Source organism: Cryptomeria japonica, chromosome 8, assembly GCF_030272615.1.
Source record: "Cryptomeria japonica chromosome 8, Sugi_1.0, whole genome shotgun sequence".
Classification (NCBI taxonomy): domain Eukaryota; kingdom Viridiplantae; phylum Streptophyta; class Pinopsida; order Cupressales; family Cupressaceae; genus Cryptomeria; species Cryptomeria japonica.
The window spans coordinates 727057754-727129842 of NC_081412.1; the positions used below are offsets into that span (position 1 = coordinate 727057754).

Here is a 72089-nt window from a genome sequence, read left to right on the forward strand (position 1 = left end):
ACAAAAAGAAGATTTGTTAAAGGTAAAATATAAGCACGCACGCACACACACACATGAAATGAAAAGGGTTTTTCTACCTCTGCAAATGAAGACCGAAACTGAAAGTACATTTGTGCACCTACAACCTACACATAGAAAAGAGAGGAAAATGAGTTGGGATTGGGGTTTGCCTTTAGGTCAAACCCCACTTTTGAAATTAACCAAGTAATGAAAGAAAGTACTTGCAAGTAGATGTAAATGAAAGACTGAATTGTAAATCACCTCAAGGGAGGTTGTAGTAGCAATGTTGATAGAAATGCTTGTGTGGAATTGAATGTTGAAATCAATCTCCTCTTCAATGGTTGAATCCTTGACTTGAATGCAACACCTAGCCTTGAAGGGAGACTTGAGAATGCTCAATGCTGAAAAAGAATGCTTGAATCCTCGATCACTTATGAAACTTCAACTTATCCGACCTGTGCAAATGAGAGGATGAATGGTTCCTTAAATACGTGTTTGGTAGATTTGAATTTCATCACAGGATAACATCGAGGGAGTTTCTTGCCTGAGGCACAACCCACAATGCATGCTCTAGGAAGGGTCCTACCCCAAAATAGGGTAGGGACAAGGGCACCACGCCCCTGGCTCCATGCCCATGTCCTACCCCTTTCTCTAGGGCAGAATGTGGTCGAGGTGATGTAGAGGCCAATGAAGATGCTATTTCTGCAAGCTGAGCAATCTTTGGTCTTCGATCAAGCTAAAATATTCAAGTTTGCATGCGTGAGGAACCTAATGCAGTTGAAACTTGCTAGGGTCACAATTTTATGACACTATAATTACAAATTAAGAACAATATTAAAATGCTTGGGAATGAATTTACAAAGACAATCTGGGGATACTTCAAGGATTTCTAGAAGAGAATGCATAACAGAGAAAGGATACCAGAGCATGTTGTTAAGAGGTATGAAGACTCTATTTTCTTTATGGTTGATATTGAAACATGTCAAATGGAAGCTGCAGACCCAATAACTTCATGGGTTATGCCCATGGGGTATGAGGTAGAGGCAAACATTTTGATTATTTATGCAGATCAACTCCTATCCAAACCGGTAGATCCTAATGTATCTAGGTTTGGGACATTTAAAGAGAAATAAATACAGGTACATGTTGAATTGGCTAAACCATTAATAGCCACAAAGGTCAGAAAAGAGGTTGAGGAATTTTCTATTGAGAAAGGATTTACAAAAGAAATGATTGATGAAGCTAGAGCCAGATTTGAAGAAAAGAAGGCTGAAACATCTAGTGCACCCACCGGTAGACAAATAAGGAGTACATATGTGAAGAAAGAGACTCCCTCTCCTCCTCCTAAGATACAAATCAGGAGAAAATCAAAACAAGATGAGCCACAAGCACCTAAAGTTACAGAGAAGAGGAAGAAAGAAAAAACACATAAAGCTGCAGAAGAGGAAGAAGAGGAAGCATAATATGAAGGAGGAAAGAAAGAGTTAAGGGAAAGTGGCAATAAATCCAAAGTGGTTGGTGCACCCACTATTAAATCAGTTAAACCACAAGTAACCAAAGCTACTATACTTGAGAAATTATTGACAAATATAAGGAATTATGATATATTAGTTGGCGTGGATAAGTATTATAATCATTTTGATGAGGAAGAAAAAAAATAGATTGATGATTCAGTTGTTTGGTACATGAATCATTATAACAAACCATAGATAGAATTACAAGGTCAAATACTTGATTCTTTGTATAGTAAATTGGAAGCAAGATGGCAGACTGCTATTAGGCAGGACAAAGAAACAATTGAGTATGTACTTATGCATTTGCAATCAGAGACATCTCAAGAGGAAGTGCAAGAGATTATTTTGAAATCAAAACCATTATTTAGAACCAAGAAGAGGTTAACTAGATTGCTTGTTGGAGAATCCCAGTCGTTGCAAGTTGAGATTGAGGATATTTTGAAGAATTTTTTAGGAAGAAGATATTCCTGAGGCATCGGTAATTGAAGGAGAACTACCAGATGTATTTGAAATTGATGAGCTATTTATACAAATAGTGAAATAACCAGAAGGTAGTGCCACATCCGCTCCTACTACCACATCCATTCCTACTACTACATCTATACCTACTATTACAATAGAAGTACCAGTGATACCGGTAGACATTCCAATTGGTAAAGATAAAGATGAAGGGGAGACAGATACACAAGTGAATGCACAAGTGGATGATATGCAGATCATTGAGCCACCAAAGAAAAATGAAGAAATGCAGAAAGATACTCAAGAGATTATACAAATTGATGTTGAGAAAACAACTATAGAGCCACTAATGAATGAAGAAGAGAAGTAAAAAGAAGAAGAACAAGAGAAAAAAGTGACCCCTTAGTTATCTACTTCTAAGAAGATTGTTGATGATAATAAAGATGATGATACAATATCCATCCAAGGACCGATAAACATGAATATGATGAGTCCTACTGAACTGATGGGGATTGCATCCGTAATTCAATATAAGGCAAAGAAGAAGATGTTAAGAGCTCAGAGGAGAGAAGCTCAAACTATACAAACTTGTTTTGAAATATTTTCTAGTATGTTACCAGAGACTGACACTGATAGTCAAACAACTCCCATTGAGAAACTGTACCACTTGGTCACATCTGGAGGAGAGCAAATGAAGAGTCTTGGAGAGGTTGCTATACAAAATGTTGAGAAAGAATATGAAAAGAATGGAATTGAAACATTGATCAAGTCAATTGACAAAGACAAAGTAGGTCTTACTGTAAACATGGAGCAAATCAAAGAAGCATTAAAGATCGGAGGTAAAATTCTATCTACAATTTGCAATTTTTCATTATTCTTTGATACCTTGAAAAGAAGATAAAGCGAGAGCAACATGAGCTAAAGGTTTTGAGTGAATCATTTGATCCTCTAAATGATTCAGTAATAATTTTTGGTAGATCGGTTATAGTAGTATAGCATAAGCTGAAAGCATATGAGTCCGAATAGGTAAAGAGGACTACATCATTACAAGAATTACAGACTCATCTAGTCCCTAAGTTACAAATTTTGCAGAGAGGATACAAAGAGACACATGCAATTTTGACTACACCGGAGATAAGTACACTTGATGCTATGGAAGAGCTTGCCTACCAGAATAGGACACATATTGAGATTACATCTACTCTTTTGGAGACATGGGAGAATGACTTGAAAGTCTTGAAGACTAATTTTATGGATGTTTTTCTCAAGATGTAATTGTAAAACTTTTGAACTATATATTTGGTAACAAAAATTTTGATATATTGTATTCATTTGTTTCAAATGCATTTGCTTACCTTTGTCATTGCTGTCAAAGGGGGAGTAGTATAAGTCTATCAAAATTTTGTATTTTGTATAGCATGCAATTTCTAAAGGGGAGTTTTGTATTTGAGTCAAGTCTTAATTGTTGTAATGTGACACTTAGACAAATTTTTTTCCTAAGTGTTGCCATCAATGCCAAAGGGGGAGATTGTTGGCTTGATGATGATGATAGAGTTGTAATAGGATGTTTGATAACTTTATTTGTGTTGTCATTCATGGAAACTGTGTTTTGTTATTCCAACCAATATAGCCTTACCGGTAGTGGAATTTGTTAAACAACAAAACTGCTAAGTTGCTGTCAAACCGATAAATAGGAACAAAGCAATGATCAGACAACTAGTACAGATGATTGGAGAAGAGTTAGATGTTGTAGTTTGGAACATATGTTTATTATATTGGAATGAGTCTTTGACTGGAACTGCATCAGCAAATTCAATGTATTGAGCAAGCTATGATCAGAAGAACAATCACAGTCAGAAAAAGCAGAGAACTGGTAAAGCAGAGTTACTTTGATCGGTAAATCGATAGAATTTATGTTATGTTTTATTTGGCCAACATAAGAAAAGTGTAATGAGCAGGAAATTGTAAAAGGCGACTAGATTCATTATATCTAGTGAATTTTTCCAAGGTTTTTCACTAACCTAACTAAGCTTGTTATAAGGAGATGTAAATTGAATGATTTCATGTATCAGAGAGAGAATTTGATCGTGTAGTGAAAGGAGTTTGGTTTTGATGTTTAGTCAGTGATATAAGATGAGAAGAAGCAGATCTAATAAGGCATAGAGGTGCTAACAACAAATCAATCAAACTTCTTGTCTTCCTAACAGTTGCAGCAAGAAAATCCTCTAGCAAGGTCACTCTTAATAGGGTGCAGTAGGATCCTAGCAGGTCCAAAGGTTAAATCCTCTAACAAGGTGACACATTAGCTTGTGTTTTTAAATCCTAGTGACTTGGGTAGATCCTAATAGGGTTGGTCCTAATAGGTCTTATTGTATAGCTCTTAACTGAACTAAGTCACTCCTAACCAGGTGTGCCCCTAATAGGGTATTGTAAGACCTTAACCAGTCAGATCTCTAAACTACAATTCGTTGATCTTTGTGGGTACTAATTCCCACTGTGGTTTTTCCTATTTAAGTTTCCACTTGAAAAATCATTGTGTTATGGTTTGCATGCTTTATTATATGTTTGCTTATGTGGTTATATTTCTTGCATGCATATTAATTTTGAGATTGGTGAAAGGTGCTACTAGATTAATTAAGTTTTTACTCGTACTGATTCACCCCCCTCTTAGTGCCTTATAAGTTTATCACTTCATTCATCCATTAGAGCAACTTTCAAACATTCATTTACAAGTGTGTGTGTGTTAAGGTTTTGTCATGTTACATGCCATTTCATGCAATACTTGTGATTACATTCAAGAAGCAAAGCAACCATCATCAACAAATTGTAGATCTATAAGGTATACATTTACATTATTTATATTTAAGCATTTGCAATTAATTTATTTCAAGGTTTATTCCTCAACCAGGGTTTGACTAAGGCAAACCCCTATCCAAAACCCTTCTTCCCTTCTTTTCCATGTGTAGGTTGCATGTGCGCAAATGTAATTGCAAATTTAGGCTTCATTTACAGAGATGGAAAAACCCTTTTTTGACTCGTAGAATTTTTGGAGGATCGGGTGCAACTTCAACCCAGTCCCAACAAATTTTCTCCAAATTTGTAGGGCAAATGATCTATATCAGTCTAAATACCTTAGATTCGAAGTTACAACATGATCCCAAAGTGGTAGCTCCTTATTTCACCCATTTTGTCTTCATTTTCTGCATAGTCAACAAGTCAACTCTTCTACTTACAAAAGAGGGTAAATTGAATTGCACCCTTGCAATTCACTTAGTATTCAGATCCTTATTCACTCTAGGGTTTGGATCTAGTGAATTCAACCCCTCTTTTGAATGTAAAGTATCTCCCAAGTGAAAATCATCCTAGCAATTTCCTTTCTCTCTCCTAGGTTGGGAATCACTAGGGCTCAATTTTCCACTTCACAAATACATTGAGCATGGATGCTTATGGAGGCTCGATTTCCCCAAGGTACATATTGTGTCATTTTTTGATGGGTATGTTGTCTATTCTTTTGCATGTGGATTCTGAATACTTGTTTGTATAGATTTCTCTTTTGGGTTATGTGGAAATTGTCATTAGATGGCTGGAAGCCTCCTTTCACTTACCTTATTGAATTGGAATTTTATTTCTTTAGTGTGTATTAGGAAAGGGAAAGGGGCTTTTATAGTCCACAATGCCAATCATCTATGTATGGGTCTATAGATGGGTTAGAGCAGTATGATACTACCTCGTACTCATTGTAGGAGGTACCTAACTGTACTACAAACGAGGCGTACATACCTCACCCCCTTATGAGATTTGAACTTGTGACCTCTCTTTCAAAAGAACAAGTTATCCACCACTAGGCCAACTTAGGTTGTACATTGTATCATATATTTTTTTCTCCATGTATGCTTCATGTATTCTTTATTTTTTCTTCCCCCATGCTTGATGTATTTAGTTATTATACTTCATCTTTGCAACATGTATGCTTCATGCATTGCGTGTATGATTTGTGCCTTGCATGTGTGTCCGCTTCATGTCATGTATGTTGCGTGAATGACATTTTGGATTGATAGGATCCTTAGTCTAGGAGCTATCACATCTCTTAGTTTAACAAAATGTTGTTTCTGCACTACCTTGAACTTGGCTACTTTGTTTATCATGGGTATTTGCTTAAGCTTATACCTCTACTAAATTGGATGCTTATGTAGCATTGTAAATCATCGTTGCTCACAATTTCACACTAGTAACACTCATTTTAGCATAAGTTCTTGATGATAGTTAAATGTGCCTTTTTTGGGTCCCTTTTTGTAAACTTGGAAAAATTCCCTATTGTCAGGCCCTTTGAAGCACATATTATTGCAAGAATCTAGCTCACATCACTAGTGTTTGAGATAAAATGTGCTAACTTTTGAGATTGAAATGTCAACCTTATGATATGGTGGAACATGACCTTGTTGTTGGCTTGACCCTAAATGGTTATTTTGACAAGGTGTTAGATGGAAATATATGTGACTCCCTTCTCCTTTACAAATTCTAATTTGAATCTAGATAGCATGATTACAACTAGAAGATTATTATGACAATCCATCTTATCAAAGAATCAAGGTAGCAATTGTCAAGAATGTTGTACAATTTACAATTATAACAAATATACCCTCAAGAAAGGTTTATTATTTATTGTTACCATGTTATGCACTAACACTTCCAAGAATTCAAAGAGTACCACTTCGTCATCTTATGTGGTATCCAAGAAATGCCTTCACATCTAAGGTAACTTTGTCATTACAATATTTATGTTATTTATTTTTCCTTTGTCCCCACAACTCTTTATCATCATCATCATTGTTGTTGTGAAGATGAGAACACCAAAATAACAACATGACCTTTTTCTTCTTTCATGTGTACAAGTATAGAGTAGTGATATTCTAGTTGTGACATAGCTACAAAAGAACATAATGGGCTATGACAAGAACTTCCAAACCTCAAATAATGAAAACCTTAAAGAAGCTAGTGCACAACACTACTTTCCTTCCACTTTTGTCCTATTTTTCAGTGATAAGTGTCTAGCCCTTTGTTGATTCCTTTCTCACTTACAATTCTAGTCTGTCTAATACTAAGAAACTAAAACCTAGTGCTGGAATCTTTCCCAATTACCTCCATATTTAGGTTCTAGGTTCTTATTTGTATCACCTTCTAAAATTTTCTTTCTGTTCATACATTTCTATTTTGCATCATCTAACATTATATCAAAGTTATTTAATTTGGTTATCATTAGCTTAGTTCATTGCATACACTCAACAATCACCATCACATACATCTAAAGGGAGTTGAACCTAGGAAACTTGGCTTTTTCGTTGAGGATAGTAGCCAAGCCCATTCATTCCCCTAATGTTGTATGAGAGAAGGATTGACCTGGGCAAATACATTCATTAGTCTAGGATCTCCATTCTCATGTCACATAAACATTATGAAATTGAAACCTAATCACTGTTCATATAAATGATTAGAGAATCAAGAGGCAATTGTGTTGGAATCAATGAACATTGAGGGGGGAGGGGGTGAATCAATATTTAATAATTTTCAAACTTATCAAGCTGATTCTTAAACCATCGGATGCATGGGAAAGTAATCAAAGTGCAGAAACATAAAGTAAACAACCACACAACCATAACACCAAGATTTTTATGTGGAAACCCGGAAAGGGAAAAGCCATGGTGGGATTGAGTACCCACAATATCATTATACTATGATCAGTAGTAGAACAATATTACAAAAAGGGGAATGCACTTGCATTCAGGCACACTACCTAGAGCTCACTACTCATTTACAAAAGGACTACAACCCAGAGGAAGGCTCACTGCCTTATAGGCTAATACAAAATGATTACAATGATAAATGAACTAAAGTGTAGCATCTAACTATGTCAAAATACAGTTCCAGTTGGGCTCTGATTGTCTTCTACAACTAATCTATCATTTTTCTCTGTAATATTGCTCTATGACACACTAGATCACCAAAATCTCCACCAAAATTACAAATTCGCTCACACAGACTTCCTTATCTTATCACACCTCAAAATGATTAACCAAGTCAATCTTATATATCTGCATCAACAAAAAGAATAATTTAAACTTAAGTCGACTTCCAAAAACCCTATAACACGCAACATGAAACATGTTTCACCAAGGTGGTTCAATCTGATCATAAATCCAAATGCGGACCAAAATAAGATGATAAAATGCTTCCCAGAAGTTGGCCCAATCACTTCAAACATGAAACTGATAACCCTAGAATCATCCCAACAAATCCGCAACACACGTTACTCCAAAATAGCTCTGCCCTAACTGAGTTACCGGATACCAGAGCTCTAAACTTGTACACAACTCAACATCGGATATCAGGATCATGAAGTAATCTGTCTCGAACCTTGAACCAATTGCCTTAATCACCGCAACTAAAAATACATCACCAAAATCAAGATGTGCACCATGATCTCATGCTCTACAAGTTACTATGTTCCACCTTCTAGACTTATGCCTTATGACGAACATGACTTCCAATAAACCAATTCTTTGTACACCGAATGTGATCTGCAAACAGAGTTTCCATCAATGACAACCCCTAAAAATCTATCATGCACCAATCATCACCGAAAAAGTGTCTCTTGCCAACAAGTTGTTCTTTCACTAGTGAGTAGGAGCTCTTCCAAATAATCCACACCCACATCTTCCAATTCAAACACAAAGCTTTCACTACTTTCACATGTACTTTTTTCTTCTTTTGTAATATGTCATCCTCCATCAAAAGAATCTTTCTCTTAATTGAATGTATATGACATCGTGAAACATTTAGCACATGCTTAATAGGGGAATGACTAGAATCTAGAAGGGTTAGTTTTGGTGTGCAAAAAATAATTTTTGTAATGAGCTAGATTGGTCTACACTATCCATCATAGTCCATTATCTAGATTGTACTACACAACCCATTCTAGGCTAGTATGTTTTTTTGTTTCTCTTATTAATATTTGATAAATAATTTGTAATCTAGCTTTCACCAAGTATGCATTTAAAAATTTATTCAAAGGGAATATGTGAAATTTTACCCCTTATTTTTTTTTCTTCCATTTAGTATTTACATTATTTGTGGACATTTGCAATATGGCAAATTGCTAATAAGATAGAAGGACTAGTAGCTCAAAATTTAACACCATCTCCATAGAAGTAAGCTTAGTACAATACTTCACTCCGCATTAAATGTTCCAAGCCACATCTTAATTCGTCTCTTTTTTGAATCTTTGATTTTATCTACATATATGGTCTCTTCCTTACTCAATAACATTTATTTTTGGCTTGTGATTTCTTGTTACCCACACTCCCATTCATGGGCTCATATTTCTCCTATGGTCTCTTCCTTACTCCTTATAACATTTCTTTCTAACAAGTGTAACTTCTTCTTGGTAACACTCCCATTCATGGGCTCGTGATAACCTTCATTGGCTGCATTCTTCATGGCTCCTTACAAAACCAAGTATAATGTGTACTGGTTTTTTACTACAAGTTTAGTGAGTTTCTTGACACAAACATCCAAAGACAACAGCCCAATTCTTTTTATATAACTTTTGAACCTTACTAAACACATTATCCAAAATAAAATAAAATGCTCCATCAAAATAAACATAAAACCAAAATAAACACTACTATAAATATACTAATTTAAAATCTCATAGCAACACAACTATCTTGAATTATACTTCCATAGATAAAATAATTTTTAACCAAAACACAATATGAATCAAAATAAATTTAGTTTAAAAAATAAAACAAGCAAAACAGATGAGTACTACTATAATAATTTAAAATAGGTCATTCAAATTCTACTAACTGTGATGCATTAACAAATCATATAATTCAAAAGCTTAGATCATATTTCAGTCTTTTTACAGAGGGAAGGTGGTCCCTCGATTATCAGCTGCCCACTTTGATCAATACCCGAAAACCGAAACCCTAATTCTGTAGGCTCATGAAAAACTATAATTAATAGCCAATGCTGTATTGAACATACTAGAAAAAGAAGACTGCAAATTGTTTGGCACCCCACGTGTAATATGATTAAAGAATTGAAGTAAAAAAGTCTGAGTTGCCAAAATGGACCAGCAGAATTTTTGACGTCTCACAATGTGAAAAGCCTTAAAAAGATCCAGTCTTCTTTCATCAATCAGTCAAGCACTTCCGAGTATTATTTATGGATAAAGGGTGAATGAGGTCCACACAAGGCATTCGTGCAAGCATCTGCAAATTTAATATCCACAAACGTTGACAGCACGCACCTGTGCATAACAGTAGTCAACAATGAAATTTTTTTTTTTATTTCACTCTCCTGCTTATAAATAGGCAACATTCTACTCCCTACTAGTTCAAACGAACATTCCCAATTCCTAGGGCACAAAAACAAAAAGAGGGAAGGAATGGAATCTTCTAAGGTAGAGAGCAATTTTGTGGGAAGTAATCTCAAGAGAAAAGCCCAGTACAATGAATCCATTCAAGTGAAGCAAATTGGTATAACTGATATACCATATTCTTCTTCTCTAGGTTATGGTCCTTATGAAGATGAACCAGTCTCATTCATGGCTGCTGCATATTCAGAAACCATGAATTCTGCTCAAGAAGTGAGTCTGTGCAATGAGAATGGCTCGGGGGAGAACTTGGTTTTGCATGGAGTTATGAAGAATTTAGCCATTGAAGGGTTTCATGAGCCCATGAATAGTAAAGCTGAGATTGGGAGTATGAGTAAGAAGAAGAAATCACGGTTGGATGGAGAGAAACATTACAGAGGAGTAAGAAGGAGGCCATGGGGGAAATATGCAGCTGAAATCAGAGATTCAAGAAGAAGAGGCATGAGGATGTGGCTTGGAACATTTGACAGTGCAGTGGATGCAGCCATGGCTTATGAAAGGGCTGCCCTCAGCATTAGAGGCCCCAGAACCATCCTCAACTTTCCTATATTCAACCCATCTTTCATGATGCCAGATGAATTTAGTGAAGAGAAAGAGTCTCTTGATGGAGAATGTCAGATTACAGAAGGAGAAAAAGAAGAAAGTGCATGTGCGGGTAGTGAGAGATTTGTGTTAGAGTTGGAGGATATGGGTGTGGATTATTTGGAAGAAAGTGCATGTGCTGGCAGTGAGAGATTTGTGTTAGAGTTGGAGGATATGGGTGTGGATTATTTGGAAGAGCTTCTTCTCACTAGTGAAAGAATAACTGCTTCCTGGTTCTCTGATTCTTTATCTTTAGAGGAGCAGTGACTAGGTTTCACTGTTCTGAATAGTTTGAGCAGCAGTGACTAGGTTTCAGTGTTCTGAATAGTTTAAGCTTTCTGTCTTGTTTAGGGTCATCTGTTCTTAAGTAAATGTTATTTTAGATAGTTAATTAAACAAGTTAAAATTTAAAATTTAGAATATGTTGTTTAAGTAAAAATTCAGATTAACTCTTAAAGTAAGAAAAATTTCTATATAGATATCTAATGTTAACAGGAATGACATAATGGAAGTATGTAGATTGATCCACATCTATTAAGAAATATTTCTGAAATATTGTTCTAAAGCTTATTTATATGGCGATGATCTATTTTTAGTTGCTAGTCCTTCCATCTTGATACCAATTTGCTATATTGTGGATGGCTACAAATAATATGTTTATATCAAAGGGATTAAATATCATAACGGTAAAATTTCACATATCCTTTCTTAATGTTCTTAAATGCAAGACTCCAAGAATTGGGTAGGTCTCCTATAAACTGCTCCCACGAAAAGAATTTATTGGGAGAGAATGTCATATTGTTGACATCTGCTGGGATATTAGCAAACGAGTGGAGTCAATTGTAAAATAGGATTCAATTCAAATTCAAGAAATTAATTATAATTTTTTTTATTAACAAACACTCTAAATCTACAGCTTTGCATCTATACTAATTCATTAGAGTTTTTTCATTTCCATGCATCTACACAAATTCATTAGAGTTTTTTCATTTCCATTGTTTGCATCCAATAATTGCAAAATTATATTAATCACCTAGAAACTTGATTACTAACAAGACAAATATAGAACTTCTCCAAGGTCATCTTGAAGCTAGCCCTACATTGTGAGCAAGTTAATGAAAAATTCAAAGCTTCTGCCTTATTAAACTTATATAAACTCCTAATGACTTATGTCTTATTGTCTATTATTCTTATTGCTTGACTATTTAAATTATATCTAGATTACATTAGTGTGGAAATGTTTAATTTTTGTACACAAATTGATCATATTGTGGTCTATAATTTCATTATATTGTGTATTGATATGTAACCTAGTGATTGAATAAATTTTTACCCCTCTTTTAGTCATCTATTAGATTGTTATTGCTTAAGATAAGTAAATGTAGAAATATGTGATAATGTTTATTATAGTATATTTCATCATTTTCTAGCTAGAATTATTCTTCTTTCTAGTTGCACCCTAATTGAACTAAGATCTAAGAGAATTTTACTAACATTTGCATGGTTAATTTTAGCAAATATCACAAATCTACTTCTTTAGTATTTTCTACATCTCTATAATGCAAAATTTTTAAGGCTCCCAATATGGAATTGGCCTCTATGACTTCTTATAAATTCTTAAATATGGTTATCTTAATTATGTCACCATGTGTTAGTGTATTAATGAGTTTGAGATGAGTACCAATTATCTCATTTGAGTTTGAATATAGGTTAGTCATGATTCAAGAATCTATGTGTTGTGAAAAATTCCATAAACATGTAAGATAAATTATTTCTTTTTTCATGTTTGTATTTCATCTATATTTCAATAGATAAATAATTGCATTTTAAGGATGTCTAATACATCTAAGAAACCATGAAATTAGTAAAGGAAAAGTGGAATTGCAATTTAATTGTATTGAAAATTATATGCAAATTATTTTAAATAATTTTTACTTCCATTAAAAAATAGTTTATTTCCTAAAAAAGATAAAATTTCATATTTGTTATTGATCTAGAAATGAGAAAATGACTCAAGAGCATGTTTAAATTAATTTCCCAATGATATTTGGTAAAAATAAAAATAGGAAAATAAAAAATTAAATATGAGAAAAAGGATAAAAATGAAAAATTCATTTTCTTTCAAAATGAAAAATGCTTTCTCTCTCTCTAAAATCCTCTTTAAAAAAAATGGAAAGTGAATAAAAATAAAGTAGCAGGATATGGGTGTAGATTATTTGGAAGACCTCCTTCTCATTAGAGAAAAAAAATTACTTCCTAATTCTCTTGTTCTTTATAAGAGCGATGATTAGGTTCTAGTGTCACACTGTTTCTAAGTTAGATTATTTGGAAGACCTCCTTCTCATTAGAGAAAAAAAATTACTTCCTAATTCTCTTGTTCTTTATAAGAGCGGTGATTAGGTTCTAGTGTCACACTGTTTCTAAGTTCAAATAGATTGATTTTTTGTTGTCTTGTTCAACTTCATCCTAATTTAAATTAAGTGTGATTTAATATGATTTACTTAAACAAGTGAAAGGTTATAGTGTGTTGTTTAAATCAAATTTTAGACTAAATCTTAAGTAAGAAACATCTATATATAGATATCTAAAGTATCCACTTTTTGAGTTAAGCTTAGCACATTCTTTTCTAGCAAGAATAATATAATGGATGTATATAGAGTAATTGACATCTATTAAGAAATATTTATTAAGCATTATAATAAGCTTATTTATATGAAGATGATGCTCTATTTTTAGCTACTAGTCTCATAACCAATTTTCTATATTGTGGATGACTACAAATAATATGTAAACATTAAAGGAAAGAAAAATCATAAGAGTAAAATTTCATAAATTGTTTATTAGTATTCTTAAATTTATACTTGGTAAAATATAAATTACGAATTACTTGTAAAATATTAATAAAATAAACAAAAGACAATCTTCAGAAATGAAATTTATAATCGAAACCAATTTTGATACTTATTAATGATAGAGAAACAAGTTATTAAAGAAGGTGGAAGTATATAGATGAAAGGGATAAAATGTATGTGTTTTATATTTATAACTTTAATTTTACTCCAATATTAAATATAAGTGTGAATACATATTCATGACATTAAATTTGACAATTTGACACCTAAATAGAGTTATAATCATGTAAAATTCTATCTAATTTTATGTCTATTTTAATGGAGTATTTTATTTTAAATTTGATAATGTGTCTAGAGTAAGGCTTGAAAGATATATAAAAAAATTAGGCTATTGCACTTAGATGTTGGTGCCAAGAAACCCACCAAGTTCAAGTAGTCAAAAAATTTAACATGCATTTAATATACTAACCATGTGTCTATGAGAAGTTAACCAACCTAGCTATCCATAGCCTACTAAAACAACTAGATAAAATTGTGTTATGCTAGGTGGCTTATAGACAAGTGAAAAAATCACAAGGGCTAGCAAGTTGTGTTGTGCTAGGTGAGCTACACAAATAGAAAATGAAAATAACATAGGCTAGTAAAACTCTCCCTTTACTAGGTGAGTTTCATGTCAACAATATAAAAAATTTTAGATCAAGAAAGATGCAATGTTTGTTAGGTAACTTTTAAAAAGTGCTACAAAGGATGGTCAATAAGTATTGCAAGAGCACAACCAACTTGTTGGTTTGTGCACATAGTGAATGCATCCCCCCACCTTAAAGTAATTCGTTGAGGACCAAATACACTAGGATATTATAACTTATGTATTTACTTTTCATTTTATATTTTCTAATTATCTAGCTAGAGTTCATTGAATTTAAGATGCATTCACATACAAATGAATTCATTGTGTTTCATCTCATTTTTTCTAGCTATATTATTTGAACTCTCCATTTTGGATGTTTGCATGTAATTATTATTTGACAAATCTCATATTCATGCCAATTGTTGAATATATATTTTTTTCTTATGTGGTTAGTTTGAATATTACCTCTCTTTTTGTGGAGTATTTTATTAATAGCTGGATGCTTAATGAATCTTACTTCATGATAGGGAACCCCTTTAAATATAGGAATTTTCTTGTGATACCATGAGTTATCTTGTTAAGTAAGAACTAGTAAATTTGGTATTTTTCTACTTATGCATTTAGGGGTTGTAATAATTTTTTAAAATTTATTTTTCTTCTCTATAACCTCCTATTCACCCCCTTATTTTGTTATTTTTTATAACTTTCGGTTAGCTTATGAGCCAACATTACAAATATTGAATATTCGATGAACATACACGAATTCCAAAAATAATCAATTTTCAGATTTCAAGATCAAGAACATTGAACTTTAGGTTAGGAGCTATAGAAATTATCCCTATATTACATATCTAGTCCATATTTCTAGATTCTACTAGAATAATTACGTAAGTCCATTTATGTTACTAGGGAAACACAATGAACAACTATGTTATCCAATATGAAAAGACCTAGCCATATGAGACCTTAGGGTAGTCATTTATCATCTTTGGATCTAATTTCATTTCAAGAGAGGTGAGATAAGTAGTATTCTATATGAGTTGGTGAATATGTTAGAATGCACATGAGCACTAGATATTATGTTAGAGATTGATAATCCTAGGGGAACCTTCTTAATCCCAACTCTAATGTAGTTAAAAAATAAAACAATCATCACACCAAGGTTATGTAGGTTTAGCATAATCTTACCTATATTTATGAAAACTAGTTGTTGGAAACCCCTTACTAATGGCATGACCCTACTCAAAATAATTACCAAGTATTTTTAAAACCATTCCATAACAATTTAAATTAATATTTACAATATAAGTGTGTTACCTATTATTAGAGGGATTGATGGTTAGATTTGTTGTGGCAAGGGTTTCGGGTTTGAGATGTAAAGATTCTTTCAAAATTAAAATTTATGCAAGATGACGTATTTGTTATAGCTTGTCTAGTTTTTTTGTATCAAGAATTTAATGTATAGAACACTAACTAAAAGTTATTTTTAGTTGAATATATGTATGGTTAGTGTCCTTAATTGATAGGTTATAAATTAGAAGGTTATATAAAAAATATAACTAAAAATAGCTTAAGATGATTAAAATAGGGAATTATTTTAATGGTACTAGCATACATGTAGAGAGGGTATCAAAACCATAAATTTAAGGGCAAGAAAAAAAATTGTTAGTTAATAGATTTATCACTTCAGTTTTATACTCTCTTGCCCATATCAATGACAATTTGACCAACAATTGAGTCACTTGCAATGGTATTTGCAAGTGTTCTTTGCTTATTTTACAAGGCGCAACTACCTTAGAAAGATATGCAATGAATGTCAAGGCATGCTTTTCATTATAAAGCAGAAAAAGTAAACTAACACCTATCCATAACCATGAAAGTAGATGTGAAAGATGAAACTCAAAATGAAGTGAATGTAGATAAATAACACAAAGTTTATTTATTCCACACCCACGGATGTTATGCAGGAAGAGAAGGAACAACAAACTCTTTTCAATAGATGATTTAATATGAATTCAAAGCTCTAAAATTAAATACATATATACAATTCATTATAGTAGAATAACATTGAAGAGTAACCACAAAGAAACACAGTTCATTGTAATTTAGTGAAAACATTTAAAAATATCTTCCTTATTTCTTCACTGTCAAAACATGATTTCATAGACTCATTTCTCTGTACAACGAGACTGCATGAAAAGATAATGCCCCCCTTTCTATTATCTAAAAACCCCTTTTTATAACTAACATCCATTTTTAGTTTCAAAGTAACAGTTTTTGGGAAGGTAATGGTTTTGAAAATGACCATTTAAAAAATTACCCTAAGCAAAGCAAAACTCCTCAGAAACATCTTCAACACTGAACCCATACCATAAATAATCCCAATTTTCTACTTCTTCATCACGTACTGGATTCCTGCCCACAATTTGATTTTCAATCATCTTGGCCTTTGTCTCTTCTTCAATCAGTGTCAAGAGAACCACCACCAAATCCCCTTCACTCTGCATGCATTCTTGAGAAAAGTTAGACAAATCAAAGAGGATATCTTCCTGCATATACTCAACATCATGTTGCATCACTGGAGCTTTCCCTTTGAGAACTATCTTTGTTGTCATCTAAAAAGATAATTACTAGGGTTTCTTCTCATAATTATTTCTTCTTGCAACCGTTGTTCATGATTTTTGACCCGCTCCACAATTCTACCTAGTAAGGTGATTGTCTTTCTATATTCTGCAAAATTGGTTCGTTGTTTCCATGCAAGGACATCTAGCCCTTGGATAATATTCCCTTGTTCACTATCTGGTCAATTTTAAGTCAAGATTAACAACCGACACTTGGTTATCACAAGGAAAAACCATTTTGACAAAATATTCACTATTGATTATAGTGTGCATTACTTTAGTTAGCTCAAAGGGCGGTGCATTAAATTTCATCTGCAAAAGGTGACAATATCAAATTATATGACTCATGCTACCACCTTTATGTGCCTTTAGCCATTTAATCATCCATAAAATAGGGTATTTGAAAATCTTCATTCAATTTATTCCGTAGGATTCGTGTAATGTACAACAATCGGTTGACCTGGGGGCTTATGGAGAATGCAACCAAAGATTTCAAAATCTCCAATACCCCGACATTGGCCTATAAGGGAGTATTGGTCATCGAGAAGAATTGGGTATTTTGAATAGTCCATATTTTTGATTGTCGCCCGATCACTCGATAGATAATGGCTCCTAGTTTGGAATCGTGGCATTGGACTAGATCGCGTACTTAAAGATCCATTGAACAATTGAATGTGTGTGTAAAAAGATCCTAAAAGTGCGATCAACATATATGAGACTTGTGAGGGGCCCATTGACACAACACTATCGGGGATCAAAGATTGGGTGGAACAAAGCTTGATGACAATGAAAACTAATGAGTTACACTTCCATTAAATAGCAATAGACCGATAACGCAAAGGGTTGGGCCTCTTTTGACGTAAGTTAAATTTGATGCCTAAAATAAGGTTGATCAACCGATTGAGCATTTTTGGAACTTGGGAATTTAAAGTGCGAAAGGAATAAAGAAAGGCTTAATGACCCAAAGAAACTATTCTTAGTAAAAATGATAGGTAACAACTGGCTTTGACTGGGGAATGTTTTCTTTGACAGAAAGAAGAGAAATCTCGAATCTTGGCAAGGCCCAGTGTTTAATCCATTGGGAAATAGACTCAAGGGAAAAACAAAGAACATGGAGCTGCTTTGCAAGGGGCAGAGGGGAACTGGGCACAAGCAAGAAACTAATAAGGAAGAACTTAGGAGCTAAAAAAAACTAAGCCTACAACACACCACATATTATTTACAATGTATGAACGGCAGGAAGCCTCCTACCTCAAGACGACTCTAAATGAATCATGCAAAGCCATAGACAATTTAGGAGAAATATTTGCCAGTGCAAAATAATGACGGATGAACAAAAAGAATCGTTCTCAATTTCCAATTTGCGACCGTGATGGGAAGAAATCCCCAAGTAATGTTTTGCCAGAATTTCCTAAATGAGGTATTTGACCCAAAAAGACAATTTGTATTGTATACTTTTGAAGCCGAGTGGAATGCCTCAACATAATGTTGTATATGCTTATTTAAAGTTGCATTAACATATCAGTATCTTATGCCTAGTTACCTGAATAATTAACCAGACCCTGGATTGGACAACCTTTACAAAGATTCTAAAAACAACATTTATCATGAACATAATCCAGACTTCTTTTTATAGAACATATGTCATTAGATTCTTTTGCTTCAGCCATTAGCTCCTCTGATATTTTAAAATCTTCTTTCTTATTACATATCCCATGTGACGATTCATGACTTGAGATGAAAAGACGAGACAAAATCGTCATGATAAATTATCTTGAAAATAAAAAAGGTTCCAAACTTGGGCAGCTGATTACTTCTTCTTGGCGTAACTTATCTTCGTACCTTTCATCGCCGAATTAAAAAATTTGGGATTCTGGTTGCATGTGTGGTAGAATATAAACAATAGTTGATTCATTGCTTTCAACTTTCATTCTAGCACCTTCATGATTTTTCAAACACTTGGGCTGCAACATATATTCATCATTATAGCTACAAATGAATCGAAATGATTCACAATCCATTCGTATATCGGCATAAGAGATGTCTCTTGGTTGTTCATGATTACACATTTCTTTTCTATGCTCACTCCTTACGTTTGCTTGGTTAAAATCATCTATTGAAATGACATCAAAAGTAAAAGATTCAAAATCTGAAGAAGAATTCTTTGGCATGTCTTTGTTTAATTCCTCATCACACATGCTATCACAAGTTTGTTCAATAGAAGCTGTAACTAGGTAGGTTACCAATTCTTCCAGTTGTGTGACATGATCATTTGCATCTCTAGAGGGATAAACTTCATTAGCATATAAATAAGAAATTATTGCAGCATTAGAGGTACAAGCTTCAATCACAAAAGATGCTTGAAAATCTGTTTCATTAAAACTGTTAAATTCTGACAATAAGATATACGACATATTGGTTTTTCTCCCTTTGTAACAAGACTCCTTTGTAAAGGCTTCTTTCTTGGATAAAAGTTCTAATTATAAAAGAATAATCCAGATTCTAGAACTTTCACAACACTTTTACTTATGCATTTCTTTTCAGTCACGATCATATCATCCTCTATTTGAATAGCTTTATTTTGTGCATCTTTCAGATTTTGCATCTTTTTATGTTTCAAAAGAAATTTAACTTTCGGATGTAATGTAGTGATGAACACACATAACTGATTACTTTCAGTTGGTTGATACTAGATTGATGAATCTTTTCAAAACACTGATTGAATCTTTCAATGAAATCTCTAATAGATTCATCCTCTTTCTTTTGCATTTCAAATAAATTAAGCAACAATTCATATTTATCAACCAAAGGTTTAAATCTTTCTAGAAACCTTACCTTTAAATTGTCCTAGCTAGTAATACATCCATTCTCCAAATTCTGAAACCATTCTGCAACACTTCTAATGAGGCTTTCAACAAACAATTGCACAAGCACCTATTCTTCTTAAACCCCAAGAATCCCACAAGAAACCGTGACTTCTTTGATATGATTATCAGGATCTTGTGTCTTATCTCTAGAAAACTTTGGAAAATACTTTCTTGATATTTTAGGCAAGGCTATGTATTGAGGCAAAGCCAAAGGTCCAATCTGATCTCCCCATGGATGGGCTGCAATCAATGCCATAACATAAATTAAAATTCTTCTACCAGAGGGATCTTCTAATAAAACACAGAGCCGCCAACCTTCATCTTAGGGGAGGCACCTTCAAATTTTTGGGGAAATATAGCACACTTTGATTTCTTTCCCCAACAAAGTCACCAAAAATCTATTAGTTGAGTGATTTGTCATTTCAGTTTTATACTCTCTTGCCCATATCAATGACCATCTAACCAACAGTTGAGTCACAAGTACTCTCTACTTAGTTTACAAGGTGCAACTACCTTTGAAAGATATGCAATGAATGAAAAAAGGGTATGATTTTCACCAAAAAGCATCTAAAAGGTAAACTAACACCTACCCATAACCATGAAAGTAGATGTGAAAGATGAAACTCAAAATGAAGTGAATGTAGATAAATAACATAAATTTTATTTATTCCACACCCACATATATGTTATCTAGGAAAAGAAAGATCAACAAACTCTTTTCAATAGATGATTCAATTTGAACTCAAAGCTCTAGAATTAAATACATATACAGTTCATTATAGCAGAATAATAGTGAAGAGTAACCACAAAGAAACACAATTCATTGCAATTTTAAAGAAAACATTAAGAAATTCAAAGATTTAAAAATATCTTCCTTATTCATTCACTGTCAAAACACGAGTTCACAGACTCATCTCTCTGTACAATGAGGCATCATGAAAAGATAAGTCCCCCCCCCTTTATATTATCTAAAAACCCCTTTTTATAACTAACATCCATTTTTAGTTTCAAAGTAATGGTTTCTGGGAAAGTAACGGTCTTGAAAATGACCATTTCAAAAATTACCTAAGCAAAGAAAAACTCATCATAAACGTCTTTAACACTGAACCCATACCATAAATAATCCTAATTTTCTACTTCTTCATTAGGTACTGGATTCTTGCCTACAATTTGATTTTCAATCATCTCGACCTTTGTCTCTTCTTCAATTAGTGCCAAGAGATCCGCCACAAACTCCCTTTCACTCTGCATCCATTCTTGAGCAAAGTCGGACAAATTGAAGATGATATATCTTCCTGCATATGTTCAACATCAGGTTGCATCACTGGAGCTTTCCCTTTGAGCACCATCTTCCTTGTTGTTTGAAAATCTAATTACTAGGGTTTCTTCTCACAATTATTTTTTCTTGCAACCATTGTTTGTAATATTTGACATGTTCCACAATTCTACTTAATAAGGTGTTTATCTTTCTATATTTTGAAAAATCAGTCTGTTGTTTCCACGCAAGGACATGCAACCCTTGGATAATAGTCCCTTATTCGCTATCTAGCCAATTTAAGTTAGGATTAACAACTAGCAACTGGTTATCACAAGACAAAACCATTATGATAAAATAAATTCATTATCGATGATAGTGTGTGTTACTTCGACCAACTCAAAGGGTGGTGCATTAAATTTCATCTGCAAAAGGTGACAGTATCAAATGCTATGACTCATGTTACCACCTTTACATGCCTTTAGCCATTTAATCAACCATTAAAGAGGGTACTTGCAAATCTTCATTCAATTTGTTCCTTGGGAGTTGCGTAATGTACGACAACTGGTTGAACTGGGAGCTTATGAAGCACGCAACAAAAGATTTTGAAATCTCCAATACCCCAACATCGACTTATAAGGGAGTATTGATCATCGAGAAGAATCAGGCATTTTGAATGGTACAAATTTTCGATTGTCACCTAATCGCTTGATAGATAACAACTCCTTTGGAATCATGACATTCGGCTATCGAGTACTTTAAGAACCATGGAACAATTGAATCTGTCTGCAAAAAGATCCTAAAAGTGTGATCGTTCGATATGAGACTTGTCAGGGGCCCATTGACACAACACTATTAGGGATTGGAGATTGGGTGGAACAAAGCTTGATGACAATGAAAACTAATGAGTTACACTTCCATTAAATAGCGGTAGACTGATAACGCAAAGGGCTAGGCACCTTTTGATGTAAGTAAGACTTGACGCCTCAAATAAGGTTGATTGGTCGATTGGGCATTTTTGAAACTCAGGGATTTAAAGTGTGAAAGGAATAAAGAGAGGCTTAATGACTCAAAGGAACTATCCAAACTTAGTAAAAATGATGGGTAACAAAAATTAGGAGTGTTTATTGGTATTTAATGAATACATGTGCTATGTCATTTATTTAATAAGTGAATTCCTAAGGATATGTATACCTATAGAATGTTGGAGAAAGTAGGAGGTGCTCATATGGAGTTGGAATGTTAGCCTTAGAAGTGATGCAAGAAATGAGGTAGATGTGCAAGTGAAGAAGGTAATGAAAATTATCCATAAATAAGTGTAAGTTATAAATTCTATACCCTTTACAATATCATGTTTTGTTTAACACCCTTTTTAGAGATGGTGTTCGATATTGTGCAAATACGTTCATCTAGGGTCTAGATCTTAATATTGGACTCACCCCTTATACCTAGACATTTGTGTAGCCTAATTGGTATAGACACTAGTGCCCAAAGCTAGGGTCCTCCAAATTTGGCTCCAAATTTAAATATTTCAGATGTCAATTTGGGCCCTTAATGGATATAACCTTATGTCTGCCTCTCTTAGAAGTTTTCTTGTGAAAGGTGTTAGTTGCATATAAAGGTAGTTCTCCCTCCTCTGTTAGCTACATTTTCTAAGATGTTCTAAGAATATCTCTCTTTAATCCTAAGAATTTAAGAGCAATAAATTTGGAAAGTTTAGAGGTATTTTCAAGCATATAGTGATCTCCTATCAAATATCATTTAATTCTTACGATTTATCATTATCACCATGTTGTACTAAACTTTTGTAGGAATTCATGAGAGAAATTCATCATTACCTTACATGAGATTCAAGAAAGGGTTTCATGCCTAAGGTAACCATTTTAGTTTATGTTTTAATTTGTTTTTACTCATGAGGGAGTACATGACATTATTCATCATCATTCATTAGTGTTGTGGAGGTGCGAACACCAACACATGATTTAACTTAGAAAATCACTTATACAACACAACCTTTTCTCCTCTTTCATGTTTGCATGTACTGATTTGAAAGAGTGCAATTGAGATAGTGATATAGGTAGACAAAGTAGATAGTGACCAATAGTCTTTATACTTCGAACAACAAAAAATACTTGGACACTAGAGTTGGGCACTAGTGTTTAGGCACTTTTTCTTGAAATTTTGAGGAGAGTTACCTAGTAGCCTCCTAGAATCTATTTCTGACACTAGATTGTGATAGAACAACATTAAGGACTCTAGTGAGCCACTCTTCTATTTGACAAAATCGTCACCAGATTTCAACGGTAGTTTTTTCTCTGTATCTCATTACTAGATTTGTAATTCTCTTCCACCTTTTGTTTTGTACTTTTTGTATTCTATCAAATCTATTCAACTGAGCCTTATTTAATTTAGTTTGTTGCACACAACTCCAATCTGGATTACATGTAATCAGTAGAAATGTGAGTCAAGGACGACATGGCTCTTCCTTGTAGATAGAAATCCAAGCCCACTCACATCTCTAATGTTGTATGGGAGAAGGATTGACCTACATTAAAATACACATGTTAGTCTAGGGTTTCTTTTCTTACACATCAATGAGAAACAAGCATTTGGTATGCCCATAGGTGAAGTAGATAGAGTGTAGTACCTCTATAGGAGTAGCATTTTAAGAATAATGGTTTCCCTATAGGTGTAGATAGCAATGTAGTTTTAATTGTAAGTGTAGTGATATCCTCATTGATAGATAAATGCTTAGAGTGATATTCTTGCATGATAAATTATAAGATTTGTTGACCCTTATTGAATCCTCACTAATAATTCTAAAAAGAACGGTGCAGGAATCTTGAAACAACACTCTATGAATATGAATTACAAACCCCATTTTCACATATGTTTTTGTGCATATCTTTGTTTCCTTGGTAATATACCAAATGTTGGTGAGAAGATAGTACCCAAAAGGGATTTTTGGTGAAGGGTGGTTATTGTGTTTACTTTTTGGACATTTGGAAGGATCCTACAAGAGTCTTTGGAGGAGGGTGGTAACTGGGAGGGGAAATACCATGAGTGGGAGATGACAATTTGGGTTTTTAATGAAAAAATAGTTGAGATAGGCTAACCCCAAAGTTAAAGTGAGGGTTAGTGAAGGAGGGATTCTTCATCATAAGTCCTAATTTAATTCCAATAAATAAATGAGTTTAGGATTGGGTTGCAGAGTCAAGATGCAAAGGAGAGGACTTTAGTTTGAAATTGTTATTTAGATCATTCCCCATAAATTTAGTGAGATACAACTCTTCTAGGCCCTCAAAATTACCGTGAGTTGTAGAATAGACAAAGTGAGAGGAAAATTGTGTTGAAGGGTTTCTTCTAAATTGGTAGCAGGTGAATTTAATACCCCTTCCATAACTTGTTTCATTGCTATAAAATATTCTCTCTAAATGCAAACAAATATTTTACTTCTTATATTGAAATATTTATAGTCTAGCCCTAAGGGTGGATTTATGAGAGCCACACTCTTATAAATGAGGTTTTTCTTCAATTTTTTGTGAGTTTCCAGAGATCTGGCATTAAAAAATATTAATCTCCATGCTGTATGTTGAGTTTTTAATGACCACATCAGCATAAGAAACATGCCACCTATCTCTTAAATTGGTCCTACCCCACTTAAAATTGGTCTTAGATCAACATAACAACCATAACAATGGTTATGTAAAGGTAAACTTAGCCCACTTTGTAGATATAGTTTAGGGTTTAGATCAAAATTGTATACAATGATCAATTTATAGTTTGTGATTAATCTTCAAAAGAGAAAGGTTGCTTGGATTTATATATCATTTAAGATGAACGATATAATATGTAGACTACTAACATTTGTTAGAGAATACAATTGTTATGTTGTTATGGACTATTTACAATTAAGAAACAAAATTGTTAGAAATATGATAGATGAACTATCTTTATAATCTTCATAATTACCATGAACTCACGCAAGTATAATTACCTTTAAGAACTAGGTCCTTGATTTTACTCAAGTACTCTAGATGTGTTGAACAATCTACTTAATAATGTGAAGCTGAAAATCATAAACAAAATACAAATACAATCGAAATCAAAACTAAAATTAGAATACAAATACAATAAAATGTAATATTAAAAACATATTGAAATATAATTTAGAATGGGAAAAGGTTTTGAACTCCACCTTTCAAGACTGAAGTTATTGTCCATCCCTAGCTGATATTCTCTTGTTGGCATTCCAAATCCACACAATATGCTACTTAAGATGTTATGGCAGTAAGCCAATATGACAATGTTCTCAATAAATTTCGTTGCAGGCCATTCATATTATACTTATGATAATGTCGACAATGTATTCATAGATGGCAGTTTCATAAAGTTAAAACAGTCCACAGGCAGTAACCAGAGGTGCTAAGATGAAACCGTAGGAAAGAAAATAGATGAAACATAATTAGGAGGGAGGCCATGTACCATATTTTAAAACACTAGATAAGTACCACTTATTACATTCATCTTGTCAGATCTAAATAATTTTGATTAGTTTGATATGGTTTCCACTGTTAAGCTTAAGAAAATAATACCACTACCTTGTAGATTTGGTTCAGATCAGTCTTTCACTAAACTTTTTGTACTGCAATATTTTACATTCGTTACCACTTATTACATTCATCTTTTCAAATCTAAATAATTTTGATTAGTGTGATCTGGTTTCCACTATTAAGCTGAAGAAAATAATACCACTACCTTTGTAGATCTGGTTCAGATCAGTCTTTCACTAAACTTTTTGTACTGCAATATTTTAGATTCGTTTTATTTAATACAATCATGTAGTTTTGTTTTAATCTTTGACTAGGTTATTTTATTATGTTAATAAAGATTAATATCAAAATATTTAATTTTTATATTTTATAGTTTTGAAATTTTTTAATTATGCCTGTGTTAAATTCTTTACAACATTTTAGATAGTATTTCATGGTTTATTATCAGAATGAAATGAGTCAAAGAAAAGAATAAAATTTGTGATCAATTATTTAGAGTTGATGTATTCAAGTGAATTATATCAATGGTTAAAAAAATTGAAGGTCATAAAAAATAGTTCACATTTGAAATTTTTGGATGATAGTAAAACTAGATTGACACAGAGAAACAAAGACTTGAATGAAAACTTTCATTTTGGACCACAACAAATTTCTCACAGAATTTTTTTAAAGCTTATGCATATGATTATGTAAACATTTTTCCATCAACATTTTGGATCATATTTCATGATCCATCATCAAAATGAAGTCGGTCAAAGAAGAAAATAATTTACTACGAAGTATTTAGAATTCATATTTTCAAGTGAACTATAGATATTAGTGGTCAAAGGAATGTAAGGTCTTTAAAAATGGATCACATGTGGAAGACTTTCAGATGACACATAAATTAGATTGACACAGAGAAACAAAGAGTTGAATAACTAATTTCATTGAAATAAACCAAATTTCTTACAGTCATTTTTAATGAAATGGGTCAAAGAAGAGAATAATAATTTATGAAAAATTATTTAGAGTTGATATTTTCAAGTAAACTATATGGTTAGATGAATTGAGGGCCTTCAAGAACAGCTCATATCTGAAAGATTTTCTGATAACAGTGAAACTATATTTACATAGAGAAACAAAAAGTTGAATAACTGATTTCTTTGAACTAAACCAAATTTATCATAAAAAATTCTTGAAAAACTTTTAGAGATGATTCTGTAAACATTTTTCCATCAGTATTTTAGATCATATTTCATGATCCATCATTAGACCAAAGTGAGCCAAAAATGAGAACAACTTACTACAAACTGTTTAGATATGATGTTTTCAAGTGAACTATACCAATAGTGAAAGGAATTGAAGGCCTTTAAAAATAATTTAGATTAAAACAGAAACAAAGAGTTGAATAGCTAATTTCATAAAATTAAATCAAATTTCTCACAGAAATTGTTTGACATATTCTAGATATAATTGTGTAAACATATTTTATTATTTAAAATTATATTTCATGAACCGTCGTGTGAATCAAATAAATAAGTTAGAAATTAATGTTTTCAATTGAATTATACCAGTAACCAGTCAAAATAATTAAAGATAAAAACAGTTCACATTTGGAAGACATTTGGATGACAGTGAATCTAGATTGGTGGATAGAAACAAAGGGTTAAATAACAAATTTCATTAAACCAAACCAAGACTCTCACAGAAACCCCAATGACCTCGCAGATTGGAATAATATTTCTATACAGCTTTTGTGTTCTGACAGGCATTTACGAAATATTTAGGTCTTATGTGTATAAACTGGAAAGTTTGGCTCAGAGTCAACCATGATTATAAAAGACTGTGGGACTAAGAAATTAGCTGCTCATCTAAAGAACCAGAGAACCAGGAAGCAGTTATTCTTTCACTAGTGAAAAGAAGCTCTTCCAAATAATCTACACCCATATCCTCCAATTCTATCACAAATCTCTCACTGCTTGCACATGTACTTTCTTCTTTTTCTTCTTCTGTAATCTGACATCCTCCATCAAGAGACTCTTTCTCTTCACTGAATTCATCTGGCATCATGAAAGAGGGGGTGAATATAGGAAAGTTGAGGATGGCTCTGGGTCCTCTAATGCTGAGGGCAGCCCTGTCATAAGCCATGGCTGCATCCTCTGCACTGTCAAATGTTCCAAGCCACATCCTCATTCCTCTTCTTCTTGAATCTCTGATTTCAGCCGCATATTTCCCCCATGGCCTCCTTCTTACTCCTCTGTAATGTTTCTCTCCATCCATTCGTGACTTCTTCTTACTCACACTCCCAATTTCAGCTTTACCATTCATGGGCTCATAACACCCTTCAATGGCCGCATTCTTCATAACTCCATTCAAAACCAAGTCCGCCTCTGAGCCAATTTCATTGCAGAGACTCACTTCTTGATCAGAATTCATGGTTTCTGAATATGCAGCAGCCACGAATGATTCTGGTTCATCTTCATAAGGACCATAACCTAGAGAAGAAGAAGATGGTATATAATTTATACTTCTTTTCTTCACATGGATGGATTCATTATATTGGGCTTTTCTCTTCAGATTACTTCCCACAAAATTGCTCTCCCCCTTAGAAGAATCCATTCCTTCCAAGTTTTTGTTCTTGTGCCCTAGGATTTGGGAATGTTGCCTATTTATAATCAAGAGAGTGGAATAATATATTACTTTTCATTGTTGACTGCTGTTACGCACAGGAGACTGCTGTCAACGTTTGAGAATACTAAATTTGTAAATGCTTGCACGAATGGCCTGTGTGGACCTCATTGACTGATACTCGCGCGTGCTTGACTGATTGATAAAAAAGACTGGGTTTTTTTAAGTCTTTTCACATTGTAAGAGGACAAAATATCTGTAATTTTAATGCTGGTCCATTTTGGCTCCTCAGACTTTTTTAATATTATTACACGTGGGGGCAAAACCATTTGCAGGCTTCCTTTTCATGGACGTTGAATACAGCACTGGTTAATTATAGCATGCCGTGAGCCCACAGAATTAGGGTTGCACTTTTGAGGTATTGATCAAAGTTGGGTAAGAAACAATTGAGTGACCGCATTCCCTTTGTAAAAAGACTTGAACTCGGATCTAAGCTTTCGAATTATATGATTTGTTAATGCATCACATTTAGATATGCTTTGAAAAGTAGAATTTGAATAACTTATAATAAGTTATTGCAGTGGTAATCGTTTGTTTTTTTAATTTAAATTCGATTCAAATTGTATGTTCTAAATATTTTAATTTTATTTTAGATATTAAAGTATAATTTTAAGATTTGTTTCTGTGTTATAAGATTTAATATCAGAAAGTAAAATTTATATATTTATATTAATTTTTTTTTGAATTAAATATAAAAGATTAAAAAAGGAGGATTACATTAGAGTCAGCAAACCATTAGATTAAAACCTTGAGTCCACCCATAAACACCTTCTACAGAATTTTAGCCAAGACGTCCATATACAAAAAGATCTAAGAAAAGATAACAAAGAGTATCAACATAGCCATAAGAGCAAATTACATGGAAGTGAAACAATATTCTAACTGAACTCAAGTTCTCCATCTCGAGGATCATTCTTAGCCAGGGGGATCCAGGCAGTCCATCCCAAACTCCCCACCATCCAGACCTTGATCTTTCCATCAAGAATATGGTCCTTGTGTGGGTGCACCACATACCCCTACATCAAGTCTTCGTGCTGGCGACAAAGATCCATCTAGGCCCGCCTCTCCTCCAAGAAATGCATGAAGTTTCCGAGTGCCTGCTCAAAGGGGGACAACCTATGGTCACCACTCTCCCAGGTATAACCATGGGAGATCTCTTTGATTTGCACAGTGGTATATCCGTCTTCTGGCCATTGATCAAACTTACTTTCATCGAACCTGATAATGACAGAAACCTACATAGAGGCGAGATGAAAAATGAGCCTCCTCAAGACTCAGTAAGATTCCTAGGTCTGTCATTGAATAACTCATCATTTCGAAACTTCCATATCGCCCATAAGATTTCAAGAGACAAGCAGGACCAAAAAGATTTAATAAATTTCTTGTAGCCTTTGATATAACCAAGGATAGTATCTATATAGGCAATTTTAAATTTGTCAAACAATATGCCAAACAATTTCCAAACTTCACTGGCAAATAGGTAATATTTATATTAATTTTTATTAAGTTTTATGTTTTTTTTTTAGAATTTTATTTTATTTTTTATAATATGTTTAGTAAGGTTCAGAAAAAAATGGGTCGATAAGAAGAAATCAAAGTTGGGTGTAGAGAAATGTTGCAAGGAGTAAGGAGGAGGCCATGGGAGAAATATGCAAATGAGATAAGAGATTCAAGAAAAAGTGGAATTAAGATGTGGCTTGAAACATTTGATAGTCTAGAAGACACAACCATTGCTTAGGACAAGGTTGCCATCAACATTAGAGGCCCTAGAGCCATCCTCAACTTTCCTATATTCACATTCTATTATGCTATTAGATACACTCAATGAAGAGACATAATCTCTTGATGAAGGATGTCATATCAAAAAAAAAAAAGGAAAAGAAGAAAGTATATATGATAGGAGTGAGAGATTTGTGTTAGAATCACACAATAAGGGTGTAAATTATTAGGAAGAGCTCCTTGTCACTAGTGAAAGAATAATTGCAGCGAAAGAATAATTGCTTCCTAGTTCTCTCATTCTCTACAAGACTAGTGACTAGGTTTAGTGTCACAATGCTTAGTTCAAATAGCATGTAAATTATTTGGAAGAGCTCCTTGTCACTAGTGAAAGAATAATTTCTTCCTAGTTCTCTGGTACTCTACAAGACTAGTGACTAGGTTTAGTGTCACAATGCTTAGTTCAAATAGCTTGAGTTTTCTATCTTTTTTAGGCTCCATCTCCTTTAAACTAAGTGTGATTTCAAATGAGTCACTTAAATAATTCAAAACTTAGAGCGTCTTGTTTATGTCAAAACTTAGACTCTCTTAATTCAAAAACATCACAGTGATGTTGTTCTATTTTTTTTGCTGGTCTATGCATCTTGTTATAGAACATTAAAGGCATGAAAAATCACAAGAATAAAATTTAACATATTCTTTCTTAATATTCTTAAATGCACACTTGGTGGAAATAGATTGCAAATGACTTGCAAAATATTAATAATAATAAAAAAAATTCTTAAGATGAAATTTATAATCTAGAGATATTTTGATACATTAATGCTAGAAAAATAAATTATTAAAGAAGGTAAAATTATGCAGGTGCAAGAGATTTTACACCACTTTTAAATATAAGTTGTGAATACATAGCCATGCCATTCAATTTGACTATTTCACAAAAATAGATTTAAATTTATATTATTTTCTATTTAGTTTTATGTCTATTTTGATAGAATATTTTATTTTATTTTTGATAATGAAAAAGTAAAATTATTGTAGATTAAACCAAATCTTAGTAAGTTGATACCAAATTTTTGCCAAATCAGTGGAATATAGTAGTTCAACTAGCAAGAATTACATTAATTTTTAGATTCAAATGAAAAAGTGTGCCAAGTTGTTGAGAACAAACCCTATAAGGAATATTTCCACAAAATCTAGCAAGGTTGTCAAATATTGATCTAAATTTTTTAAATATACAAATCTAGAAGAAAAAATTCTCTAGATTTAAATAGATCAATGAAATATTTACCAATATTTTTTTATAATATAACAAAATTTTACAATATTTTCACATATCTATAAATCTCCTTAATATTTCAACAAATTTTAAAAATATTGCTAGAAACATGAGATATTTTATAATTTTTAAATAATTTTTATTCAATATTGAATAAATTTCACTAAAACTTGTAGATTTATGCTTGATTTGCACAAGCCAAACATGTAACCTTTAAAATCTCCATGTGAAAATTTCAAAATTCATAAATAATCATAATGTATTTAATTTGCAATAAGTTTGGCTTTAGTACCATGGGATGTTTGCCACGAAAAATTAAACAAATTGAAATGATATCCATGTGGCTACTGGTTGGACATTATAAGTCCATTTAGACTTTTGGGCCAACCTTTGGTTATAGATGGAAGGATCCTAGTGAGTGGCCACCTGGGGGTTTAGAGGATTCTTGGTGGGAGTTGGCTGATATTCTTGTCTCTTGGGAGTTTAACTCCTTAGTGGGATCAGACACTTTAGCTTGGTGTAGTGATTTTTTAGGGAAATTTTCTATTGCTATAGGTTACATGAAGCTAGTTTGTGAAATTTATGACAGTGAAGAGGTGTCTTGGTGGAAATGTTAGGATTCCCAAAGATACTGAGAGGGGCGGAGGGGTGAATCAGTATCTAACTGGTATATAAATTTACTTGACTTAAAACATGAAAAGCATATCAAAACTATGTACCAGTAAACCATAAATAATGCAGTAAACAAGAATAACAACAACCACATGAGAAGCACACCATAACACAGTATTTTAATGAGGAAACCCGATGTGGGAAAAACCTCGGTGGGATTTGTGACCCACAATATTCGCTTACTGGCCAATAAGGGAATATTACTCTTACAATAGGGGCTTGCACATGCAGGAAGGCCAAGTTCCTAGAGCTCACTACTCAATTACAAAAGAAGTCACACTGACTTACAAAATGAATTATATTAATCCAAAGTCTTGTACTACTTCAGATTAGCATCTACTATGCCAGATCTAGTACCGGTTTAAGCTCTGCTAAAAACATAAACCCTTAACCAATAATTCACATATTAGGTTTGCATAATTTCACCCTTTTTTTCCTTACAAAATGATCTACAATGATCTCATATATGGGTATGTGCAGGATCATGGTGTGCCAAAAAAGGCCCTTAAGTCGCAATGAAATTTCAGAAAATCAGAGTTATGCAACTTGACATGAAAATTTGAATAAGTTGTGAACATTATTTTTAAAATATGTAAGAAGAGAATATATAGAAAATTGAATGTAGTTTCTAAGCTACTAGTTGTTTTTCGGAAAAAAAAAATCCTATTTGATGAAAATTTCAAATTTCAATGCAGTGGTACTAAAATTTTAGGAAAAAAATAAGAAGTAGACGTATGTCTGACCACCCTAATCACAATCAAATCGTAATATTTTTTTATAATATTTATAATATAAGTATTAGACTCATGTCCGGATGTGACACATATTTTTTAAAATTTTTTTATAAAGTAAATAATTATTTATGAATTTTTTACTACAGCTTTTCAGAAATTCAAAAACTCCTACGTCTGACCACCTTAACTTGGTCAAAACCTTATGAAATTTAATTTTTTAAAATTTTTTGTATAGTAGACGAAGCATCGGATGTGACACATGTTTCGGATTCAAAAAATGTTATATCGTTTGAAAGTTATGAGTGTTTTTCAATCAGTATATCAATCAGGACTATTGTTAGAATTCAATTAGAAAATAAATAATAATTATTTATTAAAATCAAAATAAGACAAGCCCTATATTTTTGGAAAGATGGGAACGTCCTTAAAAAACCCTTTTCGTTTTATCAATTTTGGCTACAAAAAAAGTCGTCAGCCACCAGTGTAAAGTCTGGAAAATCAAGGAATACTGAGAAACATGTTTTTTCAGTTGACTTTCCAGGCTTGTCACTTCCAAGCCAAATACCAAAGCATTCCCGAGCTGAAATTTGAAAATTTGACTACAAAAATCAGAATATCTGATTATATCGGATATTCGATTTTCATATATAAATTTGTGGTCCCCCAAAATTTTCCCCTTGCCGCCTTTTATTTACTGAACTGCCACATTAATGGCGATGGCAGAAATCCAATATCCGATATCGGATTTTATCACTCATATTTTAGAGAGAGAGAGAGAAAGCAAGGGAGAGAGGGAGAAAGAGAGAGGAGAGAGAGAGAGATTGGGGGGGAGAGAGAGAGAGAGAGAGAGAGAGAGAGAGAGGGTGGGAGGGATAGAGAGAGCTTAGGGGAGAGAGAGAGAGATGGGGAGGGGGAAGGGAGAGATGGGTAGGGGGGAGAGAGAGAGAGAGAGAGAGAGAGAGAGAGAGAGAGAGAGAGAGAGAGAGAGAGAGAGAGAGAGAGAGAATAGGGGAGAGGGATAAAGAGAGATTAGGGGAGAGAGAGACAAAGACAAAGAGAGAGAGAGGGGGAAGGGAGAGAGATATGGAGAGAGAGGGAGGGAGGGAGGGGAGGGAAGGTAGAGAGAGATAAAGAGATTAGCAAAGAGAGAGAGAGAGAGATTAGTGGAGAGATTAGGGGAGAGAGAGAGAGAGAGAGAGAGAGAGAGAGAGAGAGAGAGAGAGAGAGAGATAGAGGGAGAGAGATGGGGAGGGGGAAGGGATCAAGAGAGATAGAGAGAGATTAGGGGAGAGAGAGATAAATGGAGATACTAGGGGAGAGGGATAGAGAGAGATTAGGGGAGAGAGAGAGAGGAGAGAAGGAGAGGGAGAGGGAGAGAGAGATTAGGGGAGAGAGAGAGAGATTAGGGGAGAGGGGGAGAGAGAGATATTAAGACATCATAGGACATCATGAACCCTTATGACATTAAGACATCATGAACTCTTATGAGATTAGGGGGCAGAGAGAGAGAGATTAAGACATCATGAACCCTTATGACCTCTTAGGACACCATATGACCCCTAATGACACCATATTGGGTCGCTTTGGGTCATATTGTGTCCTAAGGGGTCCTATGGTGTCCCAAGACACCATATGACTCCTATAGACACCATATGACCCCTAACAACACCATAGGACCCCTTAAGACACAATATGACCCAAAGTGACCCAATATGGTGTCATTATGGGTCATATGGTGTCCTAAGAGGTCATAAGGGTTTATGGGACACCATATGACCCCTTAGGATACCATATGACCCTTAATGACATGATTTGGTGTTTTAAGGGGTCCTATGTTGTCCATAGGGGTCATATGGTGTCTTGGGACACCATACGACCCATTATGACACCGTTATTGACACCATATGACCCCTAACGACACCATAGGACCCCTTAAGACACCAAAACATGTCGTTAGGGGTCATATGGTGTCCTAAGGGGTTGTAGGCCACAATATGACCCCTTATGACACAATATGACCCAAAGCGACCTAATATGGTGTCATTAGGGGTCATATGGTGTCCTAAAAGGTCATAAGGGTTCATGGGACACCATATGACCCCTAACGAAATGTGTCTTAAGGGGTCCTATGGTGTCGTTAGGGGTCATATGGTGTCCTAAGGGGTTGTAGGCCACAATATGACCCAAAGCGACCCAATATGGTGTCATTAGGGGTCATATGGTGTCCTAAGAGGTCATAAGGGTTCATGGGACACCATATGACCCCTTAGGACACCATATGACCCTTGACGACATGATTTGGTGTCTTAAGGGGTCCTATGTTGTCCATAGGGGTCATATGGTGTCTTGGGATACCATACGACCCGTTATGACACTGTTATGGACACCATATGACCCCTAACGACACCATAGGACCCCTTAAGACACCAAATCATGTCGTTAGGGGTCATATGGTGTCCTAAGGGGTCATATGGTGTCCCATGAACCCTTATGACCTCTTAGGACACCATATGACCCCTAATGACACCATATTGGGTCGCTTTGGGTCATATTGTGTCCTAAGGGGTCATATTGTGGCCTACAACACCTTAGGACACCATATGACCCCTAACAACATGATTTGGTGTCTTAAGGGGTCCTATGGTGTCGTTAGGGATCATAAGGTGCCCATAACAGTGTCATAACAGGTCGTATGGTGTCCCAAGACACCATATGACCCCTATGGACAACATAGGACTCATTAAGACACCAAATCATGTTGTTAGGGTCATATGGTGTCCCATGAACCCTTATGACCTCTTAGGACACCATATGACCCCTAATGACACCATATTGGGTTGCTTTGGGTCATATTGTGGCCTACGACCCCTTAGGACACCATATGACCCCTAACGACATGATTTGGTGTCTTAATATGACACTGTTATGGATACCATATGACCCCTAACGATACCATAGGACCCCTTAAGACACCAAATCATGTCGTTAGGGGTCATATGGTGTCCTAAGGGGCCATAGGCCACAATATGACCCCTTATGACACAATATGACCCAAAGTGACCTAATATGGTGTCATTAGGGGTCATATGGTGTCCTAAGAGGTCATAAGGGTTCATGGGAAATCATATGACCCCTTAGGACACCATATGACCCCTAACGACATGATTTGATGTCTTAAGGGGTCCTATGGTGTCGTTAGGGGTCATATGGTGTTTATAACGGTTTGAGAGTGGCAACTCTCTCTCTCTCTCTCTCTCTTAGATTTCTACCATGTGGCAGTTTACTAAATAAATGGTGGCAACGGGAAATCTTTCTCTCTCTCTCTCTCTCGGATTTCTACCATGTGGCAATTTACTAAATAAATGGAGGCAACGGGAAAATTTTTGGGGACCACAAATTTTTGTACTAAAATCAGATATCCAATTTTATCGAATATCCGATTTTATCGAATATCCAATTTTAGTACAAAAAAGATGGAAAAAATGGGTTTGTGGGCCATTTTGTAGATTCCAATGGCCCACAGCCTGCATATTCTATTTTCTGTCGAGGATCACGGGTTTTTAGACAGCTAGAGACAAATTTGTGCTTTTGGGAGATTCTTAAAGTGAAAACTTACATTATCAATCACGAAGGAGCATGTGTGGAGGCAAATGGGGAGTAGTAGTCGTCGGAAGTCCAAACGCAAAAGAAAACTTTCAAATGACCAAATTGAAGTGTATAGAGAAAGAGATAGAGAATGTCATAGGAGGAGAAGACAAGGTATGTTAAATATTGCTAATGTTACTTCAACTGAAGAGGAAATTGAATTTGAAAATGTGCCACAAGTTATTGAAAATGAAAATGTGCCACAAGTTATTGAAAATGAAAATATAGATTTTGAAAGTGAAAATATTGAAAATTTTGAAAATGTTGAAAGTGATAATGAAAATGCTCAACATGTGGAAAATTTTGACTTAGGAGGTGAAAACGTGAAAAACTTTAACATTGAAGGTAGAATTTCTCAACCAAGTCAACCATATGTAACACCTAATTACTTTAGAAATGAAGACCCTCTCATGGATGAAAGACAAATTCCAAATCCAAGACCTTCAAGAACCCCAAAATGGTAATTTGAAATCGATGAGAACATTATTGCGAATCTTGAAGGCAAGAGGTCAACAAGAACCGTTCGGTTGTGGGCTACACAACTTTTCAACCAAAAATTTAGCAATAAGACATTGACCGAGCAATGCCAACTCTTTGTTCAATTTCTAAAGATGATAAAGATGACCATTGCTAAACAAATTGAAGATTCGTATGAACAAGAAGATGTAGAGAAATTCTATTATTGCAAAAAATCTATTTGACGCTCTCAATTCTATTGGAAAGAATACCAAAGAAAGAGATAAGAGAGCCACTCGAAGAGTGATTACAACCTCCTTAGTAAGCCATCAATTGAGGAAGGCTCGTCAAATGAGACAAACTTGTGTTGATTTTAACATAAAGCGTAAAACTTTGGATAGAGCACTTGCTCGAAGACAAAGACTTGATGATCCACTTCAACAAGATACATGGGCATTTGGTGGGAGGCTTCCACGTGTTGATAGAAAGTTGACTGACAATGTGGAGGAAGAGATTCAACAATTTTGGCACTCTAATTCTAGAGTGTCACCCAATGTAAAGGACGTTTTGAAATTAAGAATCGACAACTGAGACCGCACACCGCATCCCAAATTTCTTGGAATCAAGCCAAATAATGTTGTACAATTTTTTTTGTGAATTACATCCAACTTTGCAAATATCACAAAGGGCCTTTGAATCTTTGAAACCATTTATTGTGTTCCTCTTAAGATTCGCAATACCTGTTGTTGCAAGTACCATGTGGAGTTTTCAATGTACCATGAAATTTTATGTCATATTCGTTCTATGATGCATACTAATGAGATGTTGTAGGAGTGTGGTGCAATGCTATTTCCGAGATCATCAAGAGACTTGCAACATCTATTTTTATGCCCTAGAGATGATGGCTACTATTTCTATAGAAATAATTGTTTGAATGAGAAGTGCTCAGAATGCGGTGGGTTGTCAAAGTTTGTTTCATGTTTTCACGAGGGCAGCGAACATGAGTTTGGAAATAATTATGTTGAGAAAAAAAGATATGAGACAGTGAAATATACTTTGAAGAGTGGAAGTGAAGGTTCTAGATGTGAATTAGTCTCAAGAGAAGTGAGTATTGCTGAATTTATTTTGGATTTTAAGGAAAATCTTTTCTATAAGTATGCAAGGCACACCCATAGGTCTTAGTGGTTGGATCAACAGTTCAGGATGTGTAAGAACTCTTTCCCGATTGGCACTATTATATCGGTGGTTGATTTTGCAGAGAACTATACATTGCGACCATAGAATGATGTACAGTCTCAGTACTACAATTTAGTCCAGATTGCTATTTTTGTTCACATTACATATAGACATGCTCGTGATAGTACAAAAGAGGATAGGAAGATAATCAAGGAGTATCATTTTTATATGAGTGATGATAGATCACACTCCTCCAAGTATGTGCAACATTATTTCGAGAATTTTTTTGAGTTCTTGCATGCGAAAGATATTACAATTGACCGACATATAATATGGTCAGATAACTGTACGCGTCAATTCAAGAATGCTCGTATGTTTTATTGGTTGAGAAGAATGCATGTGGAGAGGCGTATAGCTCATATTTGGTGTTTTTTTGAGGCAGGGCATGGGAAGGGAGAGCATGATGGAGCAGGTGCACGTTTGAAGAGAGCTCTAGTTAAGGAGCAATTGAGGATTTCAGGTGCAAATTTCTTTGATGCACGTTCTATTGTTGATTGGTGTAGTTCAACATTGTCACATGGAGGTACTCTTGATTCAACAATGAGCAGATTCTTTTGGTTGGTTGAGGAGGGAACAGTGGGAGATAGATTGGATTGTCAAACAATTAAAGATTCTTCAAAGATGCATTCATTTCTCAGCTCAAATGCAAGTACATGGACCATTTGGACACGAGTGTTGGCTTGTTTTTGTCTGAGTTGTGTTTGGTGTGATTGGGATAAGTGCGAGTCAAGTGAGTGGGTTGATACGTGGGTTCCCCTCTATCTAACTCCTTTATCTCAAACAATATCCTTGTCAAATGATGACATGGAAAGTTCACTTGAGTATGATCGTCTACCAAATCTTGTACAGCCAGGACATGTTTTTGCAGTTGTTGCACCGCAAGGGAATGAAGAGAGATCAGAATATTGGTTGGCATGATGTGTACAGGGAAAACAAAAGCTAACATAACCAGTGATAGATGATGATGGGTTCACATATCCTACAGGTTCAATTGTTGTTGTGGGAACTTGGTTGCGAACATACATGATTAGAAAGAATGGCATACCTGCATTTGAAGACTACGAGAGACACAAAACCATTATAATGTATTCACACCTTATTATAGCTACAAATGTCAAGTTGTTGAAGCATCGAGCAAAACCGAAGACCAAAGAGCTATGGACAGTGACTACTACTGATCATGAAGCAATACTGGATACTCTTAAACAAAGAGATTATCCTTCAGGCACACTTGAATAGTAGGTCTTTAATGGTGCCTTATTTTTTTTATCATGAATTTCATTTCGAACAATGATCATTAAACCTTAATGATCAAGTTTGTTACGTGTATATTAAGGATATGTTGAAAATGTAGGTCTATTGATGAACATTTTTTTTTGGCAACACGGTTTTTGCATGCACATAGCGGGTACACGATATAATTGGAAGGGACGTATTTTTCCAACACGACTTATTATCATGCATTTGATGAGTTTTACAATTTTTGATGATATAATTATCGCAAAACCTTTATGCTCATGGAGGTCTTTATTGATGATATACAATAGTACATCACATTATGATTTTTGATGATATACATGTTCATGCTAGATCATTCGCCGTTGACAAGACCCTCTCTTAGTGATGGTACATATTTTTTTGTGCATTATTGAGATAAGATTTTGTGCATAAACATTAATTCAAGTGAATATATTGCTATTTAGAAATGACCATATCTACCATCATCTTCAACCATGCAGAGAAATGCAGTGAGAAGGGCTTTAATCAACATGCATCTTTCTTCAAAGTTATGCTTGTATACTTTGCAGAGAAACTAGTAAGTTTCATAATTATACAATCTTGTGAGTCTTAAAAATGTTTGAAATGATCTATTTATAATTTTCCAAACTAATTTGTATTAAGTGTTATAATTTGTTTCTTGTAGCACATTCATTCCACATAAAAAGGTTACTTATTTTGGTCTTCATTTCAATGCAGGCATTGCTGTACGTAAGCTTTTCTCTTAGGACATGAGGATGTCTAATGTAGATGAAGTGGGATGTTGTATTTGTATATGGATGTGAATTGATGTAACATTGTTATGATGATATACAATGTCCATGAGCAAATTGGTTTAGTTATATTGATGATAATGTCCATGTATCTGTACATGAGTACATTGGAGTAGTTGTATTGATAATGAAAAAAAAAATCATATTTTCATATCCCTTCATGGATGTCACATGAAAGTGTAATGGTAATTATGTGTATACAATACATGGAAATATTGATGATCATTAGGTGTCTACAGTGTAATGCTTGTTTATATATAATTTTAGCGCTCAAGGGACGACGCTGGTAGGGTATGACCTCGAGCATTGGATCGAGTGGGGGGGCAAAATAGGAGCATGCGTAGGGTAATAATTCCTTATGGATATGTTGGAGCCGATGGTTCATCATCACGATGAGCAGAACGAGAAATCAACCATGCGACAACATTCGATTAAGTGAGACTGACGATTTTTTTGCCAATAGAAAAATTGCTGCCCTAATAAAACCGTAGGGCAACTTGAAAAACCAAAATAGGATTTTGTAGGGACTCCTCTCATGGACCTGTAGGTTCAAACGGATCATTCGCAAGTGCCATGGATTCTGAGTTAGGGCCTATCAAAGTTTGACAATTTTGAGCACTTAAGGCGCTCAAGGGACGACACCGGTAGGGAATGATCCCGATTGTCAGATCGAGTGGGGGGGAAAAATAGGAGCATGCATAGGGTAATAATGCCTAATTGGACATGTCAGAGCCAACGATTCATCATCGCGACGAGCAGAATGAGAAATCAGCCACGTGACAACATTCGATTCAGTGAGACTGACAATTTTTTCACCAACAGAAAAATTGCTGCCCTGATAAAACCGTAGGGTAACTTGAAAAACCGAGATAGGCTTTTGTAGGGACCCCTCTCATGGCCCTGTAGGTTCAAATGGATCATTCACAGGTGCCATGGATTCCGAGTTAAGGCCCGTCAATGTTTGACAATTTTGAGCACTTAGGGCGCTCAAGGGACAATGCCAGTAGGGTATGACCCTGAGCGTTGGATCGAGTGGGGGAAAAAATAGGAGCATGCATAGGGTAATAATGCCTAACTAGACATGTCGGAGCTGATGGTTCGTCATCGCGATGAGCAGAACGAGAAATCGGCCACGCGACAACATTCGATTGAGTGAGACTGATGATTTTTTTGCCAACAGAAAAATTGCTGCCCTAATAAAACCATAGGGAAAATTGAAAAACCGGCATAGGCTTTTGTAGGGACCCCTCTCATGGCCCCGTAGGTTCAAACGGATCATTCGCAAGTGCCACGGATTTCGAGTTAGGGCCCATCAACGTTTGACAATTTTGAGCACTTAGGGCACTCAAGGGACGACGTTGGTAGGGTATGACCCCGAGCATTGGATCGAGTGGGGGGGAAAAATAGGACCATACGTAGGGTAATAATGCCTAACTGGACATGTCAAAGCTGACGGTTCATCATCGTGATGAGCAGAACAAGAAATCGGCCACGCGACAACATTCGATTGAGTGAGACTAACGATTTTTTCGCCAACAGAAAAATTGCTACCCTAATAAAACTGTAGGGAAATTTGAAAAACTAAGATAGGCTTTTGTAGGAACCCCTCTTGTGGCCCCGTAGGTTCAAATGGACCATTTGCTGGTGCCATGGATTCTGAGTTAGGGCCCGTCAAAGTTTGACAATTTTGAGCACTTAGGGCGCTCAAGGGATGACGCTGCTAGGGTATAACCCTGAGCATCGGATCAAGTGAGGGGGAAAAATAGGAGCATGCGTAGGGTAATAATTCCTAAATGGACATGTTGGAGCCGATGGTTCGTCATCGCAACGAGCAGAATGAGAGATCGGCCACACGACAACATTCGATTGAGTGAGACTGACAATTTTTTCGCCAACAGAAAAATTGCTGCCCTAATAAAAACCCAAGCGTTCAACCAAGGTGGGGGGAAAAATAGGACCATGCATAGGGTAATAATGAATTATATCAAGTATTGTTCATTAAATGAATTGTATTGTATTGTTCATTAAATGAATTGTATTGTTCATTGAATGAATTGTATTGTATTGTTGATTAAATGAATTGTATTGTTCATTAAATGAATTGTATTGTATTGTTCATTAAATGAATTATTTTGTTCATTATAAAAACAACACTTACGATGAAATGAAATGAATTGGATTGTTCATTAAATAGCCATTATTAACCATTGTTAATTATTGAAATGAAGATTAAAGATTTCCATGATAACACCGCGCACAGATGACCAACAATTTATATGATCGAATATCAACTTCTGTATATATAAAAATGTCAAATGATTACAAATGTATGTCCATACACAAATATGGCATAAACACCAACTGAAACAAAATGTATGTCTAAATACGTGAATGTATGTCCATATACAAAATATACATGCCAACTAGACATGTAAGCATCCCAAAACTATCTATAACATCCTAAGCTGCTGATGGATCATCAAAATCGATCCTCTTCACCGCACTGCTCGGCTCTGAAGGACCCTACACAAGAAAAACAAACCACGATTTATATTAGTTATATTATATAATTCACATTCGAAAAGTTAACATAAAAATGAACTATATAATTGAACTATTCATGTTTACCTCATCTCCACGTTTTCTCTTCAGCTTTGCAGGGCTCTTGATGTATGTCTTCGGTAGAGGAGGCATGTTTTGAATATTTTGATACACAACCTACATATGTTCAGAAACATGACATTGATACAAGTTAGCATATAATTGTCACTGATAATAACAGATTATATCTACTAATCAAAAAATAAAATAAACACACATCTACTTGAGGCATCTCGTCTTCTTCTTCAGGTATACTGGGTGTAGTCATCAAGGATGTGAAGCCAAGAATTCTCTGTATATATACACAACAAGTATATGAAACTATCAATCCATGTCTAGACATGTATAATCACTATAAGTTATTTAAACTATTCATTCAATCATATTTGCATTCAATTACCTTTCCCTTGTCTCCAACTGCACTATCAGATCCTAAATCACACTGCCCCGCACTTGTGCTGCTTGTGCCCTACAAGAGTAAAATAAGATATACATGCAAGTTACTACATAATCTAATTAATACCAATATAAATGATGAGCATGTATGTACAATAAAATACAAATGACTAGGTGCAATAATATATGTACCGTCAAGCTATCAAGGCCAAATGAAATGGCCGACAAGGTGCCTTCCTGAATCTGTCTCAACTCATCCTCAGTCATCAACTATTAAGTAGACCATGTAAATAAAAATTAGTACTTAATATTATCTAATTTATAAATATTTAATTAAAATATAACATGAACTTTGAAAATACAAATCTTACCACTACATCATCAATGTATGATGATGGTGCCTCCTCTCCTCTAGCATGTGAGGACTCCCCAGGGTATCCTCTAGTTTGTGTAATAACATCTAGTGCATCATGCATCTCATGAACCTCATAATCTGCACTGTTCACAGGAGGATCAACGGGCTCTCCAACTGGACCCAAGCATACGTGCCCACACATGACACAACTATGGGGCACACATATGTGTGGAGCCGAGGATGACGTGTCAATGGCACCAGATGCACCACTACCATCAAGAGTAGGCTGAGCTACTGACACAGCCTGAGAAACCAAAAGGCTACTCAAAGAGTGAATAGCTGATATGGTCCGTGAAGTCGACTCACAAATGATATCAGGATGCTGCACTGCAGGTGGGGGATCAACAGGAGGAGGGGGGACATATGGGCCCTAGACTACTCTGACTGCCCTAGGTCTATTTTGGGGCATACCTAAACCTACACCCTGGAAAGGTTGGATGTCAAAGTAGTTCACATGTTTGTTTAAAACAAACTCAACATACAGGTTTTTTATGAAATAGAAGGGGATATCAAGATTGTTGTTGGGTGGTTTGTCAAAAACCATCCACCAATGATCCCAAAAGCTTTTCACAATCCCATCATTTGTGCACCATTTAATAGAAAGTTTTATTTTTCTGGGATCGACGGGCTGACCAGTACGGGGATTGACAAACAATGAGGTGATTTCGGCTTTGGATATCTCGAGATCCTTGATATCCTTATATGACAAGCCATCTGCATATTTTCTCATAGAATCCCACCACAAAAGGGTGACATTGTGCTCCTCAGTCATAGTTTCCATACTTTTTATGATCGACATGAGAGGATCAAACATTGGGTTTAGATGAGGGATCCTATGATATACTTCTGCAATCCCCCTCAATTCATTCAAATTTTGTGCAATCAAATCTTGAATTGAGGGAGGGTTTGGCAAATGAGGGTTTGGTTGTTGCAGTTGTGGTTGGTCAGGGTTTTCATTGTTATCCCCCATTTTTAACCTAATTGAATGTAAACAATTAAATTTAGTTAACAAATTTAAACAATTAGGTATTTGATTTAAAAAAACTTAGTTTTCATATGAAAAAACCATATTTCCAATGAAATATCAAATAAACATTAACAAAAAATACAAAAAATGAATGAAAATGATTGAAAACGATAAAATTCTTACCTCTCAATCTATTTTTTAGCAATTTTTTGCCAAAACACTGGATATTGGATTTTGATGAAATCACGTAGCCCGTGAGTTAAAAATGACTCACGGACTGTCACTGTCGAAATGTAAAAGTCTCAGAAAATCAAAAATCGGATATCCAATTTCTATACTTAATTTTTTTTAAATAACATATATAATATAATAATATATTATATAATTATATAATACATATTGTATTATATTATATATATTATAATATATAATATAATATAATATAATATTATATATAATATTATATATAATATAATATTGTATTATATAATATATTATTATATTATAATATATTATAATATAATAATATATTATATAATACGTATTGTATTATATATAATATAATATAATATAATATAATATAATATAATATAATATAATATAATATAATATAATATAATATAATATTATATTATATTATATTATATATAATATTATATTATATATAATATTATATTATATATAATATTATATTATATATAATATTATATTATATTATATATAATATTATATTATATTATATATAATATAATATTCTATTATATAATACGTATTATATAATATGTAACATATAATATATTTTTTAAATTAAAATTACAAATGAAAATCGGATATCCGATTTGCATAGGTAATTACCAGGCCAAGGTGTATTGACACCTAGGCCAAGCAAAAAGTTATCACGAATTTTTACGTTTTTAGGCAAGTGTGGAAGGCTATTTTTTTCACATCGCCACTTTTTGGCCCCCCTTGATCTTGCACTAACCCACATATATGAGTCATATTACAACTCGCCATGTCAGCTTACAATGATTTTACAATTAATTACAAAATACATTTTAAACAAAATTGAAGTCGGCCAAGGTGTCGGTATCCTTCCTTTCACTGCCGGTGTTCTGTGTGGCGGTTTAGAGTCTGTTTGTCGGTGCCGGTGCTGGTATCTTTGTCTTGTCGGTATCATATGATTGCAAGGTTGCCATCAATGACAAAACCTAAATCACCTACAATTTCTCATTGGAGTGTGCATTTGCCAACAATCTCCCCCTTTGGCATTGATGGCAACACTCTTTTGAAAAATCAAAAGTGTCCAAAATGATATTTGGAGTGGGTTTAATTTCCCTCTTTAGGGGGGTGCTCCTATTCCTAGTTTACAAACAACTTAGTAGGTTATGAGAAATAGGTGTCATCATCCTTTATGGAAGATTTCTAGAATGGGTCATTGGAACCCTCCTCCTCATGGTGCTTTCAAAATTAATACTAATGGGTCTTCTAGGGGCAATCCGCTACATGATGGTATCAGTGGTGTGGGGCGTGATAGTTTTGGGTAAGTCTAGTTTCTTTTTTCTATCTATAAAGGAGTTTACATGAATAATAATATGGAGGCTCTTGCTATTTTGGTTGTGGTGGAGCGTTGTTGTTCTCTTCACTAGCAACAGATTGTTGCTAAATTTGATTCTCAAATAGTGGTAATTTTGTTGAATCAGCAGAAATTTGATGTTGTTAGTTGGCATTTTTAGACTATTATTTGGCAGATTCTTTCGTTTTGTAACTTTTTTGAGTTAGTCACTTTCATATACATTCCCAAGGAATGGAATGGGGTGGCTGATTGTCTTGCCAAATGAGCATCTAACTTTATTGAGGGCTGGTCTATTGGGGACAACTTGTGGATCACGATAGGTCTTTGTAGTCTTCTATTGGCTTGGCAGTTGGCCTTCTTTTGATGTACTTTTCTTTTTGTTTTGAATAAATTTTTACCCCTCTTTATTCTCAAGAGTTGAATAACTAATTTCATTAAAATAAACAAAATTTCTCATAAGAATTTCTTGGAAACTTTTGAATATGATTATGTAAACATTTTTTGATTAGTATTTTGGATCAATTCCATGATCCATCATCAAAATGAAGTAGACTAAGGAAAAGAATAAAGTATTACAAATTATTCAAAATTGACATTTTCAAGTGAACTATATCTGTGGTCAAAGGAATTGAAGGTTTTAAAAGACAACTTACATTTAAAAAACTTTATGATGACATGAAATTACATTGAAAAACAAAGAGTTGAATAATTAATTTCATTAAATTAAATGAATTTTTTCATATAAATTGTTTGACAGCTTCTTAATATAACTGTGAAAGCATTTTTCCATTATTTCAAATCATATATTATGACCCATCATTAAAATGGAGCTGAGCCAAAAGAATAGCTTACTATAAAATGTTTTCAGCTGATCAAAGAAATTAAAGGCGTAAAAGATATCACACATTTGAAAGACTTTCAGATGACAGTGAAACAAGATTGATACATAGAAACAAAGAGCTGAATAACATATTTCATTAAACTAAACTAAGACTCTTAGAAAATCACCAATGACCTTTATAGATTAGAATAATTTTGTGCATAAAGCTTTTATATTCTGACAGGTAATTACGAAACACTTAGGTCTTATATGTATAAAACTCGAAAGTCTGGTTAAGAATCAACAGTGATCATAAAACACACTGTACGATTAAGAAATTAGCCGCTCTTGTAGAGAACCAGAAAACCAGGAAGCAGTTATTCTCTCACTAGTGAGAAGAAGCTCTTCCAAATAATCTACACCCATATCCTCCAATTCTATCACAAATTTCTCACTGCTTGCACATGTACTTTCTTCTTTTTCTTCTTCTGTAATATGACATCCACCATCAATAGATTCGTTCTCTTCACTGAAACAGGAAGTGAATATGGGTAAGTTGAGAATGGCTCTGGGACCTCTAATGCTGAGGGCAGCCCTGTCATAAGCAATGGCTGCGTCCTCTGCACTGTCAAATGTTCCAACCCACATCCTCATTCCTCCTCTTCTTGGATCTCTGATTTCAGCTGCATATTTCCCCCATGGCCTTCTCCTTACTCCTCGGTAATGTTTCTCTCCTTCCACTCGTGATTTCTTCTTACTCACTCCCAATTTCAGCTTTACCATTCATGGGCTCATGACAGCTTTCAATGGCCGCATTCTCAATAACTCCATTCAAAACCAAGTTCTCCTCTGAGCCAATTTCTGAATATGCAGCGGTCATGTATGAGTCTGGTTCATCTTCATAAGAACCATAACTTAGAGGAGAAGAAGATGGTATATAATTTATACCACTTTTCTTCACTTGCACGGATCCATTATAGTCGGCTTTTCTCTTCATATTACCTCCCAAAAAAATTGCTCCCCCCCTAAGAACAATCCATTCCCACTTTTTTGTTCGTGTCCTAGGAATTGGGAATGTTGCCTATTTATAAGCAGGAGAGTGAAATAATATATTATTTTTCATTGTTGACTACTGTTACGCACAGGAGCCTGCTGTCAACGTTTGAAAATATGAAATTTGTAAATGCTTGCACGAATGGCCTGTGTGGACCTCATTGACTGATACTCGCGAGTGCTTGACTGATTGATAAAAAAGACTGCATTTTTTGAAGTCTTTTCACATTATGAGAGTACAAAATATCTGTATTTCTAATGCCGGTCCATTTTGGCTCCTCAGACTTTTTTAATATTATTACACGTGGGGGCAAAACCATTTGCAGTCTTCCTTTTCATGGATGTTCAATACAGCACTGCTTAATTATAGCATGTCGTGAGCCCACATAATTAGGGTTGCACTTTTGAGGTATTGATCAAAGTTAGGTAACAATTGAGTGATCGTATTCCCTTTGCAAAAGGTCTTGAACTCGGCTCTAAGCTTTCGAATTATATGACTTGTTAATGCATAACATTTAGATATGCTTTGAAAAGTAGAGTTTGAATAACTTATTAATAAGTTATTGCAGTAGTAATCATTTGTTTTTTTAATTTAAATTTGATTCAAATTGTATGTTGTCAATATTTTTATTTTATTTTAGATATCAAAGTATAATATCAAGATTAGTTTTTGTGTTATAAGATTTTAAGTTAGAACTGTTAAATTTACATATTTATATTAATTTTATTAAGTTTTATGTTTATTTTAGTGTAGTATTCTATTTTATTTTTTTATAATATGTTTATTAAGATTCAAAAGTTATATGAAAGAAATGGGTTGTTATCTTTGGATGTTGGGGTCAAGAAAAGCACTATACACATTATATTTGAATTTACATGGAGTCATGAAGAATGCAGTTATTGAAGGCTACCATGATCTCACAAAAAAATGTTTGGGTAAGAAGAAATTAGGGTTGGATGTAGAGAAATGCTGTAAAGGAGTAAGGAGGAGGCCATGGGAGTAATATGTACATGAAATAAGAGATTCAAGAAAAAGAGGAATTAAGATGTGGCTTGAAACATTTGATAGTGTAGAAGACACAAGCATTGCATATGACAAGTCTGCCATCAACATTAGAGGCCCTAGAGACATCCTCAACTTTCATATATTCACCTTCTATTTCATGCTATTAGATAAATTCAATGAAGATAAAGAATCTCTTATGGAGGATGTCATATTATGCAAGAAGGAAAAGAAGAAAGTACATGTGCTAGCACTGAGAGATTTGTGTTAGGATTGGACAATAAGGGTGTAAATTATTTAAAAGAGCTTCCTAGTTCTATGGTTCTCTCAAAAATTAGACTCTCTTAATTAAAAAGATATAATACAATGGAAGTATATGCAGATAAGAAAGACTTATGAAGTCTTATACTAAGCTTACTTATATGGTGACGATGTTCTATTTTTAGTTGCTAGTCCTTTCATCTTGTTATAGAACATTAAATGGAAGAAAAATCACAAGAATAAAATTTAACATATACTTTCTTAATATTCTTAAATGCACACTTGATGAAGATAGATTGCAAATGACTTGCAAAATATTAATAAAAGATAGAAAATATTCTTAAGAAATGAAAATTTTATAATCTAAATATTTTAATACATTAATGCTAGAAAAATAAATTATTAAAGAAGGCAAAATTAGGTAGGTGTAAGAGATAAAAGTGTATACTTTATATGTGTAATTTTAATTTTACACTACTCTTATATAAGTTGTGAATACATTGCCTGCCATTCAATTTGACTATTTGATACAAATAGAGTTAAATTTATATTAATTTTTGTTTAGTTTTATGTCTAATTTGATATCTAGTATTTTATTTTGTTTTTGATATTGTGTCTACTAAGGCTCAAAAGCTATACAAAAATAATCTTGGATGTTGGAGAAATTCTTCTTCATAAGTCTTATATTAGTTCCAATAAGTAAATAAATTGAATATTGGAATCCTTAGTGGAGATAGAAAAGGAGAAGACTTTAGCTTGAAATTTTTAATTAGACCATTCCCCATATACTTAGTGAGATGTAACTCTTCTAGACCTGCAAAATGATCATGATGTGTAGGATGGACAAAGAAAGTGTAAAATTATGTTGAAGGGTCTTCCTCTACATTCTTAGCTAGGAAAACTTATACTCCTTCCATAGCTTATGTCATTGATTTTTTTACTTTATTTAGTCTATAATTAAGGGTGGATTAATGAAATCCTTGTTCCTATAAATGAATTATTTTTGTGTGTGAGAAAAAATCAATCTCCATGTTGTATGTTGAGTTTGTAATTACCACATTACCATAAAAAACATGCCACCTATCTTTCAAATTGATTTTTTCAAATGACTAGAAACCATAAATATGGTTATTTGAAGATGCAAATACCTCACTTTGTAAAGATGGTTTATAGTTCATATCCAACTTGTAAAGAATGATCAATTTACATTTTGTAGTTAACCTTTGGTAAAGAAAGATTGCCTGAGTTTATATCATTTAATAAGAATGATATAATATTTAGAATGCCAATATTTGTTAGAGAATGCGATTTTTATGTTGTTATGGATTATTTTTTATTAAGTAATTTTTATGTTGTTATGGATTATTTTTTATTAAGACACAAAATGGTCAAAGATATGATGATTGGACTCTATTTGGAATCTTCATAATTGTCCCATGAAATCATACAAGTTTAATTATCTTAAAAACTAGATCCTTGATTTTATTCATTTTGAGTACTCTAGATGAGTTGAACAATCTACTTAATAATGTGAAACTGAAAATCATAAACAATAGACAAATACAATCGAAATTTAAAGCAAAACTAAAATACAATAAAAATATAAATATAATAGCAAATTATTAAAATATAATTAAAAATGGGAAAAGTTTTTGAACTCCACCTTTCCAGACTGAAGTTATAGTCCATCCCTCGCTCATTTTCTCTTGTTGGCATTCCGAATCCAGACAATATATACTTCATAAGGTGATTTGGCAGCGAGCCAATATGATAGCGTTCTCAATAAATTTCTTTGCAGGTCATTCATGTTATGTTAATGATATTGTTAAATTGTACCGACGTTAGAGATTCTTTCAATCTTTTTGTTTTTTTAATGTGTTCTTAGATGAGCAATTTCATAAAGTTATGAGGCAGTCCACTAACAAAAACCATGTACCATGAAGCAGAAATGTTACATAGCAAAGAAAACAGATGAAACAGAATCGGAAGGGAGGACATGCACCATGTTGCAAAGTACCAAAAAAGTACTAGTAATTATAACAAGTGCTGATTAATTTGATTAGGTTTCCACTATTAAGTACCTTGGATTTTTTTTCAGACCAGTCTTTCATTAAACGTTTTTGTATAGCAATATTTTAGATTCTATTTTATTTACTACAATCTCGTAGTTTTCTCAATTACATTCATTTTATTTCAAAATAAAAATTAATATTGCAATATTTTATTTTTTATAATTTATAATTTTGAATTTTTGAAAGATTTTGGTATGATTGTGTTAACATTTTTACAGTTTTTAAGATCATATTCATGATCCATCATCAAAATGGAGTAAGTCAAAACAGACAATAATATACAACAAATTATTTAGAATTTGATCTTATCTAGTGAACTATCAATGGTTTAAGAAATTGAAGACTTTTAAAAACAGTTCATATTTAAAAGATTTTTGGATAATAGAGAAACTAGATTGATGGAGAGAAACAAAGACTTGAATAACCAAATCAAATTTCTCAAATGAATTTCCTGAAAGCTTAGACATATGATTTCGTAAATATTTTTCTATCAAAATTTCAGATCATATTCTATTATCATCAGAATGAAATAAATCGAAGAGGAAAATAATTTACTACAAATTATTTAAAATTGATGTTTTTAAGTGAACTGTATCAGTGATCAAAGGAATTAAAGGCCTTTAAAAACAGCTCACATTTGGAAGAATTTCAGATAACAATAAAACTAGATTAATACATAGAAACAAAGAGTTAAATAGCTAATTTAATTAAAATAAACAAAATTTCTCACAAGAATTATTTGGAAACTTTTAGATATGATAATGTAAACATTTGTATTTTGGATCAATTCAATGATCCATGATCAGAATGAACTGGGCTAAAGAAAATAATTATTAAAAATTGATATTTTCAAGTGAACTATATCAGTGGCTCACATTTGAAAGTTTTTCTGATGACAGTGAAACAATATTGATATAGAGAAAGAAAGAGTTTAATTGATTTCATTAAATTTGATCAAATTTAGAAATTGAAGACGTAAAAAGTAGCGCATATTTGAAAGACTTTCAGATGACAGTGAAACTAGATTGATAAATAGAAACAAAGAGCTGAATAACATATTTCATTAAACTAAACCAAGACACTCACAAAATGGCCAATAACCTTATAGATTAGAATAATATTGTGCATAAAGTTTTTATGTTCCGACAGGTATTCACGAAACTCTGAGGTCTTATGTGTATAGAAGTGGAAAGTTTGGTTCACAATCAACGGTGATTATACAACACACTATACGACTAAGAAATTAGCCGCTCCTGTAGACCAGAGAACCAGGAAGCAGTTATTCTTTCACTAGTGAGAAGAATTTCTTCCAAATAATCCACTCCCATATCCTCCAACTCTATCACAAATCTCTCACTGTATGCACATGTACTTTCTTCTTTCTCTTCCTCTGTAATATGGCATCCACCATCAATAGATTCGTTCTCTTCACTGAAACAGGAAGTGAATATGGGAAAGTTGAGAATGGCTCTGGGGCCTCTAATGCTGAGAGCAGACCTGTCATAAACCATGGCTGCGTCCTCTGCACTGTCAAATGTTCCCCCTGAGCCAATTTCATTGCAGAGACTCACTTCTTGAGCAGCAATCATTTATGAGTATGGCTCATCTTCATAAGGACCATAACCTAGGTAAGAAGATGGTATATAATTTATACCACTTTTCTTCACTTGAATGGATTCATTATACTGCGATTTTCTCTTCAGATTACTTCCCACAAAATTGCTCCTCTCCTTGCGAGAATCCATTGCTTCCCACTTTTTTTTCTTGTGCCCTAGGATTTGGGAATGTTGCCTATTTATAAGCAAGGGAGTGAAATAATATATTATTTTTCATTGTTGACTACTGCTACGCACAGGAGCTTGCTGTCGTTTGAAAATATTAAATTTGTAAATGCTTGCACGAATTGCCTGCGTGGACCTCATTGACTGATACTCGCGAGTGCTTGACTGATTGATAAAAAAGAGTGGAATTTTTTAAGTCTTTTCACATTGTGAGAGGACAAAATGTCTGTATTACTAATGCCGGTCCATTTTGGCTCCCCAAGACTTTCTTAATCTTATTACAAGTGGGGGGCCAAACCATTTGGAGTCTTCCTTTTCATGCGCGTTGAATACAGCACTGGTTAATTATAGCATGTCGTGAGCCGACAGAATTAGTGTTGCACTTTTGAGGTATTGATCAAAGTTAGGTATATAACAATTGAGTGCCCGCATGCCCTTTCTAAAAGGACTTGAACTCTGATCTAAGCTTTCCAATTATATGAGTTGTTAATGCATCACATTTAGGTATGCTTTGAAAAGTAAAATTCTAATAACTCATAATAAGTTATTACAGTAGTATTTGTTTTGTTTGTTTGTTTATTAAATTTGATTCAAATTGTATTTTGGTAAATATTTTTATTTTATATTAGATATCAAAGTATAATTTTAAGATTAGTTTTTGTGTTATAAGGTTTTAAATTAGAATGGTGAAATCTATATGTTTATATTAATTTTTATTTAGTTTTAAGTTTTTTTAATGTAGTATTTTAGTTTATTTTTTATAATGTGTTTAGTAAGGCTTAAAAGTTGTATAGAAAAAAATTGGGTTGTTATCTTTGAATGTTGGGGTCAAGAAAAACATCGTACATATTATATTTGATTTTACATGGAGTCATGAACCATACGGCCATTGAAGGCTCGCAGGAGTTCATTAATGAGAGTGTGGGTAAGAAGAAATTAGAGTTGGATGTAGATAAATGTTTCGAGGAATAAGGAGGCAATCATGGGAGAAAAATGTAGCATTCAAGAAAAAGAGGAGCTAAGTTGTGGTTGGAAAATTTTGATAGTGTAGAAGACAAAACCAATATTGCTTATGACAAGGCTACCATCAACATTAAAGGCTCTAGAGCCATCCTCAACTTTCGTATATCCACCTTCTATTTCATGCTATTAGATGCATTCAATGAAGATAAATAATCTTTTGATGAAGGATGCCATATTAAAGGAAAAAGGAAAAAAAGAAAGTACATATGCTAGTAGTGAGAGGTTTGTGTTAGAATCACATGATAAGGGTGTAAATTATTCAAATGTGTTAGATTGGACTCTTTTTGGAATCTTCATAATTGTACTAGGAAATCATACAAGTTTAATTTATCTACTTAATAATGTGAAACTGAAAATCATAAACAATATACAAATACAATCCAAATTAAAATAAAAATACAATAAAAATATAAATATAATAACAAATTGTTAAAATATAATTAAAAATGGGAAAAGTTTTTGAAACTCCACCTTTCCAGACTGAAGTTATAGTCCATACCTCGCTCATTTTCTCTTGTTGGCATTCCGAATCCAGACAATATATACTACATAAGGTGATTTGGCAGCGAGCCAATATGATAGCATTCTCAATAAATTTCTTTTCTTGTGTTCTTTTCTTGTCTTTGATTATATTATATTATATATAATATAATATTCTATTATATAATACGTCTTATATAATATGTAACATATAATATATTTTTTAAATTAAAATTACAAATAAAAATCGGATATCCGATTTTCATAGGTAATTACCAGGTCAAGGTGTACTGACACCCAGGCCAAGCAAAAAGTCAACATGAATTTTGAAACTCCACCTTTCCAGACTAAAGTTATAGTCCATCCCTCTCTCATTTTCTCTTGTTGGCATTTTGAATCCAGACAATATATACTACATAAGGTGATTTGGCAGTGAGCCAATATGATAGCATTCTCAATAAATTTCTTTGCAGGCCATTCATGTTATGTTTATGATATTGTTAAATTGTACCGACGTTAGAGATACTTTTTTTTTTCTTAAATGGATTCTTAGATGAGCTATTTCATAAAGTTATGAGGCAGGCCACCAACAAAAACCATGTAAGATGAAGCAGAAATGTTACGTAGCAAAGAAAATAGATGAAATAGAATCGGAAGGGAGGACATGCACCATGTTGCAAAGTACCAAAACAATACTAGTAATTACATTCATGTTGTCGAATCTAAAAAGTTTTGATTAATTTGATTAAGTTTCCACTATTAAGTAGCTTGGATTTTTTTTCAGATCAGTCTTTCATTAAATGTTTTTGTATATCAATATTTTAGATTCTTTTGTTGTGAATATGAAGCTCAACAGTCACATGGCTATTTGTCTTCCCCAAAAGACTCTTCATTTCATATGTGAGATGTCTATATAAATGACTGTGTGCAGTCATGTATGTACAGTAGCCACTTAGTGGTGAACCATGTTAATCTTGTGTCTCGAGTTCTTTGTTGTGTCTATTATTTTTTCTATTGTTTTTTGTTCACTATTATTTGTTTTCTCTCTCATATTTAAACTAACAATTGGTATCAGAGTAGAAGATCGTGAAGCTAAAATCTAGCAAGCTGGTTGTAATGTGAATTTTGAAAATGTAAGCAAGGATGTCATTGTGCATGATGGACAGAGAGGCAGAGGACATAAAACAAACACAACAATTACAGTGATAAAATAAGAATGCATTTACAATATCATGTATTCATATGTATATTTCATGCCAAATCCAAATGGAAGAGGAGCTACATTTTCTGATTATACTGCAAATACAAAACAAACCATAATACTCTATTTTTTTACCACAAACCCTGTTGTTATCTTGTTATCTTCTTGTAAATACATTAGCAGCAGCACACTCTATTCTATTCTGTCTTTTTTTTAAAAAAAGGACTACATTTCTGTTGCTACACCCAAGGACAACTTTCTACACACTTCTATACACACCTAACAAAAATAAAACTTAAAGACTACCCTTCATTCGCATGCCAATAAAAAGTAGTTAAAAAAAAACTTACAATACTAAATCCAGTTGCCAGAATGCAAAATCTGAAAGTAAAGATTTTACTATATTAAAATATCTACTCAAATCTGTCCTGCATCATGGTAGGCCATACGTAGGAGATGATGGAGAATAGATGTCTACAGGAATATGCTACGGTGGAGTCAGAGGAGTAAATGATGGTGGTTGGTGATTAATTCCTACACTCCCCCTTAATCACAACTACCATCTACAATACCCAAGTTGTTTCGTTGATGCACAAAACTTTCTTTTCCCAGTGGTTTGGTGAAGATATCAGCAAATTGGTCTTTTGACTTGCAATGTTCCAAAATTATTTCTCCATTGTTGATCAACTTTCTGATGAAGTGATACCTTGTGTCTATATGCTTGCTCCTTTTGTGAAATACTAGGATTTTTGATAATGCTATAGCTAAGTTGTTGTCACAATATATCTTTGTTGCACTTTCTTGTTCATACCTCAATTCTTTCAACATTCTTCTCATCCAAACCGCTTGACATGCTGCCCCTGTAGCTACTACATACTCTGCTTCAACTAATGAAAGATTAACAATTGGTTGTTTCTTTGAAGCCCATGATACTACCTCTGATCCAAAATGAAAAGCATAGCCTAAAGTGATCTTCCTATCATCTTTGGTGGGCTAGCACAATCACTATCCGTGTATCCTATCGGCTTGAAATCATTTGACCTTGAGTAAAATATTTCATAATTATTTGTTCCACTAACATATTTCAAAATTCTTTTTCCAGCATTCCAATGTGTAACTTTTGGAGACTCCATGAACCTTGAAATGAGACTAACTCCAAACATTATATCCGGCCTTGTGGCTGTTAGATACATAAGACTACCAATAAGTTTTTTATACAAAGTTGGATTTACATCAACTCCTTTGTCATCTTTACTCAACTTTAAACCTGTCACTATTGGTGTTGGTGCTAATTTGCAATTTATCATGTTAAACATCTTCAAGATATCATTTGCATACTTAGATTGTGAGATGAAAATACCTTTATCATTTTGACTTACTTCAATGCCAAGAAAATATCTCATTAAAACCAAATTAGTCATCTCAAATTCTTTCTTCATAGCTGATTTGAACATGTCAATTGAAAGATCACTAGTGATTATCAAGTCATCAACATATAAACAATAATTATGATCTCGCCTTGCTCATTCATCTTGGTATACAATGTAGGCTCACTATTGCACCTATTGAATCCATTTTGTAAAAGATAACTATCAATTCTGCTATACCATGTTCTTGGGGCTTGTTTGAGTCCATAAAGTGCCTTCTTGAGCTTGTAAACCTTGTTTTCATGACCCAAAATCTCATATCCAGGTGGCTGCTCTACATAGACTTCTTCTTCTAAAATACCATTTAAGAAAGTTGATTTGGCATCCATTTGATATACTGCCCACTTGTTTTGAGCTACTATGGCTAGTATTGTTCTCACGGTGTCTAAGCGGGCAACTGGTGCAAATGTCTCATTGTAGTCTACCCTAGGTTGTTGTGAATAGCCTTTTGCCACCAACCTTGCCTTGTGTTTTTTCACATCTCCATTTGCATTCACTTTGTTTTTATAAACCCACTTCACTCCTATCACCTCTTTTCCTTCTAGAAGACTAACTAACTCCCACGTTTCATTCTTTTCAATTGCATCAATTTCTTCATCCATTGCATCTAGCCATTTTTCTTCCTTAATAGCATCTTCAAAATGAATTGGATCATCTACATGCGAGTATAAAGCAAAAAGAGAAGTATGACCTGCATTATTTCCACCTTCATTGTCATGTCCCCATTGAGGAGTTATACGATCAGCATAATAAAGTTAATAATGCAATTATCCTAAACTAATATGTGCCATTAAGTATATTGAAGGAGAATGGTCAACAAGAGACACGAGATGCGTCTCATCCTTGTGACCTTCCACACTAGCACAGGGTATATAGAGGCACAAGTATCACGTCAACCGGGGGAGGTGAGAGATCATTTTTCAGGCAATTATATACAGTGGCCTATTATTGTTATTCTTATCAAACGTAGCACAGTTGCAGAAAATATCATGTACGGACATTAATAGCATAATTATATCAGACAACTACGAATTATAAGATTCAAACAGTTGAAATCTATTTCCTTCACAATAGTATTTCAGTTAGCGATTGTGAGCAAATATATTAGGACAAGAGTGTAGTCCACATCTAGAGGCGAAGAGAGACCCAGGGGCATGTGTATTAGACAAGCATTCGATTAATTTGCCAACAGTTCAAGACAACATAAATCATTTCGAGCAAATAAATATAGCGGCCTAGTAACGCGATACATCAGAAATTACAGTTACTGTTAAAAGCCATATTACCAGTGGCATATTCCTTCTGCTCTTATCAGTTGTAATGTTGTTATAGCAAACATCATATACATAATTTGTCCCTTAATATCATTATTGTTATCAGAACATTACATTCCAAAATCTCTGCATGTACTACTGATTTACATCAGAAATAATAATTAACAGATCTGAGTTACATCCAATACAAGTCCAAGTACAAGTATCAAATAGGAGTAAGCCCCAGATCAGGAAGGGGACATTACAGTGGTATCAGAGCATAATCCTGTCAACCTGTGCAAAATAGTTAATGCAAAACTTTCGACGCAGAAGAAGTACGTCAGCCATGGCAGAACAGTTAGCAACTGAATTTAGAACATTCATGGAGCAAACTAATGAGAAGTTTGAGAAGACCAATCAACTAATCCAACAAGCTATTCAAAGTATTAACAAAGATAATCATGAGAGACCTATCTCAAATTCGGGAAGAGACACTCATTCAAACCATTCCGAGAATCAACATTCAACTCAAAGCTCCATCCTTAGACCTACTATGCCCTCATTCTTACCAAGAGAAGAGCCCATGATGGAAGGGGAGGAATCAATAATCGAAAACATTGATGAGATAGCAGTAATGTATGCAAGGCTTGACCCCGAAGTACAAGAGCGCATCCCTTTTAAAGAATATTATGAAGTTCGGAAACAAGCCAACCCGAATACGAGGAAGAGGCATGTTGACAAAGATCTCTAGGTTAGGTTGAGTAAAATGACATTACCATACTTTGATGGGACTGGAAAATCCTCAGCGCAATCGTGGGTTCAAAAATTGGATACATATTTGTCACTCAGCCCAATGACAGAAGATAATGCCATCAAATTTGCTACCCTTCATCTAACAGGGATAGCACATGATTGGTGGCACCATGGTCTTGTTACTCAAGATCACCGAAACATTACTACTTATGGTGAATTCACTCAAAGGCTCATCTTAAGATTTGATCAAAGACATCCGGAATGGTACTTCAAAGAACTAACGTTACTCACACAACAAGGGACAGTGGAAGATTATGCAAATGAATTTCAGAATTTGGCAGTCATGGTCCCCAACCTCTCTCAAGGAAGGCTCACCTATTTATTTGTAGAAGGGCTCAAAGACTCCATCAAGAAGATCGTCAATCCATTGGAGCCTCAAAATTTAAGTGAGGCAATACAAAGGGCCATCAAGGTTGAAGATAATTTCTCAAAGGAAAGAAGATGTTGAAGCACTCCAATAGAAGAGTTGTACTCCTATGTAAAATTTACACCATTGTATCTTAATTGTAAATGGGCTCAATAAAGTCAGCACCTCTCTAGACATTAAGGCTCAAGGAAGCCAAAGATGGACAGCTTGACTCAAGGAAGTGAGCACCCTAAGTAAGAATAAGGGCTCAAGGAAGCCAAATGTGGGCAGCTTGACTCAAGGAAGTCAGCACCCTAAGAATAAGGGCTCAAGGAAGCCAAAGATAGGTAGTTTGACTCAAGGAAGTCAACACCCTATGTAAGAATAAGGGCTCAAGGAAGCCAAATTTGGGTAGCTTGACTCAAGGAAGTCAGCACCCTAAGAATAAGGGCTCAAGGAAGCCAAATGTGGGTAGCTTGGCTCAAGGAAGTCAGTACCCCTAGTAAGATGACTCAAAGGAAGTCAATCCATTTTAGACTGAGATGGCTCAAGGAAGTCAGTCTCTCGAGATTGGGTAGAGATTGCTCAAGGAAGCCAATCTCTCACATATGGACAAGATGGCTCAAAGAAGCCAGTCCCCCTTAAGTTGGGCAATGGCTCAAGAAAGCTAACCCCTCTAAGTTGCAATATATGCAATATAAATTAAGTAGTAATCTCGCTAATATTTATTATTACTTTGGTTTATATATATTAGTGTTACTAATCTATGTGCAGGTACATTCAAGAACAAGGAGACAAAGTATAATAAGACAAGGAGCAATTGCTTGGGGACAAGCAAATTCAAGAGGGGGAGATTTGTCATGTCCCCATTGAGGAGTTATATGATCAGCATAATAAAGTTAATAATGCAATTATCCTAAACTAATATGTGCCATTAAGTATATTGAAGGAGAACGGTCAACAAGAGACACGAGATGCGTCTCATCCTTGTGACCTTCCACACTAGCATAGGGTATATAGAGGCACAAGTATCACGTCAACCGGGGGAGGTGAGAGATCATTTTTCAGGCAATTATATACAGTGGCCTATTATTGTTATTCTTATCAAACGTAGCATAGTTGCAGAAAATATCATGTACGGACATTAATATCATAATTATATCAGACAACTACGAATTATAAGATTCAGACAGTTGAAATCTATTTCCTTCACAATAGTATTTCAGTTAGCGATTGTGAGCAAATATATTAGGACAAGAGCGTAGTCCACATCTAGAGGCGAAGAGAGACCCAGGGGCATGTGTATTAGACAAGCATTCGATTAATTCGCCAACAGTTCAAGACAACATAAATCATTTTGAGCAAATAAATATAGCGGCCTAGTAACGCGATACATCAGAAATTACAGTTACTGTTAAAAGCCATATTACCAGTGGCATATTCCTTCTGCTCTTATCAGTTGTAATGTTGTTATAGCAAACATCATATACATAATTTGTCCCTTAATATCATTATTGTTATCAAAACATTACATTCCAAAATCTCTGCGTGTACTACTGATTTACATCAAAAATAATAATTAACAGATCTGAGTTACATCCAATACAAGTCCAAGTACAAGTATCAAATAGGAGTAAGCCCCAGATCAGGAAGGGGACATTACATTCATTTTGTTCATAAATCTCCCTTAAACTTATGATTTTTTTCCTCTTCAAGCTTGCTAATGTAGGATTGGACATATCACTTGAATTTGTTGAAGGTGGGCTTGATGGTTCAACACCAAGATTGCCAATTGAAGATGGTGTTAATTGCAGATTTAATGGAGTATTTGCTTGAGTATGTGGGGCTGTCCTTACACTTGATGGTGTCATTTGTTGTCCACTTTTTTGACCTTGAATAGCTATAGGAGGAGTCACATTTGAAGGAGTACTTGCTGATATAAAATCCTTATTTTCTTCTTGTGGTATGTTGGCTGCAATATTGATTGTTTTATCTAAAGTTCCATCCCATTCTTCATCTTCTACGAACTGCACATCTCTGCTGATTAAAACCTTTTTACTAATTGGATTGTATAACTTGTATGCCTTTGAATCATCACTATATCCCACAAATATACATTTTTCTCCTTTTTTGTCCAACTTTCTTCTCAACTCATCCGACACATGTGCATATGCCACACATCCAAATACTCTCATATGAGAAACATTATGTTTTCTTCCACTCCATGCTTCTTCCGGAATCATATTGATAACATTTTTAGTAGGAGATCTATTAATTATATATGCTACACATCTGCACATGCTACTGCTTCAACCCAATACTCATTTGACAAATGTTTTGCCTTCAACATGCTTCTTGCCATTTCCATTATTGTTTTGTTTTTCCTTTCAGCTACACCATTTTGTTGTGGGGTATACCTGGTAGTAAATTTTTTGTGGATTCCATGGTCTTTGCAAAATCTTATGAATTCATTTGAAATGTATTCACCACCTCTATCTGTTCTCAATGCTTTGATGTAGTGCCCACTTTGTTTCTCAACAAGAACTTTGAATTGATGGAAATAATCAAACACCTCATGCTTATGTTTTAGAAAGTAGATCCATATCTTTCTTGTGAAGTCATCAATGAATGTCAAGAAGTAGTAGCTCCCACCAATAGAAGGTGTTTGTATTGGTCCACACAAATCTGAATGAATAATCTCTAATGGATTGTTTGCACAAATTGACTTTCCAGTTGGAAATGATTCTCTATGTTGTTTACCCAAAATACATCCTTCACATATTCTATCTGGTTTTTCTATCAGTGGCAACCCCTTCACCATTTTCTTCTTATGTAATAAGTTTAAGCTTCCAAAGTTTAGGTGCCCAAATCTTAGATGTCATAACCAATTTTCATCTTTAATTTCAGCTTGATAAACTACTTGGGGGACTCCTGGAACTTTTCCTTCATGCACTTGTAGATTCATTGTGTTATGTTCTTGAGAAAACTCTACATTCAAATCTGGTTTTATCCTTAGGGGAAAGATTCTATTGCTTGTCATTTGGACTTTTGCTATGAGCTGATTGCTTGGAAATTTATCTAAAATTGTGCATTCTTTGTTCTTGAAATAGACTCTATACCCCTTTGTAATGAGCTACCCTATACTCATTAAGTTATGTTTCAGCCTAGGAACAAAATACACATCTAAAATATACTTTTTCTCTCCCATTTTGGTTAGAATGTTGACACTTCCTTTAACCATAACTGAAACTTTGTTGTCATTCCCCAATGTTACATATGATTTTACACTCTCATCCAAACTAGAAAACATTTCCAAATTTCTAGTCATATGATTGCTACAGCCCGAGTCTAAAAACCATATATCTTTCTCACTTTCTTCTGCAACATTACAAGCTATGAACATGCTGTCCTGAGTTTGACTTTCCTTGGTAAAATTTGCACTTTGTTGTCTAGAATCATATTGCTTCTTTCTACATTCATTTATGTAATATCCAAATTTCTTGCAATAATGACATTGGACTGAGGATTTGTCATGCCTTTGGCTTTGGGGCTGATTTTGAGTTGATGTTTGATAGTTGCCTCTTCCACATGAGCTTGATGGGCTGCTACCTCTTCCACTTGAGTTTGATGGGCTTCCTCTTCCACCTTTATATGAATTTCTTCCTCTACCTCTGAAATTTGTTCTTCCCTTGCCTCTACCATGGCTGATTGAAACTTGTGTCTTGAATGCATGCTCCAGATTTGAATTTGTTGACCTGCTCAGTCTATGCTCATGAGAAATGAGTGAAGCATGAAGCTCATCCACTGAAAATTGTGAGAGATTATTTGCCTCTTCTATGGTCACCACAATAGATTCAATTCTTGTAGGCAAAATTCTCAAAAGCTTTTCAACCACTCTTCTTTCTTCAAGGTTTTCACCATGAGATCTAATTTGGTTTACCAATCCAATGATTTGAGTGAAAAATGAGTCTATTGTATCTGATTCTTTCATGTAGATGGTCGCAAAATCCCTTCTTAACATTTGCAACTTAGCTATTTTTATCTTTTCCATTCCTTGATAGGCTGTTTGAAGAATGTCCCAGCTTGCTTGGACTTTGTTGCTGCTTGAATCCTTGGAAAAATGCTTTCATTCACTCCTTGAAAGATGAAGAAGAGGGCTTTTGAATCTTTCTTTTTATTTTCCTTCAATAAGTCTTTCTCTGCTTGAGTTAATGCATTATATGCTGTTGCATCTACTGGTTCTTGGTAGCCATTTTCAACAAACTCCCATAAGTCTTGTGCACAAAATAATGCCTTTATTATGATTGCTCTGTAATCATAATTTTTCCCATCAAACTGTGGGATCTGTGGATTTGTCAAACTTGTGCTTGAAGCTACCATTATAGACTATGAAAAACCCTTCTATCTCTTTGAAAAAATTTCTCAGTCACTTCACCCAATAACCTTTAACCTTCAACTCTGATACTACTGATGGACAGAGAGGCAGAGGACAGAAAACAAACACAACAATACCAGTGATAAAATAAAAATGCATTTACAATATCATGTATTCATATGTATATTTCATGCCAAATCCAAATGAAAGAGGAGCTGCATTTTCTGATTATACGGAAAATACAAAACAAACCATAATACTCTATTTTTTAACCACAAACCCTGTTGTTATCTTGTTATCTTCTTTTTTTAAAAATTCTTTTTTTAAAAAAGACTACATTTCTGTTGCTACATCCAAGGACAACCTTCTACACACTTCTATTCATACCTAACAAAAATAAAACTTAAAGACTTCCCTTCATTCATATGCCAATAAAAAGTAATTTAAAAAAAACTTGCAATACTAAATCCAGTTGCTAGAATGCAAAATCTGGAAGTAAAGATTTTACTATATAAAAATATCTACTCAAATCTGTCCTGCATCATGGAAGGCCATATGTAGGAGATGATGGAGAATAAATGTCTGAAGGAATGTGCTACGGTAGAGTCAGAGGAGTAAATGATGGTGGGTGGTGATTAATTGCTACAGTGCATGGCTGGTACAATAATATTGGTTAATAAGAATTCTCCCTACTTTCTGGTGGACGTAGCCACTTAGTGGTGAGCCTTGTGTCTGGAGTTCTTTGTTGTGTTTATTATTCTTTCTGCTGTTTTCTGTTCACTATTATGTGTTTTCTCTGCTCGTTTTTTAACTAACATCTTTTTTATTTACTACAATCTCGTAGTTTTCTCTATTACATTCATTTTATTTCAAAATAAAAATTAATATTACAATATTTAATTTTATAGTTTATAATTTTGGGTTTTTAAAAGATTTTGGTATGATTGTGTTAACATTTTTACAGTTTTTAAGATCATATTCATGTTCCATCATTAAAATGGAGTAAGTAAAAAAAGACAATAGGGGAAAGGACCCAGTAGTCGTGCACCCTAACTTCATGCTTCTCAAAATCCTACTTGGAAATTTTGAATCACTCCGATTTTTTTACAGCAGCTTACTTGGCAAGTCCCCTGCTTATAACTAAGGTTTTAGGGCCACATCATCAAATATGATGCCACATCAGCATGCTTTTTGCCAAGGTGTCCAAAACAGCCCCCCAAAAAAGTGAGACCAATAGGCGTGCAAAAGAGACCCCAATAGTTGTGCAGCCGATGTGGCATCACCTGATTGGTTACTTTTTACAATATTAGTACATTTCTTAACAACTATTGGTACATTTCCTAACAACTGTTGGTACATTTCCTAACAAAAATTGATATTTTTTGTTTCAAACAATAGGTTTTATTTGTTCAATTTTTGGAACAAAAGGTATCAACAACCCTCACAACAATTGGAACATGCTCAACTACTGGGTCCTTTCCCCTAATGTACAACAAATTATTTAGAATTTGATCTTATCAAGTGAACTATCAATGGTTTAAGAATTTGAAGACTTTTAAAAACAGCTCATATTTAAAAGATTTTTGGATAATAGAGAAACTAGATTGATGGAGAGAAACAAAGACTTGAATAACCAAACCAAATTTCTCAAATGAATTTCCTGAAAGCTTAGACATATGATTGTGTAAATATTTTTCTATCAACATTTCGGATCATATTCTATTATCATCAGAATGAAATAAGCCAAAAAGGAATATAATTTACTACAAATTATTTAAAATTGATATTTTTAAGTGAACTATGTTAGTGGTCAAAGGAATTAAAGGCCTTTAAAAACAGCTCACATTTGGAAGAATTTCAGATGACAATAAAACTAGATTAACACATAGAAACAAAGAGTTAAATAGCTAATTTAATTAAAATAAACAAAATTTCTCAAAAAAATTATTTGGAAACTTTTAGATATGATAATGTAAACATTTTTTTATGAGTATTTTGGATTAATTCAATGATCCATCATCAGACTGAAAGAAAAGAATAAATTGTTACAAATTATTAAAAAAAGATATTTTCAAGTGAATTATATCAGTGGTCCTAAAAGACAGCACACATTTGAAAGTTTTTCTGATGAGAGTGAAACTATATTGATATAGAGAAACAAAGAGCTTAATTGATTTCAGTAAATTTGATCAAATTTAGAAATTGAAGACGTAAAAAGCAGCGCATATTTGAAAGACTTTCAGATGAGAGTGAAACTAGATTGATAAATAGAAACAAAGAGCTGAATAACATATTTCATTCCTCCTCTTCTTGGATCTCTGATTTCAGCTGCATATTTCCCCCATGGCCTTCTCCTTACTCCTCTGTAATGTTTCTCTTTCTTCTTACTCAAACTCCCAATCTCAGCTTTACCATTCATGGGCTCATGACAGCCTTCAATGGCTGAATTCTTCTTAACTTCAAGCAAAACCAAGTTCTCTCCTGAGCCATTCTCATTGCACAGACTCACTGCTTGAGCCGAATTCAAGGTTTCTGAATATGCAGCAGCCATGTATGAGTCTGGTTCATCTTCATAAGAACCATACCTTAGAGAAGAAGAAGATGGTATATCATTTTTACCACTTTTCTTCACTTGCATGGATTCATTGTATTGGGATTTTCTTTTGAGATTACTTCCCACAAAATTGCTCTCCCCCTTAGAAGAATCCATTGCTTCCCACTTTTTGTTCTTGTGCCCTAGGAATTGGGAATGTTGCGTATTTATAAGCAAGAGAGTGAAATAATATATTATTTTTCATTATTGACTGCTGTTACGCACAGGAGACTGCTGTCAACGTTTGAGAATACTAAATTTGTAAATGCTTGCACGAATGCCCTGTGTGGACCTCATTGATTGATACTCGCGAGTGCTTGACTGATTGATAAAAAAAGTGTGGATTTTTTAAAGTCTTTTCACATTGTGAGAGGACAAAATATCTGTATTTAGCATGTCGTGAGACGACAGAATTGGGGTTGCACTTTTGAGGTATTGATCGAAGTTAGGTATGTAACAATTGAGTGACCACATTCCCTTTGTAAAAGGACTTGAACTCGGATCTAAGCTTTCGAATTATATGATTTTATTGATGCATCATATTTAGATATGCTTTGAAAAGTAGAATTTGAATAATAAGTTATTGCAGTAGTAATCGTTTGTTTTTTTATTAAATTTGGTTCAAATTGTATGTTGCTAAATATAATTATCTTATTTTAGATATCAAAGTATAATTTTAAGATTAGTTTTTGTATAATAAGATCTTAAATTAGAACTGTAAGATTTACATATTTATATTAATTTTTATGTTTATTTTAATATAGTATTTTATTTATTTGTTTTATGTTTCTTGATGATGGATGTCATATTACAAAAGAAGGAAAATGAGAAAGTACATGTCCTAGCAGTGAGAGATTTGTCTTAGAATAAGGGTGTAAGTTATTTGGAAGAGAGTGAAAGAATAATTGCTTCCTAGTTCTCTGGTCCTCTACAAGACTAGTGAGTAGGTTTAGTGTCACAATGTTTAGTTCAAATAGGTTGAGTTTTCTATCTTGTTTAGCGTCCGTTTCTTTTAAATTAAGTGTGATTTCAAATGAGTCACTTAAATAAGTCAAAATTTAGACTCTCTTAATTCAAAAACATCTCTATATAGATATATAATGCATCTACTTTTTGAATTAAAATTAGCTCATGTTCAAGTAGCAAGAATAATATAATGGAGGTATATATATAGATAATAATGATTTATGAAGTCTCATAATAAGCTTATTTATATGGTGATGATGCTCTATTTTTAGTTGGTAGTCCTTGCATCTTGTTACAAAACATTAAAGGCAAGAAAAATCACAAGAATAAAATTTAACATATTCTTTCTTAATATTATTAAATGCATACTTGGTGAAGTTAGTTTACAAATGAATTGCAAAATATTAATAAAATGTAAAAATATTCTAAAGAAATGAAATTAATAATCTAAAGATAGTTTGATACATTAATGCTAGAAAAATAAATTATTAAAGAAGGTAAAATTAGGTATGTGTAAGAGATAAAAGTGTATACTTTATATGTGAAATTTTAATTTTACATCAATCTTAACTATAAGTTGTGAATACATAGCCATGAAATTTAATTTTACTATTTGACACTAATAGACTTAAATCTATATTAATTTTTATTTAGTTTTATGTCTATTTTGATAGAATAATTTATTTTATTTTTGATAATGTGTCTAATAAGGCTCAAAAGCTATATAAAAATATTTGGATTATTGCTCTTGGATGTTGGATAAATTCTTCCTCGAAGCCTTATACTGGTCCCAAAAAGTAAATGAGTTGAAGATTGGATTCTAGAGTGGAGATAGAAAAGAATAAGACTTTATTAATTAGACCACTCACCATATACCTAGTGAGATGTAACTCTTCTTAACCTACATAATTACCATGATGTATAGGGTGGACAAAGAAAGTGGAAGTTTATATTGAAGGGTCTTCCTCCACATTGATAGCTAGTGTTTTTGATAAGGATAAACGGGTTTTACAAGGACCTGAAACCTAAAGTTTTACAATAGTTGGCCAACAACCAAACTGACAAGAAACAATAGCAAAACAGGGGAGCAACCCCAAACTAAAAAAAAAAAAAAGAAACGCAGACAAACAAGCCAAAGCAAAAAAACTCTCAGTTAAGAGAGAGCACCAGATCCTTCTTCTTTTGGATGGAAATCCTGTTGATTTCCTCAAGCTCATCCATGATGAATCTGGAGGCATCCTTGTTGTTGCTTCTGCTCCTAGTCTTGGAACTGGGTCCACTGGTTTTGCTGTCTCCAATAGCCATATCATCTCCTCCAAGATCTTTCACTGGGTCACTATGATAGGATCTATAATTAGCAACCATGTCATTAATCTTTTCAAGCCCCTCGAGGCTATTGTTCATGGCTTCTTTACTAATGTCAACCAAGTTCTTGATATTTTTCTTAATCTCAGCCATGGATTGTTCCACCTTATCAATCCTTTGTTCATGGTTACATTTTATTACCTCAACATTCATAGAGAGTTTTTGAGTCATGATCATGAGTTTCTCCGGCTTGCTAGGTTTAGGGGAAGCAGTGAAAATGTCAATTATTTTTTTAACCCCTATTTTGAGGGTGTCAATTTCGCGCTCGACCCACTTCCAGCAACACTCGTGGCTTTTGGTGGCTTCCATGACCAAATTCATCAGACTACCATCATCCCCCTTTTTTTTTTTCTTTCTGGACATTGATAGGGATGTCCAGTTTAATCCCTTGGTCCATAATCTTCAGGTTGTGGTCCCTTGCCGCCAACTTTTTCTTTTTGGTGAGGGGTTTAGCCTTGGAGATCAGTTTGCTGTTGGTTTTGTATTTGCTAGCTACCCATCTAGGGGGATTCTTGTTGCCGAGTGTCTCAGGAGTGACCATCTTTTCCTTTTCATCCATAAGTTCGTATTCAGGGTCATCAACAGGAACCCCACTATCGTCCAGGTTGATCTCCAAGTCAGAGACATCTTGGACCTCTGTCTGCAGGCCAATCCTAGCAAGCGGGGGCACAATTTCAAGGGATTTAGCGTGTTCCATGATAAGGACAATATGTCCCTCATGAAGAACAGGGTTGTTAGGGTTTTCTAGGTGCTTTTCTAGGCTATTCTCAAGGGAGGAGGCTAGATACTAGGGAACAGAGATAATTTTACCGTGTCAAAAATGATCTATGATAGTGAAATGGTAGGAGAAGATGCTTGCATATCTTCCATCGATGGTGTGTTGTGATGTATTCACACATCGCCCCATTGCAAATGGGGACCCCCACTTTTTTGCTTTCTAGGTTAGTTGTCTTAGCTTAGTTATTTGTTGTCGAGTCTTTGCTGTTAATCTTTTGTTCGTAGTTGCTCAGGAGCTAGCCAAGTATTTCTCTTTTGTAGATGAAGTGAGGTTTAACATTCTCTTTGCCTAGCCATGACATAATCCCTTCCACTTCTCTCAATCCTTTTAGTGGGTGCCCAAACCCAATCACTCCCATTTCCATTTGCTTCCATTTCCACCCGAAGACAGAAAAAAGAAGCAAGGTGGATTTGGATGGTTAGTATACAAATCAAAACACTAAAACATATAAAAATATGAAGCATAAATTAAATCACATAAAAACATGAAGACAAATGCTTTTTACCTTGAAAACCTTTACCTTCTCCCTCGGATGGACCTTGGATGAAGTCGAAGTGCGCCCAAATGCCTCCAACATGATGTCTATTTTCTCCTAGATTGCTTGATGGGGTTGGCTCTCCAAAATAGTGCACAAATGGATGTGATGGATTTGAAGGATGAGATGGATAATATGGCTAAGTATGGATGAAAGATAACTTTGGCATGATGAAGGTGCAAAGATGGTTTCCTAGGCACAAACTAGTAGCATGAACTTCCTAAAATTGGAGATGAAATGTGAGGGGATGGAGTCCTCAATTTATAGGGAGAGAGGAGGAGAAATGAAGGGCCAATATTGACCCAAGATGGAGGGTCAAGATTCCTTGTGAGCCCATACAAGGTCCAAGAGGAGGTGTGGAGACCAAGAGATATGTCTTAAAGGCATTTCTTGTCTACACACTCCTCAAGGTACATTGGGAAGACTTCCCAATGTGCCTTGAGAAGAGCAAGGGATGGGACATTTCTTGAGGGATGGAAAGGAGGAATTAAAAATTCTTCAAGAGGGATGCTCATGGGGATTGGAGGACTCAGGAGGAATTAGAAATTCCTTGGAAGATGAGATGCCTAGAGGAATGTGATATTCTTTCTTGAGGGATGGAAAGGAGGAATTAAAAATTCTTCAAAAGGGATGCTCATGGGGATTGGAGGACTAAGGAGGAATTAGAAATTCCTTGGAAGATGAGATGCCTAGAGGAATGTGATATTCTAAAAATATCACATTCACGTAGGAAAAGAGCATTTAAGGAGAGTGGTTGGATGGAAGGGACAAGGAGTTGACTTTGTGGCTAATCATGATGATTAGCCACTAGAAACTCATTAGGAGAGGGATTAGAGGAAATATTAGGTGGGATTACCGAAGATAAGATTTGTAGGAGGATTTGAATAGGAGAGAGAATGAGTGGAGGGAATTAAAAACTAGAAGAATAATGCTAAGTGAGCTTAGGGAATTTCTAGAAAAAATTATTAGGTTAATGATGGATTAGGAAAAGGTGATTTGTAGGAATCACTTAGGTTAACTAATTAATTGAAATTAATTAGTTAAGAGGAGGAATTTGAGAAGATTTAATATTGAGGATTTTTAGAAGAATAAAAGGGGATTGATTTATTAAATAAATCAATCATAGACTATAGTGACAATATTATGTATAATTAATTAATATTGAGGAGAATTAAAAATTGGCATAATTAATAAATTAATTATGTCAGGAATTTAAAAATAATTAAAATAATTATTTTCAAGTGTCTACATTTTGCCCCTCTTTTACACAATGACAAATTTGGCGATGGGTAGAAGATAGAAGAAGAAGAAATAGATTCCCCAATGTAAAGCGTGGGAGGTGTATGCCCCCTCGAGAATTTTGTCAAAAGAAAAGTGACGAAAAAATTCTCGAAATAAAGAAGAAGGAATTTGAGTGGAGGAGATAAGTGAAAAATAAATAGGAAGTAGATGTAGAAAATATAGAAGAAAGAGTAGAAGGTGTGAGACCGTGGAGGAAATGGGCCCTTGAGGGGGCCCATATAAGCCACAAAGGGCCCAACGAGGAGTCATTGTTACACACAAGCCTTGGAGCCACTCAGAGCCTAGAAGGAGAGACAGATCACATTCCTACACGTGATCATCGCACTGAGAGGATCTGACAGTATGACAGACCCACTAGCTATGGACCACTGGTATGTAGCACCATTCCCCTTTTTGAAATTTTTAGGGTAGGGGTAGAATTAGGGCTAAATTAAGGGTATAGACTTGGCGAGGTGCACGCGCT

General features: G+C 34.2%; 5 protein-coding genes across 5 annotated transcripts; 1 reads left to right on the plus strand and 4 right to left on the minus strand.

The window, feature by feature from the left end:
- Positions 1-10422: 10422 nt before the first annotated feature.
- On the plus strand, positions 10423-11259 carry LOC131046767 (ethylene-response factor C3-like). The gene has a single exon (XM_057980557.2). The coding sequence runs from the start codon at positions 10423-10425 to the stop codon at positions 11257-11259; it is 837 nt and encodes a 278-aa protein (XP_057836540.2).
- A 16317-nt stretch (positions 11260-27576) lies between these two features.
- Positions 27577-27986, minus strand: LOC131046777 (ethylene-response factor C3-like). Its single transcript, XM_057980567.2, has one exon. It carries the CDS (start codon positions 27941-27943, stop codon positions 27602-27604), a length of 342 nt encoding a protein of 113 aa, XP_057836550.2. The 5' UTR covers positions 27944-27986; the 3' UTR covers positions 27577-27601.
- Positions 27987-47329: 19343 nt separating this feature from the next.
- LOC131046787 (ethylene-response factor C3-like) lies at positions 47330-47653 on the minus strand. The gene has a single exon (XM_057980577.1). The coding sequence runs from the start codon at positions 47651-47653 to the stop codon at positions 47330-47332; it is 324 nt and encodes a 107-aa protein (XP_057836560.1).
- Positions 47654-52623: 4970 nt separating this feature from the next.
- On the minus strand, positions 52624-52977 carry LOC131046786 (ethylene-response factor C3-like). The gene has a single exon (XM_057980576.2). It carries the CDS (start codon positions 52975-52977, stop codon positions 52624-52626), a length of 354 nt encoding a protein of 117 aa, XP_057836559.2.
- Positions 52978-66326: 13349 nt separating this feature from the next.
- On the minus strand, positions 66327-66797 carry LOC131046763 (ethylene-responsive transcription factor 5-like). The gene has a single exon (XM_057980553.2). It carries the CDS (start codon positions 66795-66797, stop codon positions 66327-66329), a length of 471 nt encoding a protein of 156 aa, XP_057836536.2.
- Positions 66798-72089: the final 5292 nt, after the last annotated feature.

Bases quoted from the DNA above. Each gene is read 5' to 3' on its own strand.
- LOC131046767 (XM_057980557.2), top strand. From the start codon at position 10,423: ATGGAATCTTCTAAGGTAGAGAGCAATTTTGTGGGAAGTAATCTCAAG.
- LOC131046787 (XM_057980577.1), bottom strand. From the start codon at position 47,653: ATGAGGATGTGGGTTGGAACATTTGACAGTGCAGAGGACGCAGCCATT.
- LOC131046786 (XM_057980576.2), bottom strand. From the start codon at position 52,977: ATGATTGCTGCTCAAGAAGTGAGTCTCTGCAATGAAATTGGCTCAGGG.
- LOC131046763 (XM_057980553.2), bottom strand. From the start codon at position 66,797: ATGGATTCTTCTAAGGGGGAGAGCAATTTTGTGGGAAGTAATCTCAAA.
- LOC131046777 (XM_057980567.2), bottom strand. From the start codon at position 27,943: ATGAGGATGTGGCTTGGAACATTTGACAGTGCAGAGGATGCAGCCATG.